Source organism: Diabrotica undecimpunctata, chromosome 10, assembly GCF_040954645.1.
Source record: "Diabrotica undecimpunctata isolate CICGRU chromosome 10, icDiaUnde3, whole genome shotgun sequence".
Classification (NCBI taxonomy): Eukaryota; Metazoa; Arthropoda; class Insecta; order Coleoptera; family Chrysomelidae; genus Diabrotica; species Diabrotica undecimpunctata.
This window is the reverse complement of record NC_092812.1, coordinates 59,335,557-59,396,413: the sequence shown is the minus strand read 5'-3', so window position 1 is coordinate 59,396,413 and position 60,857 is coordinate 59,335,557. Positions and strand designations below refer to the sequence as shown.

The window sequence follows — 60,857 nt, the reverse complement described above, 5'->3', positions numbered from 1 at the left end:
TACTGTTTTGAAGGTTCTAATAAATCAGCCTTTATTTTTTCCTAGTTTTTGTTGATGTTTTCTTCATTGCATTCCCCTTCAATCTGTATGGTGTTTAGACCTTCATTTATTTTTTTATTTCTGGATCTCTTAGTGCAGTTATATCAGTTCTTTCTTCTTTTGCTGTATTCTCTATTATTTTCTTTTTAATTTTCATATGTGCGACTAAGAGCTTATGGTTAGATGCTATATCTGCTCCAGGTTGTGTTTTGACTACAGTAATACTATTCCGATATGTTTCTTTGATCCTTTGATGTAATCTATTTGATTTCTCATTATCTGATATTCATTATCTCTTGGCGATTTCTACGTGTACAAACGTCTATTAGGTAATTCAAAAAACGTGTTTTGTAACAATCATATTATTGTCTTGGCAGAATTGTATCAACCTATCTCCTCTTTGATTTCTATTACCTAATCCAAAATTTCCCACTACGTTGCTTGTGCTACCCTTTCCAATTTTGGCGTTCAGGTCACCCATTATTATTGTGACGTCACGTGCTTTGGTAGTTCTCAATGTCTCTTGAATTTGTTCATAGAACGATTCCACCTCTTCGTCATCTTTTTCAGCCGTTGGGGCAGAGACTTAAATTATGTTTATTTTTCTGTCTTTCGTTTTTAGTTTTAGTAGCATAACTCTTTCGGAAAAAGGTAGAAAATTCTGGACGTGTTGTCAGATTTCATTGTTCAGTATTATTGCCACGCCATGTCGATGTTGTGTGTCATTATTACCCGAATAGTATATCGTATGGTCTCTTACTTTACATTTTCCATTTCGTATCCATCGGGTTTCACTTATTCCTGAAATATTGATTACGATCTTGGATTACATTGTGTGTTTTCCGGATTCAAACATGCTGGTCACATTCCACGTTCCAATTTTAAATTGACGGTCTGCTTTTTTCTTTTTCTGGTAGGGATTTCACTGGTTGACAACCTGAAAAGCCCTGACTCCTCTCCTGCCGGATCTTGGTCTCCGATACCCATGATCAGTACACGTCTGCTTACTCTGTCTTCACATTTCATGACGATTTGACTAGGGATATCTTACGATTTTTAATGTTGTTGCCAGTGGTTGCCTTCTGTATTCTTATGCCGCTGGTTAATGTCTTAGCTTATCTGCCTTTAGGTCCAGTTTCCCAACCCTACGATAAAGAAGTGCCCTGCCACTTACCAGCTCATCCGCCCGAAGCCTTTGGCCAGTAAGTGGGGGGATTGCTTATACCAGCAATCACTCGGACGTCAGAGCCTCGTTTGTTATCTGGCAGGATGCACCGAATAGTCAGGATCAAGACTATTACACGGGTAGGTGAAGTTGACATTTGGATCGGAGAGGCTATACGTTGCGCATCACTATCCCTTACATACTAATCCAAATGTTGGCACTAAAATTCTCCTATTAGTGATCGCGTAGTAAATCATTAGGAAAAAACAGCAAAAAACTCAGGATATTATCCCGACATGGTAAGTATTTGGTCTTACATTTAGTTTATTCCCAATATTAACACCAAACTCTGATTTTATATGGATGTTATTATAAATCAAAACATTAATGATGTTGCCTCGATATCCTCAAGGAAACTTGTTGCAAAGGTAATAAGTCGAAAGATCTTGGAGATGAATGCAAGTTAATATATAGTAGTTCGAACAGTCACAGCAGAAATGGAGTAGGTATTATTTTGAACAATGAATGAAAGGAACATCTAGGGTAACCAGAACAAGTGATAAAATAATGAGTGTCCAACTGAATACATGCAATACCAATTTGAACATCATACGTGCCTTCGCCACATAGGTAGGATGTGAAAAACAGGAAAAGAAAAAAATTTGGAGGGCCCTTCCATGATTTCTCTAGACGAAAAGTGTTTTATTGGAGGTGATTTGAATGGATATATTGGTACACAAAGAGCGGGAATAGAAAGAGTTCGTGGAGGTGTGGCGATGGGAATAAGAAATAATGAATGAACTAGTGTAGGACACTGTAGTGGTAGGACACCAGAAAGTAAAGTGGTGGAAATTAAAGGATAAGAATTTGGCAATAGTCTTTAAGAGTAGAGTGCTGGAAGAGCTTGAGAAAAAAGATACGGTAAATGACTGGTGGAAGCCAACAGTAAAGTTGTGATGCGAGTGGGAGAGGAAGTGTTAGGAAAAACATCTGGTAAAGGGCCTTCTAGAGACAAAGAAACTTGGTGAGGGAACGATGAGGTGCAACAGATGGTGGGAGAGAAGAAAGAGGCTCAAAAAAGGTATGACAGGTCTAAAAGAGAGGAAGATAAGGATATATACAAGGTGGCAAAGAAGAAAGCAAAGCACGCTGTAGCTACTACTAAGGAAGGAGCGTCTGCACAGCTTTTACAATTTTACATGGTACTCTATATTCTTCTTTTTCGTGGGTTAGTAAATATTGAGATATTTTCTCCACTGAGCTAATTAGCTAATTTTTTCTAATTATGGAATAGATGAATGAGTATAGGCAAAGTTTAGAATTTTGGCAGTATAATGTTTCCGCGTTCTCCACTTGTTTTTGACTTCTACGTACCAATCCTTTTTTCACTATCTGTATTGTGGTTGTTGTCGGTTCGTCAAGGTTGAATATCAGGTCAAGGTTGTCAGAGCATCTGCAGATCTGTTCTAAGTTGTCAAAAACTTTACAAATATTGAGCCTATATTAATGAATGAGGTTACTGTGTTTCCTTTTGGTTGAAGAATTCTAATCTGTGACGTTTCTGGTACTATCTGGAACTGTCTGGTATAATGTTTGCCTTTCGTATGAAAGTTCTTGGAAGTTTTTTGTTGACTTTGCTCAAACGTTTTGGATCAGTTTATCATATGTTCCTTTAAATGTGTTTCTTGTTCGTACGAAAATACCAGGAGACATTGATAGTTCGGCGTTATCGAAATATTTACATTTAGATTTTACTTGCTTTCTTTACTTATCTAAAAACCGTCTAATATTTAATTTGATATTGACTTACTCACATATTATTATACATCTCACTTTTCAAACTGTTTCAACAGCTTGTCTTATTAAATCTTCTGAAAATGTTACCTTATCTATCTTCCTCTTTCATTTTTGCTAAAAAATAAGATTGAACAGTTCGACATGAAAATGTAACAAATTTTGTTATTTAAAAAAACAAAAATTATTGTGGGCAATCATTTTATAATTAAAAACTGACAAATGGATCACAATGCAACACGTTTCACAGTAAATTCACAGTATAATAAAAACAAAAAGTCAAAATCCAAAGATTTATTAGTTTTCGAAAACAAAATTCAGATTGTTGCCTAAATCTGTGTCTTCTACAACTTTCAAAGCAAAACAGACGATGAATGGAGCGACATTGAGATTCTAAATCTGCATTCCACAACATATTAATTCATCTAGGCAAGAACATTTCGTGAACTAGTTTCTTATACTCAAAACGAGTAAATAAAGATACAGATAAGATTTGTTTTCGCGTCTTGGGGCTTGTGCACAGTCGCTCTGAAGAGTCCTGAAAGGAAGAAATATGTATAAGTGAATATTGGAAGTACTTTACTGAAATCAAATCTTAACTGTCTTTTCTGTCACAGTATAATGTAGCAAAATATTTATTTTCGGTAGCTAAAAACTAACGTCGGTTCTAATGATCCACTAAAATAATGCTGGTAATGGTATGAAAATGTGAAGGTGTAACTACTATTCTTTTTGTGCACCTCCCTCCCCTGTCTACTGAAGATTTCTAGTCTGCTTTTACGTAGTACTCGTTATAGTGAGATTTTGTTTGGAGTAAAATTCTACAAAGTTGTTACCTCTTTAATTTCTTATGTCCAAACTTCTCATGTACTTTCTCATAAGTATAGCGATTTTATTCTTCTTAAACTTCTTCATGATCCAAATCGATATATTTTAGGGGAGTTCTCTCTCTATTTCTTTGGTTACAATAAAAACAAGTTCATTTGGACGTTAATCACTCTTTTCTATTGGGAACATCACATTTCACTAATGTTGATTAATTAATATGTCTAGAAAATTAACACTTCTTTCTTATCCATCCATCTTGCAGCTGTTAGTCCACCTTCAGTGACTAAAAACTCACTGCTACCTCTACCCATAAGTTTATTTTTGAAAACGGGTATATTCTGCAATAAATTTACACCAGTAAAAAATTAATTAAAGCAAATACACATATCTGTAAATCTAATACTACTTGAAAGTGATTTTTTAGAGGACTAATAATTATAGAGGACCAATGATTAATGCAATTGGACCACCTTCTGGATCAGAGAAATCATCTAAATAAATATTTAAGAGTTCTTGTTTTTAGTGAAACCTCTGCGTCTCGTTGGGACAAATATTCCCTCATATAATTACTATTGGTACATGTATGTAGCACTAACGTTTGAAAGCAAAAAAATACACTTTAGATAAAAAAGAAAATATCTATACATATACATATACTTCTTCTTCTTAGTATACCTCATTCTTAATGAACATTGGTGATCATCACGGCCCATTTTACTTTGTCTGGAGTATTTCTGAAGATTTCGATTGTTGTTTTTCCACTCCACTGCTTTAAATTTTTCAACCAGGACATGCGTCTTCTCCCTAATCTTCTTTTTTCTTCCACTTTCCCTTGTCTAACCAACCGCACCAACTCATATTTTTTATTTGTTAGTGTTTGACCAAAGTAGCTCATTTTTCTTTCATCATGTATTTATTCTAAAGTAGGTTTAAATTAAAAACTGCATGAAAAGTAACTAACAAATTACAGACATTAATAAGAAGTAAAACAATTAAAAGAATATTTGTCAATAAAAGATTCGACTAGCAATAATTGTCCTAAATGCCATTGGATTAATAAAAATATTGAATAATCTCAACACTTCTCGTTTTAAAATAATTTCATATAAATACACTTATATTATTTTTAAACATATTTATTATTTTCATTTGAATTTGACAGATGTGTCAGAAAGTAAACAACGTACGTCAACAGGTGGCGTTAGGAGCAAACATAATAATTTCTTGGATTCTTTGAATATGATATAATATTTATTTAAAATATAAATAATAAATAAATAATAAAATTACTTTGTTCAATTTTAAAAATATTATTTAATGTTTAAAAATACAGAAAACATAGTATAAAGCCATAAAGCTTCGCGCTAGTCTGCTGTACCGCCTAGTGTAACATATGTTTTTTTTTTAAATGGCACGAACAGCATAAAAACCATAGCCGTATATATTAACATGAAAATATAATACCTGTTTGATTTCTTTCGCCATTACTGAATATGAAGTCAAGCAATATGGTGTATTTTGTGTTGCCTGTCTCAACAAAGATTTAAAACACTGAATACGTTGTGGTGAGACAGCTACCTGTTACTATTTAGTGCTAATTTTGGTATGCCCAAGTATTTCCCCATACTCCCCATATTCTTTATAAAACAATATACTGTGCTATTACTACACATATTTGAGAGGAATTCTATGGGCCACATGCAGACGCGTCAGATAGAGAACTAGGAAACCTTACTAGCAGGATATTAAGAATTCAGTAGACTATCAGAAAAACGAATGAGTAAATATGTTGCATTTGATTAATACATACTTACATTTCTAATTTTGGAATAATAACCATGGAAAATTAACACAATGATGATTGTACATAATATCAAATGATAACCTATTTCAAAGGGATGTTTTTAGTTGTTAGACTAGTTTTAAGAAAAGGATTGTTTTGTAGTTTTCTATTACATAAATTTTCAAATACAAGAAGTTCAAAATTGTTGTAAAGTTCCCATGTAGTCCCAAAAGATATGCCGATATGCATTTAGTGTATAGGAAAATGTAATACATTGCTACAGATCGCTATAGAAATGTGGAAATTTTTCAATGGAATTTTATTGCAGTGGAATTGCAAATAATTTGCAATTCTTCATCAAAGAATTAAGGAAACGGGATCCGTGATAGAAGCATTATCCCGAAATCAGCTTATTTCATTTAAGAGTGTCTCAAATGTATTAATTTTTATTCGTTGTTGAGCTAAATACCAAATAACTATTAAATAAAAGTAAATTCTCTTATTTTCAATTCATGTTGAATTATATCTTAATGGTGGTTGCATAACAGCCTGTAAAAATTAAATATTTTTTGTTTTTAAACAAAGTTGTTTATATTGCTAACGCTGTTATCTAAATAATATGGAACTATAATCGGCTTTAAAACTTATTAAAATTTTATTAATCGTTAGTAAAACAAAAAAATATAGAAGGTTTTAAGAATATGCAAATCGATTCAGAGTGAAAAAATCATACTACCAGTACGTCGAGGAGGAGGTATTATTAGAGGCTTATTTCTTAATGTTAATGGTAACTATTAACGAACTAACCATTAAATACTCCATATCACTATCATAAATGTGTAAACCTTCCATGATTTTTGCAAGAATATAAATTTCCGACGAAAAATGTTTAAGAGATTTTATTTAAAATAAGTCTTTATTTTTGTGAGAAAACAACATATATTTTGCATTAAACAACTTTATCAATCTTTGATTATGTGCAGATATGTGTAGGTATTCTAAGGCACAGAATAATAAAACAATTGTTATTTATTCTGTGTCTATAACTGTCGTATCAGCCAAATAAAAATGGGAAGTTTCATCTTCCTTTTTACTACTTATACCTTGCTTACTTCTCATCAGATGTTTAATTATATGATGTCACTTCAACAATTTTATACATTTGTTAAGTTCTTGTTCCTTCTGTATATTTTCATTTCAGATTTTTGTAAATTCAACAGAAGCAATCCGTGTAACAACAGAAATCGTTGCTAAATTAACACTAATTGGTAGAATGGTATTCGTGTTTTTGACAGTTGACTTTTGTCATTTTCAAATAAACTAACGGTTGGACGTTGGAGAAAAAGTTTAAAGTTTGCCTGTTGATTCCAAAGTTTTGTAAGTTTTATGCAGACAAAAAAATCATAATTCAAAATTGTTAATTTGTTATAATTTTGAGTTATTGTTTAAAGACAATAAGTTAAATCTGGTGAATTCGTTATACACTTTCGCCATTTTGCAAACGATCGGCATTTGTTATTGCGCTAGGCGCGAGTTTTATAGTAAATTCTAGATTTCATATAAGTCGGCATGTAAAATAACCCGCGTCTTTTGTGGCGTGATCTTAAAACGGTCGTTTCTCAGACATTAAAAGTTGCTGGAGTTATTTGAAATCGTTTCTCGGCCCATCTGTTTTTGAAAGTTTAGTAGAGCAGTATGGTAAGTGATGTTTTTATATTTTTTTTTTGTAGTATTTGCTTCATATAGTTTTAAAATTCGTAATGTAATGTTTGAAAGACTTCCATTTTCTGTCGTTGATGGGACCATTTTCTTATCAAGAAATCCTTATGGTAAACTAAGTTATAATATATAAAAGTAGATAACTTAATAATGCTGGTTTATGGTTCTGCAAGCCTTTCCATTCTGTTATTAGCATTTATTCTCTCAGAAAGACAATATATATTATAAGCCGCCATTTCCAAAGCAGTCTTTAGAATGCCAGTAGTAAATTCGTCTCGTACATCTTCATTTCAAAACTTTGAAAGATACTTGAATAGTCAAACATGAAACTAAGTGAAACTATTCAGTGATAAATATTAGGATTGACTCAATAGGTATGCATCCCACTTTGCTAAGTGTCTTCACTTTAATAATTAGATTGAAATATAGATTTTTAAAAAAGAAATTATTAATCTAAGACAAGATCACTTTATTAATCTAAGACAAGAGACAATTTTTAAAACCTTAGTTATAGAAAAATGTCATACAATGTTTTCATGAGATATGCTTATCAAAGCCATTAATAAAGTATTTTAAATTAAGTGAAAATAAGGCTGTCATTGTAGCATTGTTTCCTAAGAAAAATGAAGCTTCCTTAAAATTATTTTAGATTGATATTTATTTATTTAGTGTATTGATTCATCGCAGTTGAGTTTTGTGTATAAACAAAGAGGACAATACATCACAAACAGTAAATAACTATAATTAACATTTAGTTGACAAATATATTCCATTCACTTTTTGGTCACAACTAAGAAATCAGATGGACTGCCACTGTAGGAACTGATAGGGCATTCCTCCGCTAGATATTTAACTGATTGTCTTGCACCACTACAGTCGCAATTTGTAGACAGTATTTTCCCCACCTGAAAAGTAAGTTAGATTGATAGAAATAACGAAGTTTCTGGTGCTAAATATGAAATAATCAACTAAAAGGATAAGCCCTGGTGTTGTTAGGGCTGTTAGTATTTTTTTTATCATTTTATCGTTTTAACATTCCATTGCTTACTTTCAGTAATCTAATGAAAGTTCAATTATTTTAATAATTGATTTAGAAAAATATTTAGGAGAGATTCTTTCTAATACAATTGGTATGAATCTATGATTTGGACCACAAATTTCTGTTTTTGTTGTCCAAAAAAATTCCTGATTGTCTTAAAGAAAATATAATTTGATTTAAATGTCCTGGTGTTGTATCAATTCTTACTTCTAATGTAGGGATATTTTAAGAGTGAATTACATCGATGTCTGTTACTAATGTACAAATATTAGTTTCAAATGAAACAATGATTTGATTATCAACATTTAATAATCGAAAATTAAAATTATTTAATTCATTTGTTGGAATTATATAAGAATCAAATTCTACATTTTTAAAATCTGAATATTCATATGATCAATATCATTGATCACCATTAGTTTTGATAGAAATAGCAGGAATGTTAACTTCATTTAGAATATAAATTAGTTGTAAAGACGGAATTGCAATAAAGATTAAAGTAATTTTAGGTAAAGTTCTGTTACAAAGGGAGATCTATTGAGACAGCTACCTATGATTTCATATCAAAAATTTTAGAAAAACTGGAGGCAAAGATGAAAACGCTAGGTGCTTTTTTGGACCTACCTAAGGCTTTCGATAGCCTAGATCATGTTCATTTATTACAAAAATTACATCTTTATGGAATACAGGGACCAGCATTAAAATGGATAAAATCATTTCTTACAGATAGGTCGCAAAAGGTATGCCTGGAGAAAAGGGGATTTAAGGTTTACTCTGATCCTATCAATTTAAAATTAGGCATACCACAGGGGAGTGTCCTGGGGCCTTTTCTCTTTTTGGTCTACATAAACGACCTTCCAAATGCGGTGGTTAGTAGTTCCTCAAACCTTGTAAATTTCGCTGATGACTCAAATGTGCTTTTCTGGGAAAAAACTTTAGAAACACTCCTCACAGTGGCAGAGCAAATTCTAAGCAAGGTTGAACAGTGGTTCAGTGGAAATGGTTGTTGCTTAATACTGATAAAACAGTTTTTATCTATTTTAGAACCAGCCAGTCACGAGAGCAGTTTCCAGATACAATTAATTTCCTATCACAAAACATGGAACCTGCTAGATCAGTTAAATTTCTTGGTATTCATATTGACCAGAATCTGAATTGGGGGGAACAAATACAAAATACGACAAAAAAACTGAATAGAGCCTGCTACTCATTAAGGGTGTTAAAGAGCTATCTAGACCAGGGGATTTTACTATCAGTATATTATGCAAACTTTTATTCTATTATGCGATATGGGGTAATCTTCTGGGGTGCTGCAGTAGATAGCTCAACTGTCTTTATAGTCCAAAAAAGGCAGTCCATGTGATCTTAGGATTGAAGGCAGGAGAATCCTGTAGAGGCCGATTCAAATCACTCAATATACTCACTTTCTCAGTCATCTATATATTTGAATGTATTATGTTCCTTTTTAAACATTTTTCTTTATATTGTCACCTGCTTCCCAATCATGAATATTATACAAGAAGCCTTAATTTGAATTTGCCACTTCACAGATTGTCTATAACAGAGAGAAGTCCTTTGTATGTGTGTGTTAAATTTTATAATAGTCTACCATCTGACATTCAACAGAAAACACATTATAGAGCTTTTAAAAGAAAGGTTTTTCAACACCTAGTTGACATTGAGCCCTACACTGTGGTGGAGTACCTGGCCTATCCTTCTCCTTGATCAGCATTTTTATTTTGTAATGTTAATATATTTTTAAATGTGTAATGTTAATTAATATATATATATATATATATATATATATATATATATATTTAATCTGTAATGAATAATGTGACATTATTTGCTCAATTATGTTTAAAAATTATGCAAATAAAAATTTACCCTTCTCTACTCTACTCTAAAGGTCTTTCTAAACTTAAAAAATGGAAGTTAACAAATACTGTCCAACAGAACTGAACGAAGAGATCAAGTTTGACAAATTTAGGCACAATTTGAACCCTAATTCCTCTTGTCTGGTAAAAGACATTAAAAAAGGAAACAACTAAACAAAGCCATTATATAGCATTGCAAGCATTGAAAGCATTGGATTATTGATACATTTCAATCTACAGAGTTGCAACGTAATAAAAAAAAGCTAGAAGATAGAAATTAAAGAATATATATTTACACTTACCTATGAAAAATATTTACACTTACAGATGTCGATAGGGAAGACTTGCGATTGACCACATTATGTAGTCTTAAAATATAAATAAATTATTTACTCTTAAGACTTAAAAAAAAAACCAAAAATTCAGTCTATATTTAATTCAAAATAGAGAGTCCAAAACAAGATTCATTTTAACACACATTTATATAATATTTCCTCTTCTATCGTTAGGATTCAATGGAGGTAATTCTAGCTTTTGATGAATTTTCTCCATGCTTTTCTGTTTTTCGCCAGTTGTGTTATTTCTTGCCAAGATTTGCTCTTATGTTGTAATATCCCTGCTATGTCGCTGTTCCACTCTTTAATTGGTTTGCCTCTCCTATTGTTTTAGCTTTCCACACTTTTTCTCTTGTCTGCTATTGTCCATTTCTGTTATATTTAAAATAATATTCACCAATGTCCATACAATTATAAAGTCGGTTCGAAATTACGAAGATTATTTTGGATACTAAAAAAAAGTATCCAGTTACCGGATACAGATACTCAAAATGTATCCGGATACTTTTTATAAAAGTACGAATACTTTCATTTAAAAATGTATTCGGATACAAGTATCCGGATATTTTTTCAGATACTTCCTAGGATACTTTGAAGGATACTTTTTCTAAGAAAGACATAAATTATTAGTATTAGAGATATGTGATATGCATGTATTTTTAATGTAATATATAATAATAAAAATACATTAAATGATAGAGAAAGAAATCAGAAAGTACTCAAAAAATTGTTTATTGCTTATGAATAAACATAAACTTATAAGGAAACATTAAATTAAAATAAAAACGTACTAATACAGAAAGTATTCCAATTGCTGACGATTTCAACAGTGAAGTTCCTTTGAATTTGCCTTTGTAAGTACCAATACCTCAAAGTGTTCATCACTTAAAGCTTTTCTTTTAGGCGTATTTAAGCATGTGTTGTACTTTATTGACACACTTTTTAAGATTGGGTATTCATTAAAGATGTTAAAATTGGTTCTTTTGTCCTCCAAATATCTTAGCAACTCCAACTGTACTTTTGAAGTTTTATTATTGATGCTGGAACCTTGTTCATTTTGTGTATAATTAATAGTACAGCTGTTGTCCACTTGCTGGTCTCATCCAAATTTTGATCTCCACTTGCATCTGATTCATTGCAACTTTCCAATTCCATTTTTATTTTGGCGACAGTTATAATGCATTTTTTTATATCTTCTATAGTTTTTTTTGGGGTTTTTACGACATTGTACCACTTAAGCTTAAATTTAGGAAGAACTGCAGCTATAATTGGATCTTCCTATTCCAAATTTAAAATGTTTGCAAAACGAGTATTTAAGTTTTTAATGCACATTTTTGCTAGATGTTCTCCTCCATATTTTAATTTCGTTTGGTCAAGAAGTTTCTCATATTTATTAATTAATGAAATTAAACTGGGTAACAAATATCCAAAAGATACATTGTCTTCACCTTGTAACAAATCTAATGTTGAGGCCAAAGGTTTCATAACTAAACAGTATTCTTCTAGGTATAACAGTTCAGTTTCCTTAAAAGGTTCTAACGTTAAATTTTGTTGCAAAATTGGAAGTTTTTCGTTTGCTTTAAGAATCTGTGAAACGGCATCAAAAGTGAAGTTCCATCAGTGGCCCCTGGAGAACTTAAAGTATGCCCTAAAAGTTTAATTATAATTTCATTACTTTTTGGTTTATTTGATTTTTTCCATAATTGAGCACATTTACTAAATGCATTCATTTTTCTTGTTTGTATCGCTGGAATTTTTGTTACAGTATTTTTATAATCAGTTGTGGCTATTAAATTTAAAGTATGTGTGCGATGTGCGCATATGTTTGGGTAACTGTATATCCTGGTCTTCTAACTCTTTTCCTTCATCGGCTTGATCAACGTCCAAATGTAAAATTTGCAATTCATCTTCTTCTTCACCAATTTCCTCATCGTCGTCCTCTTCATTTTTCTCGCTGAATACTTTGAACGCTTTAACGAAATTGCTACCGTTATCTGTTACTGTCCCCACAATTTTATTTTCTGTTAAGCCAAATTTTAAATTTATATCTTCCAGCATTTCAGCTATGCTTGTGTATGAGTGAATACCTTTAAACCTAAAATAAATATAATTATTAATTTTTTGTGTATAACCATGTTGTATGTGTAGTGCGTACAAGACTTGAATTTGTATAGCAGGATAATTATAATTTATTCACCTTCTACAAGCAAGTGCAGCTGATTTTCGGTTATCTTCATCCAATCAGTGAACAGTAACTCCTAAGAAGCTTCTTTTTTTATTTGACCATATGTCACCTGTAGTGCATACGTAATTAACACTCCTAATTGTATCTTTAATAGCTTACACATTTCCATAGTGAGAATCTGTAATTCGTTTCATTACTGTCTTTCTTGTTGGTATTTTCAAATTCAATCCTTGGAAGATATCCTTAAAACTTTTCCGAATACAGAAGTATCTGGATACTACCCAGCTCTGACTATTCGTTATCTTAGTTCTTCCAAGGAACTTGGAATTATATTATAAATCTTGTTTTTTAAATTACGAAGTCCAGGAGAGTTAAATTGATGGCTTATTGAATGGAGATCAAGATCAATTTAACTCTCCTGTACCTCTTCATAGAGTTATTTAAAAAGCAAGGAAGAGCTAAGATAACGAATAGTGCATGAATGTAGTGTAGTAACCCTTAAAATACTCCAAAATGTTGTTTTTATAATTTCGAGCAGTGACTTTATACTTGTATGGACATTGGTGAAAATTATTTTGAATATTTGAGTAAATAGTTATGGCTGATGAGTAAACTGTTTTAAATTATGAAGTTAATAATATAAAATTTAGTTTGTTTTATTTATGTTACATTTTTAATAAAGTTTTCTATTAATGTTGCAAATTTCATTTTAATGTAGTTTTAACAAGACTGGAAAATTGCACTAGTAAAACATGGGTGTTATGTTTAGTTTTTAAAAGGTGTAACACTTTCAATAAACTGATAGTATTTCACAAGAATAGAGCTAATATCGAAAAAATATGGATGTCTGAATTCTCTGAATCACAATACCTGTGCAACAATGTGCCACACATGGTATATTCCTTATTTAATATTTAAGGGTTGGACTACTGGAAGGCAAGGAGTTGACAATAATTGACATATATCTATATCCTTAAAAGATGACCCCTTTTAGAATAAAAATCGACCTATTTTATCATTTTCACAAAATCCAATGAATATTGCCAAATTTCAAGGTGGATTCTTTTGAGTGGCCAACCCTGTATATACTTTTAGTTAAGTAATTCTATCAGGTCTTCTCTTATTTGTTTCTTCTTCAAGCTCCCCCATATAGTTTTCGTTTCAATTGAATCAAATGCTTTTTCCATATCTATAAAACTTCGTATACTTCTTTATTTTTCTGTAAGGCTTTCTCTATTATCTGTTGCATAGTAAATAGATAGTCTTGTGTCCTTTTCTGAATCCGCTTTTCACATTCTCTAGTTAGGTTGTATTTCTATCCTGATTTATGTTTTTTCTATTATTATTTCGCATAATTTTACTGCTAGACATAGTAGGGATATGCCTCTATAGTTTTGACAATCTCTTGTGTTCCCATTCTTGTGCACTGGTACAATTATTGCACTCATCAATATTTTTTCTTCCATATTAAATTTAGAGTGTATAATAATCTTTTCTTTGCTTTTTCTCCTGTATATTCTAACATCTCTGGACTTACTTTATCGCTCTAGGAGCTTTCATAGTCTTTATCTTTCCTATTGCTTCCTCTATTTCTTCTTCCTGCAGAGCTTCTGTTTCATCCATGTTTTCCACTGATCCGGCAATTACATTTTTTTTATTTTCCTTGCTCTCTGTTCAACAGTTGTTTGAAATTTTCTGTCCACCTTTCCATTATATCATTGTCATTGGTTAATATTGTTCTGTTTTTGGCTATTACTGATTTTAGGTATTCTTTCCATAGTGTCTCTTATCTTTAATTTCGATTTTTACCTCCTTCTTCTACTATGGTGTCCGTTTCTCTTTCCTATTATTTCTTGTGGTCCCATATACTAGTTTTGCTGTATTTATCATAGCATTTTTAAATTTCCCCCGTTCTTCTACTATTTCTGTCATTTTTCCTTCTTTGTCCATTTCTGTCTCTAACTCCTCTTTATATCTGACTTTTGTTGATTCTTCCCGTTTATATATTTTAATTATTTCCTTGTTAAATGTTAAATGTAGTTTCTAGCAGATTACTATTTTCGCTGTGCAATCATTTATTACTTCTTGCAGTTTGTCCCAGAATTCATTTTTTTTTTTCGTTTTTTGTTGCATCTTCATCAGGTCCATAGCATATAATTTAATTGATTCCTTTGTGCCCATATGTCTTTTTGTTTCTTTTTATACCTACTAATTCAATTTTCTTGTCTTCTATTTCTTTCCCCAGTTCTACTTCTTCTCCGTTTATATATTACATTCCATGTTGCCATTTTTAAAATGTTCTCCTTGTTTCTCATTATGTTAATGCCTTTTAAATGTGGTTTCTTTCTGTATGTGTTATTATCTTTATATTCACTCATGTCCTTATTCTGTGCTTTTTCCATTTCCCATTCCTTTAACTAATTTTCTTCCACTAGGAAATGGAACTAGCTTTCACTGTAGATATTGTTTGTAGCTTTTTCTATCATGTGTGTTTTTTGGTTCTAATTCCATCTTATGTTTTTTATAATTATGAATCCATAACCTATTTTTGTCCTTTTTCCAATTGATCTTTTATTTGCAGATATGTTCCCAAGTTTTTTTATTCCTATCTCTTTTAGTGTCAGGTCACATTCTATGTATACTCAGTGTTGTTTATATGTTGTTAATTTACCTTTGGCTCTCAATACTTTTAATTTTACTTCAAACTTATTAAATTCAATGACACACATCATATTACTTATTTTTTTGCTCTTTTTACTTTTGTTATTATCCCCAATTTTTTTGTTTATGAAGTTTTCTGTTTTGATTTTTAGTTGCTCTTCATCTGATATATCCATTGGTGAGCCTTCATTATTAAATTGTTTTTCTTCTTTTCTTTTTGGCATACTGCCATAGTTAATTCTATTTCGTCCATTTATTGTTTCATAATCGCCTTCTCCTTTCTCAAACTTTCATTGTCTTGTATTAAACTTGTTCATTTGTAGTTTATATTCACTATTCTCCTTAATGGTTTCCTTCATTTCATCTACTATATTTGCTATCATATTTTTTATATCCTCAAGCTCCCTGTTTTTCATTTTGTTATCTACTAGTTGTCTCACTACTTCCATCATTTCGTTCTGGTTATTTGTTTCGGGTGTTTTTGTTTTTCTCTTATCTGGTGCTCAGTGTATTTTTTTTACTTCTGCCAAATATTTCTTCTGGTTCATCTTTTTTCTTCCTTTTACCATCATCTGATCTAGTATCGTCACTGCTTGTTGTTTTACTTCGTTCTTTTTTAAAAATTAATAGCAATAACTCTTTTTAAAGGTTTAACTTTTATTTTTGTTTTGCTGGATATCACTCACAATGAGTTAGATCTTGCAGCTCACCTTTTTAGTGATCACCTCCTGGACTATAAAGCTTTATTTATAATCGAATACAAATTAATATTTGTTACTTTTATATTTCATTTACGTTAATTACTTTTTAAATATCACTTAACGATACTAAAACCTGATTGTTTTACTTGAATATCTTGTTCAGTTGTATATATACAGTGTGGAAACCACTGGAATAAAATTGTCCATAATCTCTATTTTAAATGAAACACCCAGTATATCTTTATGTTTTTAAAAGCTCCTAACAACCCGATCTCAACGAACTATATCATGTAGGGTCTATTATGAATAATACAAGGTGAAATATTGAAATTAAGTATAATTTTCTTCAAGACAATTAATTCATAGAATACCCAAGGTAATTGATTGGATTACATTAAAATAAATGCTCAAAATGTTCTCCACCTTGTTGTTGGCAATAACACAGTGTCCTATAAAACTCGTCCCGAACTTTGTTTAAAGTTTAAGGTGAAATATTCCGTATTTCTGTAGTTATCCTTTCTTTGAGGTCTACAATGCTAGTTGGTTTTGTTGCATATACTTTGTTCTTGAGATAACCCCACAGACAAAAATCCAAAGGCGTAAGATCTGGCGACCTAGCTGGCCTCTCAATAGTACCCCTTTCGTCCAATCCATTTAGTTACCAGTTAGGAACCAGACAGTTTCATGCGGTAGGGTCGGATCTATTGGATTGGGATATAAGTTAGCCAACTGATCAAGAACATCGTCTCTTAGCATGCTTAAATATTTTTCTGCTGTCAAATTACCATCTACAAATATAGGACCAATAATAAATGATCTCCTATAATACCTACCCAAACTTTTGAGGATACTGAGTGTGTCTCACGCATCCAATGAGGATTCTCCGCTGACCAATATCTACAGTTTTGTCTGTTCACCTCTCCGTTTAATGTAAATGTTGATTCATCAGAAAAAAGAATTGTGCCAAGAGCTATTTCATTTGTGTTAATTTTATCCATCAATCTTTCGCAGAAATCCATTCTACGATCTGGATCGTCTTCGGTTAGCTCCTGCACAAAAGTCAATTTATATGGATGAAGTTTTTCTTCATGGCGACACCTTGGGACAGTTGTGTGACTCACATTTTTTTGACGTGAACTTCACGTTGGATTCTCTGCGACCCTTTACGAAATATCCACTTTCACCTCATCTTCAATGAAGTTCGGTTTTCTTTTTAATGGTTTGACATGTCCAAGTTCTCTGAATTGTGCATAAATTTTAGACACAGTACCTTGTGCAATATTAGGCAACTGAGGATACCCCTGATTAAATAAGTTTGCTACTTCAACTTGACTTCTACGATTCTCCCCGTAACCGATCATCATTAAAATCTCAATTAGATGGGTCTCAGTTAAATATTTCGTTTTTATTTCTGCTAGAAATTAGTGAGCGTAACATACGGACTGAACCTTAATATTAAGAAAACTAAATTCATGGTTGTCAGCCGTACAAATTTAGATCCCGGGGCACTAATGGCAGGTAGCGAAGAGATCCAGAGAGTCAACAGATTCACTTACCTCGGAACTACCCTCAACGTACAATGGGACTACGCTCAAGAGATTAGATCCAGAATTGAAATGGCACGGTCTACATTTATTAAGTTGAGATCCTTGCTGTGCTGCAGTGATCTCAGTTTGGGAACCAAGATGCGAATAGTGAGGTGCTACGTTCTTCCAGTGTTACTGTATGGAGTTGAAGCCTGGACACTGACGCAAGCCACTGAAAAACGAATCGAAGCCTTCGAGATGTGGATATACAGAAGGATACTAAAAATATCTTATGTGGACCATGTCACCAACGTTGAGGTCCTACAGCGCATGACAAAAGAAAAAGAAGTGCTTAATTTAATTAAACAACGCAAGCTTGAGTACCTCGGCCACGTGATGCGGAACGAAGAAAAATATCGAATTCTTCAACTTGTTATGCAGGGTAAAGTATTTGGCAGAAGAGGACCGGGACGCCGTCGTATCTCGTGGTTGAAAAATCTCCGACAATGGTTTGGGATGACCTCAGCGGAGCTGTTTCGCAGAGCAGTCAACAAAACCATGATAGCCTTGATGATCGCCAACATCCGGACCGGATAAGGCACTGAAGAAGAAGAGAAATTAGTTTTTAATTAGGAATTTATTATTTTAATGTAAAATGTCAACACACCAACAACTGATTGATAACAATCCGCAGTATTTACCGATATAGTTTAATTAGCAGACTATCTAGACAGTTTTTACCTATTCATGACAAAAAATATTAACACGGTTACTAAACAGAAATTTTCCCCGATATACTGACACTTAGAGTAGAAGTGTATTGTCTGTATTTAGCTAATTTAAAATAATACCATAACACATGATAAATTATTAATTTCAAAATTTCACCTTGTATTTTTCATTATAGACCCCACATGATATAGTTCGTTGAAATCAGGTTAAAATCTTTTAAAAACATAAAAATATACAGGGTGTTTCATTAAAAATAAGGATTATGGACTATATCAGACTTGCGTGGATCACCCTGTACATTTAAATTTATGTTTAAAAAGCGCACATTTAAATTTAAAAGTTAACGTGTCCCAGAGTTTTTTATTATTTTCTATAATAAGGACACAAACAATTTTATTTCATAAGTGGTTTCCACACTGCATAATAATCACTGTAAATACGTATTACCTCTTCCGAGGTTGAGAATCTATTGGTTCTTAGATACTTATGATCAATTTTATGCTTTTCTGGAAAAATGAAGTATTTAGTAATTAAGACATTTTTATTGCTTCACCCTTATACAAAACACAAAAATTATTGTAGCTTCATACTTAAACTACAACACCCATTGTCTCTCGGAAGCTAGAGTACTAATTGTTTCTCGGAAGATGGTGAATTGATAAAAGGCTCAGAACTACAGCAATAAATCAACAATGAAAGACGCCAAAGTGTACCTATCTTAAAACTTGTTTATTTCCATTTTTTGTGAATTTAAGAGAGTGAGATCGGTAGCACATGGTTAGGAGGTACTTTAAATTAGGAAAAATTTAGCAATAAAATATGGACCATATACCTTAGCTGCCATATTATATGGATAGTGTAGCTTAAGAGAAAAAATGTTTTCTGCTTTATGTAAAGAATATAGTAGCTTTCCAAGCTAAAAGCGAGGGACAAATGACAATTATTTTTTACAAACTGTATCGGCACTATTTCACCAGGGATAAGATTTGCATTGAAGGATGATGGGAACAATTTAGCGAGTAAGTTGAAACATTATTCAAGAAAATTTAATTAGCAATACAAATGACGCTAAGATAGGTTCAGTCATCATTCAGCAATTAATTCATAGCGGTTCACTTTTCTGGTTTCAACGTTTTTTTCATTTTTTTTTTTTCTGACGGAGTGTACTTGAACCATGTTATCCAAGTATGCACGATTGGGATCTTTTTTCAATTTAATTTGTTAGGTATAATCAACCCATTGATAAAATCTGAAATATTCATTTGTTTCACTTCTACAGATTTTCTTGAAGTCTGGACTGCATTGCAAAAGTCTTGGAAGTTATAGGTTTTACCTTGTTTTCTTACCGAAATAAATGTATGGCTAGCTTTAAAGTAGTTGAGGGTGATGGTCTCAGCATTTATTTCAGAATAATTTACAATCCCTACAAGAAAACTACACACAGATTATTTTGAATGGAACAAGCATACAAAGTACTAACAAGATCCTCCTTTTTTTCGACCACTGATTGCCTCATGCCATACACCGGCAAACGCTTTTAGCGTACTTTGACTTCCTAATGGAACAAAACTTTCATAGTATGTTGTTAACCTCTGCGTAAAAAATACCTTTGTCCTTCTTTGAACACCCATTCTCTTACACAACGAAAAAAATGCCCTTCTTTTATTGTACGATAAATTCCAAAATTGAGAATTTATTTCTACTCTTCTTTCTTCAGGAAAATTGTCGCTACAAGCCAATAATTTGCAACATTTATTGCCTTCAGTCTATCATTTAATTTTCCGGCTTTTAACTCCTTCGATTTTTCTCCTTTTTCGTGGATCATCCTTTTTAGTCACACCCTTATCTTCTTTTTCTAATATAATAAAGCCCTCCAGCAACAAGCATTTCTTGTCAGAACAGCTAATGTTAATATTGTAGTTAATAAAACTGCAGTATCTACATAGAGCATAAAGGAAAAATGCAGCATTCGATAGGTACACACTGTGTTCTTCCTTAGCACATCGTACTTACTGCATTTTCTTTAAGCAGGTATGTAAGAGTTGCTTTAGATACTGCGTTTATACAAATAATATTTTAATAAACAGCTGCATTTTTACTGTTTTATAAAAAGAGCAAGTTTCTCTGATTCCAGCGATATAAACAAGTCTATATGTGTAATTTTTGTTCATACTGCGTTTTTGCATACGAGAGCTGCAAGCACTCCCTTTTTGAAGACGAAACAAGCAAAACCTAATATCTGCACTGAAGAAGAAGAAGAAAGCTGGATAGCTCATGCGGTGGAACGTCTATCACGCATAAGGCCGTAGATCGATCTCCAGCGCAGGCAAAAACATCTAGATATTTGTATTATATCTATAACCCCCCAGGTGTTGTTGAAGCGTAGCACTGGCCCAGATACTTTCCTTGTATACCGTAGGCCCAATAGATAGCCCTATACTATTAAAGAATACTAGCAGTATAAAGGGGTACTATTATAAAGAAGAAGAACTTAGAGCGAAAACGTTAGTGTGAATAGAGTCACTTATTTCTCTTGTAAGAACATTTTATTCGAGCGAGAATTTTTCAAGATCAGAGCGATAAACTGAATACACCGTACAAAATTTCCAATATTTTGTAAGCCGCGTTCAACACGGGAAACCACATTTTTTCAATTCACTTTCCATAAATAATTTTTAACCTTAAGCCTCTCTGATTTGGGTGTTCACTGGCATCGTAAAATCTCTTTATTCATTCTTTTAGCTAAAAATAGCTTAGATACTATCTAAAATCACTGTAAACACGATGTTCTATTCATGTACTCGCGCTGGTGCAGGAAGTGGCTTTTAAAAAATGTTCGAAAGTCACTTGTTTTTTATTGTAACATCAAAGTCATGAAATTGGAATACCAGAACTGTCATAAAGATTAAGTAGGCAAAATTGTCTTTTAAATCTTAAAAAAATGTGTTTTGTCAACAGTTTGTAATATTCTTCAGTTTTGGAGATGTTAGGTACGAATAAATTAATTGATTTAACAATCAACGCAGTATAATAATTCATTAACACGGAAAATAATGTAATTCAGCGCTAGGAAAAAACTTCTCCTTTCAGAGTCAACAACACAATCATGTCTCTTTTAAATTTATTTAGATTTTTTTTGTTACATTTTACCCAGTTTATACTCTAGAAACACAATTATGGATAATATAAATTATACAAAACATTTCTAATTCTGTTTAGTGCTTACAATTTCAAAGCCAAAACATATAATAAACATTAATTTATTTTAGTTTCTGTCTCACCAACTGCTAGGTCAAAATATAGGCCAAGCTTTTTAACTCGTAAAACTATAAATGAAGTCATTTATTGTTAATGACTGAAATATTTGAAATTTATGAGGTATATGCAAAAAAAATACTTTGCTTTTTTGGTAAAGTTGCACTACATAAATATAAAATGTGTTCTTAACTTTTAAGTACTTTAACCCATTATATGCCAGTGTCATATTTATCGATCACTGAAAATTTTATTTTTTTCAACCCTTAAAATTTGTTTAAATTTGAAGAAAAATTTTTCGTATGTGCAGTATTTCAGTATTTAGTGGATTCTGATTCTGTGCACAAGTCGTATTTTTTTTAAATTTAACTTTTTTTAAGGTAAGTATTGGTTTTACTTTTAACTCATTACAATGATGTTTATATACTAGCCAGACGTTGGCAACACACATATCTAATATTTATGTAAAAATACCACAGTCTAGTCCTAATAGGACTGCGGTATAATCCTAAAAGAGAATTAGCTTTGTCCACACCTCCCATGTGTCGGTTATACTGTTTTATTATGACAGGCAAGGAACATCAGCTTTTTGTTGGGAATGTTTATCATATCGCTTTATATGAGTTACAGGCTCGATAACACGATGAGTACTACCTAATGACATACATTTGTTATCATGCCATTTTACCAGAATTATCCCCTTGTGTGAGTCAGATTTATAAACATAGGAGCCTCTAGGTCGCTTTTGCATAATTTTGTCAGCTTCTAATGGACAACTGGCAATTCTATCTGCTCTAAATATTCCTAAGCTAGTTTTTAAAAATTAAACAATGGTAGGCTGTTAAAATAATTGTCAAATAACACTACCATCTATTCTTGAATTTGAATGGTTTTACACAGTGCAACATCAATACCGGAACCAACACTCAACTCCTTATCTATAAAAACATGTCAATTCGTTAGAGGTACCTGCTAACTGGTCAAACGTAAACTCACCCTGATAAGCTATGAAGTATGTGATGATGCCAGAGATAATTGCTTTTACAGACAATTTGAAACCCCATTTGTGAGTTTATTTTTTATATATCGTCTAAGATTCCCTGCAAATGTACGTAAGGTTGTAAGGAATCATAATCTCATCCACAGAATATTCATGGCAAATGTGGAATTTCTGACAACTTGTTCTAGTTTTTTCTATTAGGGGCCTTATTTTCAAAAATCCATATTTAGTATTTGTAGATAGTTAAAAATTATCAAAATGTAAGTACCTTCTAATTTTAGTAAAACGTCGTAAAGGTATTATGTCATTATTTTATCAATTCTAGTATTTCTGGCCCAATAATCACTTATAGCAGGTAACTTTATAATGCTCATAGTAAGAGTTATGGAAATATATTCTGTACTTTCTGCACTAGTTAGTTGTAGAGATGAACTTGTTGTTTCAATTATTTCAGATGGAGGTAAATCTGGAACATAATTTGTAGGTATATCTTCTTCTGATCAAATATATGTTACTACTGGTTTCTTTCCTTTTTTTTTACTTTCTTGGGTTGTGACTCTTCCCTATTTTTTCCTGCTTAATACCAGATTCTTCTATTACCAACCCCATATATGAGTTCCACCTATTTGCATTTCATAATATTCATCTCCCGAATCCTGCAGCTAAACACTTATCAAAATGCTTACTTTCGACGACGTCCTCATCATCGTATATACTGTCTGTATCTGATACATCTGCCCATCCAACAGGAACTACGTAGCTCGTTCTTTTTTCGTATGAAGGAAAAAAAATTGATGAAAGGCCTAGGCGTCTACTTTCGTTGCTAATACACAGTAAGCAACGCTGTGCGTATGCGTACTTGGACCAATGTGAATCAGCTCCAATAGCAAAATGCAAATAAATAAAGTTATTTGGAGGACCAGTATAACGTACCACGAAATTTGTACAACATTGTACATTTGTACAACAAAAAAATAAGCTCGTTAGTAATTATTTTTGATGACCTCGTTAATGATACATGCTGAAAAGGGGGGACTCGTTGATAAAACCTTGCATTTTGTAAGACAAATATTTTTCGGTTAATTTAGATAATTATCTTGAGAATTACCAAAAAAACAAACCGTTAGTAATAAATTTTTGAGAGTTGTCAAATGAACATATTTCATCCCTATTACCTGTTAGCTACCACAAACGCAAATTGTTGTAAGGGCCAATTGCACTCTTGATGTCGGTGTAATTTACACTGTGTAATTTTTTACTATAGACCTCAGCCTGTCTGCTTTGCTTGTTTCCCTCATTTTCGAAGTATTATTGATTGAAGTTGGTTTCGCGTTTTGTGCTTTTTGTACATTACAATATTACATTTATTTTTACAACCATGGGTTCGAAGAAGAAGATGATGTATATTGAACTAAAACGTGAAATCATTGAAAAACATAAGCAAGGTGTACGAGTAACTGACTTAGCGAGGATGTACGGGCGTACCACACCAATGACATGTACTGTACTTAAACGGAAGGAGGTGATAAATGGTGTAATGGACTTCTCTCCATGAAATGATGTAGAAACTACTAATGGTGTGGGTGACAGAGAAGCAGCTTCAAGGAGGAACCTTAACGTAAAGCATCATATGTGAGAAGGCACGAGCGATTTACGAAGATTTGCTGAATCAGATCCCACACACTTCCACAAATGATGAATCGGAAGACTCGTTTCAAGCCAGTCGAGGCTGGTTTGACAACTTTAGAAAAAGAACCGGCATTCACTCTGTCATCAGGCATGGTGAGGCAGAAAGTTCGGATGTGAAAAATCTGAGGTTTACATCAAAACGTTTTCTGAACTGATAGAAGCCAAAGGATACATCCCCCAGCAAGTTTTCAACTGTGACGAGACAGGGCTTTTCTGGAAAAAGATGCCGAATAGGACTTACATAACGGCAGAGGAGAAGACGATGCCAGGTCAAAAACCTATGAAAGATAGATTAACTCTACTACTTTGCGCCAATGCGAGTGGCGACTGTAAAATCAAACCTCTTCTAGTGTACCATTCAGAAAATCCGCGAGCCTTTAAGTCACATAAGATTTTAAAAGAAAAACTGCCACTTATGTGTAGGGCACGAATTACACTCATATGTCGAGATACCACTGTATGTTTTTTCACCTCCGAGAAGGGGTGGTTTTCTCCCCCCAAGTAAAAGCAACCCCGGGCTTAAGTCCAAAAGTGAAGTAGAATATCAAATTTTTAAGCAAATCCGTCGTGACTAGGAAAATTACACTCCAAATCGGTGATTTACAGGAGTAAAAAGTCTGTTGAGTGCACCAAAATTAAAGACTGTCAAAAATAAATAAAGGAAGAAATGAACAAAATGCAAGAGGCGAAAAAAAAGATTGAAGCGTTTATAGAAAAGAATAGTAATGTGAAATAAAGAATAGGAATATGAAAGCCAAACTAGAAAGATCCGAAATTATTATCCTAAAATCAAAGATGCAAAAGGAGTAGAGAAAAACACTACAGACAAAATTATAAAAACAGTTTAACTGTTGTCTCCTACAGCGACAGAATAAAAGAAGAATCCCAGAAGAAATATTGGGTTGAAAATGGTAGAACTGTCACTTGTTGACGTTTATATTTAGTATACTCTAACAAATTACCATGGCAAGATGTACGCTTGAGCAACGTTTGGAAATTATTCTAAAATTTTATGCTAATAATCGTTCTTTTGTGAATACCTATCGTGCATTACGTAAAAGTTATGAACCAAATCATCGTCCTGGTGTGCATGTAATTCTTCGAATCGTGGAAAAGTTTGAACGTGAATTTACTCTGCACGATACGAAACCACCAACTAGACGCCGAAATGCAAGAACTCAGGACAATATTGCTGCTGTAAGAGCCAGTGTAGCGGAGAATGCAAATGTGTCCGTAAATCGTCGTTCTCAAGAACTTGGACTCACCAGAATGACAACTTGGCGAATTCTGAGAAAAGATTTAGGCCTACACCCTTACAGGATTGTTATGACTCAAGAACTGAAGCCACTTGTCCATCATAAGCGTCGTTTGTTCGCTGATTGGGCTCTAGACAAACTTGAAAATGAGTGCGATTTTTTCAAAGAAATAATCTTTTCCGATGAAGCTCATTTGGTTAAACGGCTTTGTGAATAAGCAAAATTGTCGTTTTTGGAGTGAAAATAATCCACATGAGACTCTTGAGAAGCCTTTGCATCCAGAAAAAGTTACTGTCTGGTGCGGTTTATGGCATGGTGGCATCATTAGACCTTATTTTTTCGAACATGGTGTAACAGTCAACGGTGAAAGGCATCGAACGATGATAACGGATTTGGATGGCATATTTTTTCAACAGGACGGTGCCACATGTCACACTACTACCCCAACCATTGATTTATTGAAGGAGAAGTTCCCGGAAATATTGATTTCTCTTGATGCCAGAGATCCCAGGAAAATTCAGCAACTTCGACCAGATGCTTGGCCTCCAAGAAGCTGCGATTTAACACCGTTGGATTATTTTTTATGGGGCTATGTTAAGTCATTGGTCTATGTGGACAAACCACAATCTATTGAAGATTTCAAGAGGAACATAGAGCACACCATTCGTGAGATTAATGCGGATATTTTGCCATAAAGTGACCAAAAATCGGGTTCGCTCCTGCAAACGTAGTCGCGGTGGACATTTGAATGATGTGTTATTCGGAACATAATTATTATCTATTATATTTTGCAATATTTTTTTTTATTTACAGCAATTTTTACCGTTTTCGTTTAAAAAAAACATCAGGACATTCTTATTGGGAGACCCCTTACAAATAAATGTGGACAACATAATCTCAGATGACCCTACATGAAATCAGTACGTAAATCATAAATAAATAGATCTCAATAGGAAGTGAAAATAATAGCCAATTATATGTCCAATATTAGTAATATTCGGGCGTTTGATACAAAATATAGCCAGGAAAGTCATGACTTCATATTTATACTGTACTGATCTGTGAAAACTGGCCTACCGCGCTCGTCCTCATGACTGTTCGGTCAAATAAATTTATTTTGAAGATTTGGCGGGGTGAGGATATATACTGCGATTGAGTCCCTTGCTTTTAAATTTAAGGCATACAGTTTTTATGTATATAAATAACTTAGTCGCTTCCAAATACTATTCAATATCTCCAGCATTATTGTCTGGAGGCTATGCCCGCTATTTACAGTTTTGTGAATTTCGGCAAAAGATAAAAAAATGTGTGCGGATTCATTGAAAATTTTTGGTTTGACGAGCGCTGCTTGACAATTCAGTGTGAAGTTATATTTAGTTTGTTGTTTTGCCATATGTGAGCCAAGAAATTGTGTTACTTACAAATTATCATTTCTCTCCGAAGATGAACTTTGTTACCAATATTTTTAAGAAGTACATTCAGGTATTGTACATTTTATGTTTTGTTCAAATTACGTTCACGAACAATGGGATCCCTGCTGTATTATACTATTGCTTCAATATATACAAATATGTTTTTTACTTTTTTTGTACATTTTGTATTATTTTCTATTGATCTAAATTTATCTGAGACGCAATTTGCCTTGTTCGAATTTTTTGATCGCTTTATGTTAAAGTTTTATTATACGCTGTTTTTATATTCTTTCAACATCTTCTTTTTATACTACGCTGCTTTGACCGTACTCAACATGTATGTAAATCAACGTAAAAGGTGAAGTTTTTTTAAATATCCGACAGTCTATTTAATTATTATGTTTTCTGAGTGCACAAACATGGAGGTTTAGCAGGAAAAATACCTATAAGCTAAAGAAAAATAAGAAAACATTAGATACTAAACTTAAATGACTGAGAGAAGGAAGTGTAAGCTACTACAAATGAAATTGGAAGTTTTTTCATTTTAATTCTTTTTTTTTTGTATACGCAAATAAATTTAAACAATTTTTTAAATTGTTTTAATTACGGTTTACTACAACATTCAGCTTATTAAAGTTTGCATACAAATCCAAAATACTATAAATACATGCACTTACGATTTTGATTATAAGTGAATATTGCCATTATTTTATTTAGAAATGGGTTATTTTTGTTTCTGCGCGTGCAAACTTAAATATGAAGTGGCCTTGAATTTTTAGAAACATGTATTTAAATTTTGAAAACAAAAATAAAACGAACAGCTCAACTTATTACTCCCGACGATGAGAATATATAAAAAATTTTAAAATATATTAGGACCTTAGCCGATTCGTGAACGAGGAGTCGCAATAATGATGGGACAAGAAGCTAAAGACGCACTCATGGACTCCATCGGAAAGAATAATATGAGCAAAATTCAGAGCGAAGTTTTTCCGTTTGTCTGGGAAAAAATCATTGATTTCACGTAAAAATCTTATACAGATATTAAAGGTTGTAAAAGGTATATGAAGGGTAGCTATTGAAAAATCCGTGAACACGTACAGCTGATTTTGCTTTGTTTTTGTTTTAAACAATCTTAAAATGTAAAAAAGTCAGTTTTTACATATAAAACGTTTCTTATGCAGTTTAGAGAACAATGGTTCAAATAAAAATTGTAGATCTTAAAATGTTCTTCAATTTGCGAGTTTCTAAATTAAAATAAAGAATTTACCAAGATAGTTGCAAAAACCCCGTCATTTTGCAGTAATTTATAAATGTTAATAACTTTGTTGTTTGAATAATGGCATGTAAAGAACTATGTGAATTGTCAAAATGTCAAAAATATGGTTCATATTAAGAGTAATAGTGGCGAGTGGAGGGAGAACCCAGAAATCTACGCATTCAAAAAATGAAAACGCATCTTCAAACTACTACAATTGTTTATATCTCCGGATCTACTCAACTGATTTTAATCTTTCTTTTTTAATTTGTATGTACTCTTTGCGTACATTACAAATATGTAATTTGTTTATAAATTAATATATAATAAATATAATATAAATAAAAATAATAAACTAATAAACAGTGTAATTTGTTTAAACAATTTAGGAAAAAAATTCTCCCAAAAAATCGATATTTTTTATATACTATCATTGTTATAGTGTATTTTTATGTATGAGAGAGTAATAAAACAATAAATTATGTATGCAAATCCCTAAACTGTTGATACGGGTGACTCAATGAAAAACAGATATTTGTCAACAAGTTTACAGAAGTATATAGGAAAACAATTTTAAATTGAGTATGACCACCAGGTATAAAGGTTGGAGCAGAATAGAATACAATAGTTGTGAGGGTTACTAATCCCTAAATAAGGTTGCCAGTGTCGGAGTGATGGAGGTTAACAGGTACTAATGAATTTGCAAGAAATGTAAGATGTTTATTTTATTGGTTATATATAACCAATAAAAGTTTAATAAGTACCTACCTATTTGCAAAATAAAGTTTAATTCTTTAGATAAAATAAAACGTTTTATTTTATCTGAAATAAGTGCATTCCACGAAGTAAGGGTTTCAACAATCAAACATTTAATTCTTTAATTCCAGGAATCTACGACAGTAATTGACTAGATAATTACCTTCTAAACTTATTCCACAGAAAATGTGATAGTGGGTTTTTCCATTTTGTAGGAAGGTCCAAGTGGCGTATTCAAAATTCTTAACAGTTCACTAAAAGTAGGTACTTCAGTTGCAAGGTGCAGTTTATTGTGTATACTAGTGTTATGGAAAATTTGGAAGTGCCGTGTAAACGCCGAAAAATTGGTCCTTTAACAGTTAATGAAAAAACATTAATATTTAATTGTTTTAAATCATTTACAGACAAACGTTTATGTGAAAGTGTTGATGAGACCGTTGAGTTAGTTAGCAGTACACTTGGTGTTGGGAAATCTACGATTTACAGAGTTATTAAAGAAGAGAAATGTGGTAGTTTTCAAATGCCACGTAATGCTCCAGGAAAACCAAAATTTCAAATAGAATATCATTTTAAAGAAGGACTTCGACGGAAAGTGCATGAATTCTTCTTTAGACAAGAATTTCCAACATTGGATAAAGTTCTTGTCTCAGTTCGAGATGATAAGGATTACCCAGAAATGAGTCGAAGTACGTTATGGAAACTTTTAAAAGAAATAGGCTTCCGCTGGAAAAAGAATCCCAGAAAGTCTATTTTATTAGAAAGAAGCGATATTGTCATATGGAGAAGACATTTTCTAAGAACCATAAAGGAAATGAGAAACCAAAAAAGAAAAATATTTTATCTTAATGAAACATGGATCAACGAGGGTCATACACCAAATAAATTTTGGCAGGATGAAACTGTTACAAGTCAAAGGCACGCTTTTGTAAATAACTTATCTACTGGTTTAAACCCACCATCAGGAAAGGGACGCAGGCTGATAATAGTACACATTGGCAGTTCAGACGGTTTTGTTGAAGGTGGTTTATTAACTTTTGAATCAACTCGTACCGGTGACTACCATGAAGACATGAACTCTGATGTCTTTCAAGAATGGTTCGAACAAATGATAGATCTTCTTCCTAAGAACTGTGTAATAGTAATGGATAATGCAAGTTATCACTCCAGACTTATAGAAGGACTGCCCACAACCAAGTGGTTAAAAAAAGACTTGCAGAATTGGCTGAGTTCAAAAAATATTACGTACCATCCCGGATCTATAAGAAAGGAACTTTATTCGTTGTGTGCCCTTCATAAAGAAAAATTTAAAAAATACGAAATTGATGAAATTGCCAAAAATCGTGGAATGACAGTACTTAGATCCCCACCATATCATTGTGAATTAAACCCGATTGAACTGGTATGGGCACAGATAAAGAGTGAAGTTTCAAGAAAAAATACCACTTTTAAAATTCATGATGTTAAACAGTTGTTTTTGGAGGCCGTAAATAATGTAAAACCTGAAAACTGGGAAAAGGCAGTAAATCACACTATTAAAGAAGAGGAAAAAATGTGGAAGCTGGACAATATTACTGATAAAATGATCGAGCCAGTTATTATAAATCTTGGTTCTGAAAGTTCATCTTCTGAATCTGATTTGGATTTGTAACAAGTAGCTGTAAGTTTTATATTAATATTTTTATTCATCTATTTAACATACCTTAGACGGTTTTAAAAACTCTTTTTCTCTTTTGTAATTTTTAAAAATTAAAAAAAATGTGAATTTTTTAAAACCCTTTTTAATGTAGGCCAGTCAGTTCTAATATAGTGTGTGATAAAAGAGGTCACTTTTGTTTACATACACATAACACTTTATAACACTGAAATAATTCATTTATTTTTTACAATTATTCAAAGTAATTTTTCAATTAATCTTGAGCACGCCCATGGAGTGGTCGGAGGTACCAGTTAAAATTATGCTAATTACTCTCTCGTTCATAAAAATAAACTATAACTATAGGAAAAGTTAAAACACACTTTCTTTAATAAATTATCTTTAATAAATAATTTAATATTACTTAATTTTAAGTCACATTTTTAGCCACAGTTCTGAGAGAAATCTTATTTCCCCGATCTAACACACTACATATTCTGCTAGGATTACTATCACTTGGTTTACTTTGTTTACTAATATATTTTTTATCTTTTCAGGCTGAACCATCACATAAGATGGATACTAAAAATAAACTGGGTAAGTATTTGTTTTTATCAATAAATTTTATCCGCAAATAATGATCATGACAACATCATAAAAGCACACATTCCAATGGCATACAAAATATCGTAAATATTCCCATCGTCCTTTTTCCGGATATAGGATTGGCCTTAGTAAATGAGGGACGAATCTTCCGAGTCCCAATGCTTCCCAGGCACTCCTCCACCTCACTCCCCCCTCATAGCAGGTTGATGTGCTACGAAAGGCTACTATCATAGCTATGCTTGTTATATGAGAGTCCCAGGAAAAAGGACCCTCATATGATGTCCTTACCGATTAATGTGGGACAGCGTATTATCTTCGTATTGCTGTTGCTTGCCCGGATGTTGGGTCCCCACTTTGCGCTTGGCCCAATAGACTGCCGGAGTGATGACGTAGATTTTATTGACATCTGTCAGTTTCAATTTCCAAACAAACCTTGTTGTTTGGAAATTGAAACGTGAATTTTCGATTGAAAATTAGGGTGTTTTTTCGATATTAAATTAATATCAGATAAAAAAATAAATTTTTCAATTCCAAAAAATTACAGTGTGTTTGGTACATACTAAGGCAAGTTTTCACCAAATTTCGTAAAAAAAATTTTTTTGTAAAAGATAAAAAATCAAAAACTTAGTTTTTTGAATTTTCCACAAAAATTTTGAGGTTATGTGAAAAAAGTGTAAATACAAAAGTTGTAGATCTTTTTGTTACATACAACTTTGCCATTCCATAGCATTTGTAGTTTCGCCGAAAATCGCGATAAACCGATTTTTACCCTTAAAAACTCACCCCCTCCCACTTCCCGACTTCGGATGGAGTGGAATTTATTTTTTCGTCCATTTTTAGCATATTCTCTTCCTTTTCCAATAGGTTTCATTCTACTATAATTTTTTTTGACTTTTTACCTTTTTTAAAGGCTTCGATACTGGTCTATGTGGCACACCAGCCTCCATGGCTACAGCTTCGGATAAGGCTGGTCCTATACGAACTCTGGACCTCCTGTCGGCTAAGTATGACGAAAGAAGACATGTCATTACTTCATTATAACCATATTGGTTTATTTTATATAGCAGGCCTTCGTGTCAGACTCTGTCGAATACTTTACTGGCATCTAGAAAGACGGCTGCTGTATATTTCTTTTCATTAAACCCTTTCGTGCTGTATTTTGTTGGACGCTGTACCTGAAGTTCACATGAGTGTCCGGATCGATAATTTTGTGGAAATGTGCCATTTTTCCCTGGTTTTTCGATCATTATTACGTAAGCTTCCTTCCATCTGACAGGAAAATGTCATAATCTTAGAATGTTGATGATTAAATTTGTTATGTATACTATTGCTTTTGCTGGTAGATTCTTCAGAGCTCTATTCGCAATATGGTCCGGTCCTGGAGCTTTTTTGGCGTTAGTACGCTTGATCAACTATCTGACCTCTTAAGGTAGGTGTGGTAATACCTGTTGCCCCTTCTTCTTTTTATTGTCCTGTATCTTCTTTCCACTTCTTCTTTCTTCTGTGAAGTCTAGATCTTCATCGGGATGATAGTTTTTCCTACATCCTATTTCTAGCGTGTTTTACATAACTTTCACTTTGTCTTCTTCTGCGTACACAATTCCATTTTCCCCATGTACGGTGGAATTGGCTTTTTATCTTTTCTTAGTATTTTAGATAGCTTCCAGAACGCAGATTTATTTGTGTTTAGTTGCTGGATATAATTATCCCAATTTTCGTTTCGATATTCTTCTAATTGTTTTTTGACTTCCCTATTTAGCTCATTAGCAATTAAAATTTAATATCTACCGTTTTTTGTCAGGGTAATTAGTTTTATGGCGTGGTAAGTAGTATAGAGTTCAACTGTGTAGACAATAGTATCATTCGCAAACCTAATTTGAGGATCTTTTAGTTATTACAGATGCTCCCACACCGTCAGTTTGTTATTTTTGAACCATCAGTATATGTATGGATTTTGAATAACGTATTTAGTAAATTCATAGTTTTGGTTATTCAAAAGGTGTATCCAGTTGTGACCATTTTTCGATATCTAACAAGACATCTAGAGCAAGATTTGAGAGGTTGTCAAGTTTTTGCTTTGTCCAAATATTACGAGAAATTTTTCTTATTGCGTCGTCTCCTTTCGAAGGTTGGCGATCTAAATGGCAATTGTAGCCTTTCAGTTTCGAGTTCTGGGGTCCTCGTACTGATCTTTTACATTGTACTTTGCCTTTTAATATGATTTGGAGTAATTCATATCGTTCACCTCTCAACACATGGTCTAGGTATTGTATTTTCCTCTCTTTGATTATAGTAATTCTTTTTTGCTCATGCGCGGAAGTACTTCATCGGTGTAACTGTTTGTACCCTTCGAAACCCTAGCTTCCTCAAAAATTTCTCTCCAGTCGTCCCTAACCACCGCATCGCCATCCTCCGCCAAACACGTATTCCCATATTTCTCATGTCTTCATCGATGTTATCAAGGAACCTTGTTCTGCGTCTTCCTCTTCTTCTTTGACCAATGGATCTATCAAGGAGCGTTTTTCTAGCTGGGTCATTTTGTTCCATCTGCATTACATGCCCTATTCACCTCAGACGTCCTATCTTAATACGTTTTACGATACCTGGTTCCTAGTATATTCTATAAAGTTGTATCGTCTTCTCCACACTCCATTGTCATTCACTGCTCCATAGATTCGCCGTAGTACTTTTCTTTACATAGTTTGTGTAGATGATTTTATCCATTTTAAAGTAAATGTTTTAGAAAAATGATTGGCATATTATCCGCATATAACCTTTTTGTTTTTGGGATATTTCCTAATAAACTGCGTTCCACTTCTCATTTTCGAACATCTTCCAGCACGAGACCTTTTGAAATATCGTAGAATGATTCGAATTCGATAAAATAAGTATTCTTTTTTAGCAAAACTGTCAGCAATATCGTTACCAGCAATTCATTTATCCTCTATACGACACCCATAACAAAGTTACTTTGTCTTGCTCACCAGTTCTTTAAGGGAGTTTTTGCAGTTCCAAGCTACTACATACTCAGAAGTTGTAGGCTTCACAGTCTTTAGTGCAGCTTAGCTGTCAGAAGCAAAAAAAAGCTTTTCCATTATAAATTATAATAATTGAGAACGTATACAAGATACTGACTTTCTGTGAATTTTGCTAAAAAAATACTTAGTATTCTCTTCATATTTTTCTAAGAAATCGGTGCATAATGTAACTCATGTAACAATGGAAAAACATACATTTCATTTCTAAATAAAACATATTTGTTAGATATCTAGCTTCTTCCACTCGTTGTTTCGTTGAGAATAGATCTAAAAATTGTAGTGATAATTATTGAAATGTTGAATAGGTTATTTTCGTACGATATGGTTATAGCAAACTGGTAAAGTCCATTTCCATCCTATTGATAGCACATTATGTATGCAAATCCCTAAACTGTTGATACGGGTGACTCAATGAAAAATAGATATTTGTCAACAAGTTTACAGAAGTATATAGGAAAACAATTTTAAATTGAGTATGACCACCAGGTATAAAGGTTGAAGCAGAATAGAATACAATAGTTTTGAGGGTTACTAATCCCTAAATAAAGTTGCCAGTGTCGGAGTGATGGAGATTAACAGGTACTAATGAATTTGCAAGAAATGTAAGATGTTTATTTTATTGGTTATATATAAAATAATTTGTGGCCGTAACAGGGGCCGATTTGTAAAAAAATGAATATTATTTTAATCAAATTCCATTTCAGATTCACTGCTTTCTTCAGAATCTAAGGAATCCTCAACTCCAATGTTAATTATTACCGGTTCCAGCATTGCATCAGTCATATTATCCAAATTCCACATTTTATTTTCTTCCTTGTGAGCATGACTAACAGCATTTTTCCAATTTTCTGGAGTTACTTTTGATAAGGAATGTTCTAATAATTGTTGTAAGTCTTCTAATTTAAAAGTTTTGTTGTTGCGTCCGACTTCACCCTTTACTTGAGACCATATATTTTCTATCGGATTCAGATCACAGTGGTATGGGGGTAAACGTAAAATAATTACACCACGGTTTAATGCCATTTCATCAATTATATATTTTTTATAAGCTGCTTTATGTTGCCTTACAATAGGTAATAATTCCTTTTTTGTCGAATTCTCCTTGTACTCAATTGCGTGTTTATCCAACCATTCGATTATCTCTCCTTTTTTCCATGCCGTTGTTGGCAATTTTTCTGCTAGTCTTGAATGGTAACTAGCATTATCCATGACTATGACAGAATTTTTTGGAATTAAATCCAACATTTGCTCAAAATATTCTTCAAAAACGTCAGCAGTCATTTCCTCGTGGTAATCTTTGGTTGATTTTGAGGCAAAACTTAATAATCCACCATTGACAAAACCGTATTCGTTTCCAATATGGGTTATTATGAGTCTGCGTCCTTTTCCAACGGGAATATTGTTTATTCCAGTAGATATACCTTCGATGAATGCCTGACGGGAACTTTTCACATTTGTATCAACCCATAGATATGGTACAGTATGACCTTCATTTAGCCAAGTCTCGTCCAAATAAAAAATTGTTTTCCCTTCTTCTCGGTACTTTTTAATAGTTCTTAGATAATCTCGTCTCCAACATACAATGTAATCTTTTTCAATTAAAACGGATTTTCTTCTATTCTTTTGCCAACGAAATCCCATCTCTCTCAATAGTCCCCATAATTTCTTGTTGCTTATGATTGGTAACTCTTCGTTTTCTCTAATTAATGTTTGGATTTTGTCCAATGTTGGAAATTCTTTGTTAAAAAAAATGAGTGGACGCTGCGTCTTATCATGTTTTTATGTATTTCTTCAATTTCCAAGGGTTTACTCCCTCCACTCTTCTTGGGAGATGAAACAGTTCCTCCTTTTCTTTCTTTTAGAAATCTATAAATTGTTGCTTCTCCAACCCCTGTCATATTTGAACACATGTTAACGATTTCACGAACATTACTTAAAGGGCGTTGATGTACAAGTGCATCGTGTACATTTAATATTATATTTTTGTCTCTTAGACTGAAGGCACCTTTAAAACTACTCTTAACCAGGATAAAACCTGTTGTCGACGTCATTTTTAAATGCAAATAACAAAATATCGACACCAAAAACGTAGGTAGGTAAGACATGAACAATGTACATCTACAAACTAAATGGAAGATGCAAACAATTTCTAATTTATATTATTGGCATAAGCTGTAATGTGGCATAAAAACTACTTAAACTATCATTAGTGAAGCCTTATCAGTAATTCCAGGTAATCGTTCAAAGAAGGTATTCTTTTTTTGTCAGGCGATAACTTGTATAGAAAACAATAATCACCTTTAAATTACTGTTTACATTAATTTATTTCGTGAAACATTGAATTCTCTCGTTAATCACCCGTGTATAATTAACAATAATCGTGTGGCATATATACCGACGTTTTTTACGCACAAAAAAGGTATAGTGAGATTAGTGGACACTTATTTTACAGAAGATTTTTTAAAAGATAATGAATTGTTGACGGCATCTTAAAATATTAATTTTTTTTTTATTTATTTCAAAACAAGTATAGAGTGACGCCCATGGTTTTTTGACCTGTTGAGGATTTGCATACATAATGTGCTATCAATATGATGGAAAAGGACTATTTTTACTCGACCCAACTTTATAAACGGGTTTGACAGTTGAAATGTGTAGTATGTATTTTTTTGGGGAAATATGTTTAGATTATTTAATTATTCAAACTCAATATTTTGCTCGTAACATAAAAACTTGTTTGTCCTTGTTGGTGGGTCCTCTTTTTGTTGTCTTTTTAAAAGATTCAAGAATGCCCACTGTAATTGTACTACGATGCTGTAAATGATCCATTTTACCACCACTAATTCTATACAGTTGCCAGACATTTTGTTCTGCTAGATCCACTATGTGGCTTATTTTGGCAAAATACCATTTCTTGCCACGAGTGGCTACTCTGTAGTAGCTGATATTTTCATCTGCGAGATCGACGCCACCCATGTTTTCATCATACTGTTTTATATTAGGTTAATCAACGAGCACATTTTTTTTTATTTTTGAGATTACCGTTGTACTTGCTTTGTTGCTATATCTGATTGTCATTTGATATTATGGAAGCAACATTGTCATTCCATTTGCAAACTAGTATTTCACTTTTCTCTGCCATATAGTAGTCAAACGAACGTCTTTCTTTCTTTTTCAGTGTGTCTGAACCCTCAATATCACAATGTTTCCCTAGGCGATTTTCTCTTATTTTACCTGTTCCTTTACATCTCCTTCCCGAAGAGTTTTTAACAATAACTTTATAGCAATCCATTGTTGTTAATTGTCAATTTCGTGCCGGACAGAGTTCCGCGACCGCTATGTATACATATTCGGTGTCGAAACCACATATAAGATATTTAAGAAGTTATAATTTCTTGTAATAATGATATAATTTTTTGTTCTAAAAATATTTTTTAATACTAAATTGTACCCCAGTTTAACAAAAAAAGAGCAAATTTAGTCCTGTAAAACCGGAGATCTGTCTTTTTTTTTCCAAGTGCTCTATCTTCCTTCGACTAGCCCCACTCCTTTTACTCCAGTCGGGACTAAAAGTGCTCTTTGTTTAAACAATTTTCAGTAACTTTGTTTGCTAAAAGTATTGTTAAAATCTTGACTTTTCACACAAAAGATTGGTTAATTTCAGCTCATAATGTTGTTAATTAACGTAACAGTGATTAAAAAAAAAGTTGTCTAAAGGTTGTAAGACCTTTTTTTAAAACGTGTTTTTTAACCAGCTTTCCGAATATTTCTTGCGATTTAATTTGAACTAAATGCTACGGAGTTATTGTAAATGTTTATAAGATTAAAAAGTGCTATTTATTATTAAATCATTTCGTGTACATATTTTTTATGTAATGTATGTTGACGTCAAATGTCTAAATAGACAAGTTTTTAATTTATAAGCAAAATAATGAGTTTGGCGTTTTGATTGTTTATTTAAACATATTTCCACTAAAAAATTGATGAATCCCAAATAGTCTTTTCGTCTTATCTCATAATACACATTTCAACTATCAAACCCGTCTATATAGTTGACGAAAAATTCCTATTTTCTAATTTGATTGGTCTATAGAAAATTGAACAATGATTAATTTTTTCTATAAGGAACGCGTAAAAGCCTCTAATTCCAAACCAAAACAAAATAATAGCATCATAAAGTGCGAAAAATAAAAGATTGCGAGAGTTCTCAACAAAAAAACGGACGTTTGTATGTCAATTTATAACAAAAAGTGAGTAAAAATAACACAATCCGATCGATAAGCTAATGATAAGAGGGCAGACCTAATTAAATTGGATTGTAACGTTGTCGAAATGTGTGAAAAATCCTGATATAAAAATCTTAAAGTAGCGTAAGCCAATAAAAAATTAACGATAAAAGAAAACTCGATAAACCGGTTCTCAAAGTAAAACGGTCACAATTTTCACAGAAGAGTATAATGGATATTACTGGAGTCAACTAGAGGAGTAGAATGATTGGAAAACTTGAAAAATTTGTTCAATAAAAAATAAAACGTAGGTAACGATGAAAAGATATTTTTTTGAATTGTTAAGTTGCTTAAAGGACAGATTGATATTATTAGAAATATGCATGAGTAAGTTCATCTTTTACATCCAGTATACATCATCCATACACATTACAAAAAATATGGCACTAATAATTTTTGTAAATTGTATTGTAAGGATGCGAGAATTAAAGAATAGACATCGACGTTGCCAAACTTGTCGTTAAATCTCCGTAAAATATATAACCTGTTTAAAACCTTAAAAGTAAAAAATGAATATGGCATACTTTTCTATGGTGTTATATTAGGTATTTACTACGTGGTGTTCAATTCCGCTAGAGTTATTTGCGCTCTAATAGCATTATTATTTATACTTAAATAATAAAGGTTGAATGGGTGATAACACTAATAACTCATCAACTTCTTACTTGGAGTGCTCAAACTCAAAAGTGACTTATTTGAGCCAACATGTGGAAGACTCCATCGTTTAGGTAAATAATGCTCCATCTACAACACTTGGTTTTCCTCAAGTCTCTTAAAACTTCACATCTCTTAATTAATTTATGTGGTCATTCCAAAGAGTGTCCTTATTTACTTTGACTTATTGTTAACTTGTAAGCTTGCTAAGAATAACTATATAAAATTAATTATAATTTTTCGCCTTCATTTAAATATATTTAGTGTCGTAGATTTGATAATTGATATTGACCTTAATACAAAATTAAAATCGATGGCATTAAATTAGGCAATATAAATATGAACTTTGGCAACATTGCTTTCGGTAGGTAAGAAAAGAATGCACAACAGCCATTCCTTGAAATACGCTCGATTTAAAATCGGATAAATAACCTACAAACCATCCAACAACTCGCACTAGGGCAACATAAATTTAAAATTTTTAATGTTGTTTAAAATCTGTTGCATTAAAGATTTGAAGTATAATTGCATCTAATCAATTTAATAAAAAATAAGGAAAAACGAATTGACCTTGATTGTTTGATTGTCAGATATTATGACAGTGACAGATAATTCAGTGACGTTTTACTGCCGTTTTGAACGCCCAGTACAGCACATGTTTTTATCGTTATGTAGTTTCGTGTAAAGAATGTTAAAATAAGTGAAATTTATACATTCCCATCAAATTCAAGTATGTAACTGTCCATAAACTACACCCTTTTAAAAATCCAATAATTTTTGTTTTGTATCTATTCATTTGATTGAGTGTTGTTTAGTTGTCAACTTCTTTTTATTTAGATTGTATACATATTGATAAGGGCATAAATATGCTATAAAAACCAGTAACTTACACTGGTTTAAATAATCCATGAGGATTTTCTCAATTCAAACATACTCATATTCTTAAAAATTAATTAAAAGTGAGGTATCAAGTAATATACTCAGAAGTCAATTGATGATCTCAAAAAAGTTTATTAGGTTAGATTTTAACATTAACTAATTTCATTTTTTGTAGACGCTGTTTCCAATGAGGCATTAACTAGTCCAAAAAAGACTGATGAAAATTCTGAAACCAATAGTGAAGATCAACATTCAGAAAACATCAAATTTTTTGATGTGCAGAATGAAACTTTTGAAAATGGAGAATTTAAAAGTCTAGAAAACATAGTAGAGGAACAAAATCAAACTACTGACTCTGGTAGACATTCACTAGATTTTGATTTACAAATAGGTGAACCTGTTCGTATTAAGGTCTCAACACATCCAATTCCTTTGAAAGGGAGTGATTTTATATCAAGTGTAACAGTAAACCACGAGCAGTCATTACAGGACCCTTTAATCCTTCCTATAGACAACCAAAATAGTCAGCTTGATGACTCATTTGAAATTCTAAATCCAGTGCAGACTGATTCATCTGAAGACTCGAGTCAATCCACTGACTCAAATAGAACAAGTATAGATTCACAATCATCAGATGATAACACAAATTCAGGACATCAAAATTTAAATAATAGTGATAGTCTTGCAAGTGAATATTCTTCGAGTGCAGAGGATACTGATTGTTCCAATAAATATAAAAATCTCCTTTCTCTATTGAATGAATATAGACAATCCACTGATTCAACTAGAAAGGTACTAACTGACTTAGTAAGTCCAGGAAAGAAATCATATGACAACTTAGATATAGAATTACAAAATCAAGCTGGCAGTGATATTAACATAAATTATAAAGATCAGGTTCATCTAAATGGAAATGGGCTGTCTACTGAATCAAGTGGACCTAATAATAAAACAGATGTTGAATTTCATGATGAAACTGAAAGTGATGTTACTGTAAAGTACAATTATCTCCTTTCTCTATTAAATATAGATTCAGCTTATTTTTCTTCAGATTACATTGACATTGTTGTAATATACAAGCAACTTATTTCATTATTAAACCTAAATGAAACACTTCACTGTTCAGCCGGTACTGATTATACCACAAGATACAAAAATCTCCTTTCCCTAGTGAACGAACATAGACATGCCACTGAGTCACTTATAACAAGTACCATAAAGAAATCTACAGATGACAACATAGATGCCGAATATCTGAACTCAAATGATATAAAAAGCTCTCCAAATGGTTTTGCAAAAACTAATGAGATAGTTAAAAATATAAAAGAAAAAGACATTGTTGTAAGTGAAGAAGTGATTAAAGCAGAAGTTGGTGAAGATATTAATATTGTTCAAGCTGCTGAAAAAAATAAAAGGATAAAAGTCAGTGTTTTCTCAGGTATACACACAGATTATACTAAATATTTCAATAGCTCAAGTGATATAGAAAGCTCTTCAAATGAAAGCGAAGAATCAAGTGATATAGAAAGCCCTTCAAATGAAAGCGAAGAAGTGATTAATGCAGAAATTGGTGAAGATATTAATATTGTTCAAACTACTGAAAAAAATAAAGGGATAAAAGTTGGTGTTTTCGCAGGTGCCAACCTAGATGCTGAATATCCGGACTCAGATGATATAGAAAGCTCTCCAAATAGGAATGAAGTTCAAGGAGAGGCTAGTGTATTTGAAGAACCAAGTGAAACTGTAAATAAAAATAACTGTTTATCCAAAGAGTTATCTCAAAAAGAACCTAGTGATATCTTAAATGTATGTGTCAAGTTAGATAATATTTTTATTGAGGATAAAAGTGCAATTGAATGTAGTACCACTAGCACAGAAATTATTTCTGTAAAAAGTGAAGAAAGTAGTGAACTTGTTGAAGGTTATAGTCTCAAAGTTCCTGAAATTTCTGCAGCAAAATTTTTAGAAATATCTGTTCAAAATAGTTCTAATGAACTTGATAAAACTACTTCATGTCTAGATGATGATGTATGTCTTAACAACTCAACTTTATCACCAAATAACTCATCTGATGCTCCTGAAGAGTTAATAAAAGATATTCCTGTTGTGCCAGTAAAAACAGATAGTGATAATCTTGATGGAACATTTTTAGCAGAGAGCAATTGCAGTACCTCAAGTTGTACAAAAAATAGTAGGCAGAGTTCCCCAGTAAAAGGTGACACTGAAATCTTAAATAAATCTTTCAGTGTTGATACAAACTCAAATTTGCCCAATAATATCTCCTCTGATGTGGTTAACGACTTGATAAACAGTAATACAGAGATAATTGGATCAACCAGTGAAACTAAACAAAAGTCTGTTGAACCAGACAGAAATTATAATTTCAAGGTAAGTTTTTCATTATACCTTTTTTAAATAATTACAACTACACTAGTCTATAATTGATTTCACGTAAAAGTCTTATACAGATATTTGAAGATTCTAAAAGGTATGTAAGTAATAGCTGATGAAAAATCAGTAAAGGCATGCAGCTTATTGTGCTTTATCTTTTTTTTTAAACAATCTTAAAAAGTGAAAAAATATTTTTTGCTTATAAAACGTTTCTTATACATTTTAGAGAAAAATTGTTTAAATAAAAGTTATATATCATAAAAATTTCTTAAAACATTAACAATTGACTTAGATAACTGCAAAAAACTCTTATTTTTGTGACATTTTGATACATATACATACACAATAACGCCATTTTTTTATGTCGCATGCTTGTATGTACACTTAATGAAAAGCTGGTGGAAAAACACACTCTTCCAAAAAAAAAAAACCTATCTCCAATAGGAAACAGGATGGCAACAAATATGTTTTTCGGTTTTTAAGATTGTTTAAAAAAAAAGACAAAACAAAATCAGATCAAGACAAAACAAAATCAAATATGTCTTTGCAGATTTTTCATCAGCTACTTTTTTTTTGTGCCTTTTAAAACCTTTAGATATCTGTAAAAGATTTTTACATAAAATACATTAGTCTGGTATATTTACCCTAGTCAAGAAAAAAAAAGCTGAAAAATCTTATACAGGTACTTAAAAATTCTAAAAGATGAATGAGTGGTAGCTGATGACAATCATGTAAAGACTTACAGCTAATTTTGCTTTGTTTTTTTTTATTAAAAAAGTAAAAAGTAAAAAAAAATAGTTTTTGTCTATAAAACGTTTCTTATTCATTTTAGAGAAAATAGTTCAAGTTAAAAGTTGTAGGTCATAAAAATTGTTTAATTTTGAGAGTTTCCAAATTAAAATTCATCAATAACTGATTGAGATAATTGCAAAAAACCCTTATTTTTGCAGTACTTTATAAATGTTAATAACTTTGTTTTTCACATAATGTAACATAATATATCTACTTAAAATAGTGTCAGTTAATAAGTTATTAAAGTGTGTTAAATGTCAAAAGGGCAGTTATTTAAACAACTGTACTTGCCCAAACAGTCACTCCAGAGGTGTTTTGTAATATATAATTGATTTTTTAAGGCTTTGTTTTTAGGGTTTATTAAAAAAAACTTAAAACCTAAAAATATTTTAGTAATTTTTATTAAAATCAGTTTGAAAAGGTGCTGACTTTGTACCTTCTTCTTCTTCTAATGGCGCTACAACCCTTTGTGAGTCTTGGCCTGCTTAACAATGTTCTTCCATTCTGCCCTGTCGGATACTTTCCTTTGCCACTGCCTGATGTTCATGGTTTTAAGATCCCTCTCTACGTCGTCTATCCATCTTTTACGGGGCCTTCCTCTTGTTCTCTTTCCTTGGGGCTTCCATCTCTGGACTACTTTTACAGCTCGATTATCTGGCATTCTTTCTAGGTGACCAAGCCAGTTTAGTCTTTGTGATTTTACAAATCTGACAATATCTGCGCTCTGCATTAGTTCATCCAGCTCGTGGTTCATTTTAATTCTCCACGAACTATCGCTGCATTGGGTTGGTCCAAATATCTTCCTTAGTATTTTGCGCTCAAATATTCTCAGTTGATTTTCATCAGTGGTTGAGAGGGTCCACGTTTCACATCCATATGTGGCCACTGGTCTAATTACTGTTTTGTAGATTCTCAGCTTAGACTCACGATTCAGTAACTTACTTTTCATTAAGTCTTTGTGCAGTACCCAAAAACCCTTATTTTTGCAGTAAATGTTAATAACTTTGTTTTTTGCATAATGTAACGTAATATATCTACTTAAAATAGTGTCAGTTAATAAGTTATTAAAGTGTGTTAAATGTCAAAAGGGCAGTTATTTAAACAACTGTACTTGCCCAAACAGTCACTCCAGAGGTGTTTTGTAATATATAATTGATTTTTTAAGGCTTTGTTTTTAGGGTTTATTAAAAAAAACTTAAAACCTAAAAATATTTTAGTAATTTTTATTAAAATCAGTTTGAAAAGGTGCTGACTTTGTACCTTATAAACATTTATAATAACTGACATTTTTATGTCACACACTTGTAAGTAGCTCAATGAAGAACGAGTGAAGAAATACACTTTCCAAAAAAAACAGATCCTTTTATAACCCATAGGAAACAAGATAGCATTTTTTTTTCTTAAAATCATATTTCCTCAGAGAATCAGTTGTGATTTACAAAATACCTCTAGAGTGACTGTTTGGGCAAGTACAGTTGTTTAAACTGTATTCATATGTTATGTTATGAATATAGTGATCCTGCAGTGGGATCTTGTACTATCAGTTAATTGTTTATGTATTTTAATTTGAAAACTTTGAAATTGAAAAAAATTTTATGATCTAAGCTTTTATTTGAACCATTTTCTCTAAAATGTATAAGAAACATTAAAGGCAAAAAACGTTTTTTTTCACTTTTTAAGATTGTTTAAAAAAAAGAGAAAGCAAAATCAGCTGTTTTTCTTCACAGATTTTTCATCAGCTATAACTTTCAGAACCTTCAAATATGTGTATAAGCATTTCAGCATTTTTTCTTCCTTGACTGGGATAAACATACTCTATTTACATGTTTTAAGAAACCTGTTAACACAATTTACATTTGTTAATGGCCGGTTTGTTTTTTTTTTAAAGAGTCAAACCATGTTACACTTTTCTACATTAATTTAATTTATGTAATTTTCAATTAACTGATATTTTTAGATTCTCGCTATTTTTCCATAGACTTTGTCCAAAATTGATCTTTTATTTAATTTTTTTTGTTTTGCTGCATTTCTCTAACTTGCATTTTGTCTAGATACTATACTTGTGAAGAAAAGTTTTTTTTAGTTAGTCTTTTTCTTTTTTCAGTGCTTTCTTTACCCCTTCAGTTGATACTTTCTTTCTTTCAGTACTATTTTACATATCCTGTTTTGTCCTTCACTTTTTTGTGTTTTCTTAGTAGGTATACTCTTTTGGTGAGTATGTTCTCATTATTAATATTAATGATTATTAAAATTATTTCCAAATTGTTTTATGTATCTATTATTGTAGTATCATAATTTACTACATAATTTTTTATACAATCATGTTCTCAAATAGTTTATCCTTATACTGGTACCACTCAGGACTATGAGCTTGCTGTTTCTTCTTCATATTTATCACTAGAGTTTCTTTCAAAATCTATTGATAAAATGTGATAAACACTGTTCTTATTGTTATCTATTAGTAGAGGTCCCTTTAATGTTTATCTATTGAACTTAATGAATACTTTTGGATTAAAATCTGAGGTCTGTTGACAGTTGACACAATCGTAAGGTATCTATGGCACTCAGCTTGTTTTTTCATATTTATTTTCAGAGACTCCTCTCCCTCTGATATTTTCTAATGACCTATATGATAACCAGAAGATTCTTCAACTATGGCACCTCACATGAACACACATGATGTAATCCGGTATTCTCTACTTTCTTGTTCTTCACATTTATCACTAGAGGTCTCTCATTGTGTGGAAACTAGAGCTTAGCTGATTTTTTTTTACATGATAATCCGAAAATGTTTTAAAGGTTGTACCTTCAATGAACACCTTGACATAACCTACAGTACGGGACTTGCTTCTTCATATTTATCATCAAAAGCTCCTTCAATGTTGCTGCTGATTTCTTGCGTGATATCCGGAATATTCACAATCCAATCTCTTTGTCCCACCTCAAATCAACACATTTGCCATCTAGTTTCTGGGCTTTCGTCTGCATATTTATCAGCATAGGATCCTCTTTGGGTTTGAATTCAAGTTTTGCTTATTTATTATACAATCACATTTTTCAAAGCTCATCACTCTAACTGACACTTTGGCGTCATCCAGGGTACTGGGATTTTTTTTCATGTTTATTATTATATTAGGAGGCTCCTTCAATGTTCATGTAGAGAAAAGTTTTGTCAACGAAACTACTTATATGATTTTTAATTTCTGAATCAATTTTTTTATGGTTTTGGTGTTAAGAATTTTTATATTGCTAAATATATCTGTTGACAGTTTGCTTGACAGTAGTGGATTAGACAGATGTATTGTTGGCTAATAAAGAAATATTGACATAAAATTTACATTAATAATTGATATTGATTTAATGTCTGTTGATTTTTTTTCAATTGTTTTTCCAGATGACTGACATGGTAGAAAAATTGAATCAACAACAAGCTGAAATTTCAGACCTAAAGTTGAAGCTTAATGCAGCTCAGCAGCATAATGCATCTCTGGAATTACAGATTAGACAGAATGAAGAGATAGTGATTAAAACACAAGCTGAGGCATTAAGAACTGAGCAAAATTATCAACAGGAAGTAAAGCAGCTTAAGCAAAAACTAAATGAAAATTCTAAAATTATAGAGAAAGATAGAATTAAGGAATTAGAGGAGCAGCTAAAGGATGCTAAAGCTAAAGAAGCTAAACTCACTGTTGAAATTTCACAGAGAACCAAGGATGATGTAAATTATCAGTAAGTGAAAGAAATAATCAAAATATAATGAATTATTGTATTAATATTTATTTTTTTTAGAAAAATAATGGATCAATATGAACTCACTTTAAAATCTCGCTTTTCTGAAACTAAAAGATTACAAGAAGAAAGTGAAACTATAAGGACACATTTAACTAATTTGGAAATAGCTTTTTCTGACGTGCATTCGTAAGTTAATTATTCCTTTAATTATATTTTTATATTAAATACATTTATGTTAATTTTAGCAAATATGAAAAGACTAAAGCCGCCCTCCAAGGAGTCAAGGCAAATGAGGAAGCACTTCTTGCAGACTTAGAGCTGGCTCAGTCAACAAATAATCAGCATGAAGAACGTTATGAATCTCTAAAGGCACATGCTAGGACTCAAATAGAAAAGTAAGCATAGTTTTTTTAATAAATATGTAGACAATAGCGGTTATCGCAGTAATCATTTCATATCCATAGAGAAAGGACATATATCGGCCCAATCTCTATAAATAGCTAATGATAATTGTTAGAAATCGATTTAAAGTTACATAGTGATAGTTAAAAGTAAGTAAAATAGTAGTTAAAAGATAGAAATAGTAAGGGAAAACACAAATAAGAAGCTTAAATGTCTACTGAAAGCAGCGGAAGGGTTATCTCAGAAGAAGAAATGAAAATCGAGAACAACAGACAGTTAAAAATAAGTATCAACAACAAATTCAAAACATGTTCACATTCCTCCGAAAATCTAATAAACCAATCTTGTCCAAAATCACAAAAAAAAACGTCAACATTTAAAGCCTTAAAAAAATGTAATTAACAACACACACAACTATTCATTAAAAATGAAAAGCATGAATCAAAACTATACACATTTTTTTATAACAACAGGTCAATAATTATTAGTACAATTTGCTAATTTTTGGAATACAAGAAATCCAACTCGTCTGATGTGATACTAAAAACTGAGTTGTTTTATTTTAAAAATCAATCAAGATAAGAATCACATTAAAACAGCTGAAATCATTAGTCCAGTCAAAAATGGCCAAAGAAACAAATTCCAACAAAAGCAATCAATTCCAAATAAATCACACAACACAATTTTTGCCTGTGTCATATCATCAGTAGAATTTGATATTGAAGATAAACATATAAAAGACCACCTGATAAATAACAGAATAAACCACAAATACTGCAAAAGAATTACATCAAGAAAAACCGGGAAACTTACATCTCTGATTAGAATAATTACTAATCATTTCAAAAACTATCATGTGAAGAAGTGTTCTTTAAAAACTATCACTATCCTGTTTGCACCAGCCATCCACCTTAACCTTGTCTTATCCCATGTTCCAAATGTTTATTATATACTCACACTACAGATAACTGCACAATGTTAAGAAGCTGTAGGAAAAATCATCCAATACTAACAAACATGCACCTCTCCTCTTCCAGTGAAATTTGGTTTCATGCAATGCTGAAGACCACCAAGCACAGGTGCACCTAAATATCCTAACAGACCAACTAAACCTATCCATCAGAAATTACTGGTACAAACAGAAAACATTCATTGATGACATCATGATCATATTATAGATACGTTACATATTTAAACAAATTAAAAAATCCTAAAAATAGCAATTGACAAGAAATTATAATTAAACTAAAAAAGTCCAGGTACACTACCCCAGTATTTAGAGGAAATTGACTATATTCGTGTTCAAAGATCTTACAATATTTCAAGAGTCATAAAGTAAGGTTTCTTTATTCAAATATCAGTTTTCAACAGCTATCAGGTATATAACAGTTTTCGAACAAAGAAATTTGTAGAGAGCAAAAAGGAAAATTTCATTAATTCATATTTTGACTGGTATATAAGCCAACGAAAAGGAAATATATTAAACAAAAAAACATTGAAAATGGCCAAAGAAAACCCTCCACGAATAAACAACCTCTCAATAACTGCATTTACGTTCTGTTTCCCCTTAAAGACTCTAAATTACATATCTTCGTTGTCTAGATTCACAATTCTTCCTTAATCGAAGAAATGATCTTCACTAAAGCATCCATTTATGATTATTCAATAATCATTGGCGATTTTAACCCAAAGTCAAGTCCCTCATGTATGAAGCCAAACGTTTCCTTAAAAATTCCATATATGAAATCTGGTATCTGTGAAATGTTATCTGCTGCTATTAAGACTGATTTTCATTGCTGTGTGTTGTTTCAATCAATGCTAAAATGGATTCGTTAAAAAAATAATAATTGGCATTTGCTGTACATCAGTAATGGTATGACTGATGAAATTTTGTTTAATCTATATTAAAATGAATCACCAAAATGTTTGTACGGGCATCACTTCAGAACGCCTGCACCAAATTAGATATTTTTTTTTGTTGTGTTTGTTATTATCAGGAACAGGTTTTGGGTAAAAGATAATTTTCAAAAAATTGTACGGAAAGATCTTAAAATCAGTTTTTCTGTCATTTTAAATCGCAATATAACTAATAAATGGCGCCATACTATGACTAACAAAGGAATCTATCATTAACAAAATAAACAGAGAATTATTGAAGACGTTTTTTAAGTCATCTCTTAATAAAAGCACCTTTATTTTGACATATACGCATGCGCAGGTGTGCGTCCTTTATTACTGTGCTTTAATAAAATAAACGCCGCCTTTATTTAAATTAAATACAGACCAGAGAACTTCTATTTAAAGATTCCTTTTTGACTGATTTTGACGTAACCTGTCAAATTACGTATAGAAAGAAAAAAGACGTCCAACTTCACTTATATTTATATAGATATTTGATCAAATTTGTTGTATACTTGGTTTTATTTAATGAATATTCTTTTTAGTATTATTATTATGCTCAATTAGTAAATCTTCATTATTATTTTTTTTTTATTAAACAGCATGCCTAACATCATCCAATTTGTGGCGGCATGTAAAGACGCTCCAATTGAGAAATAACATGTTAGCGTTTTCGAGGCAGTCGCAGTTGACACCTCGACCAGATTCATTTCATTACCCGGAGATTTCTGTTACTTAACATACTCGAAAGCGGAGCTTATTGAACTTATTATATACATTATTTAATTTTAAGGTGATACGAAGTTCGGCGGGTTAGCTAGTATCAAAATGATCATTGTATATGTTCAGATTAACAATTAATTGTTTCTTTTTCTACAGGTCAAATAAAGAAATTCATGATGTTAAAGAACAACATGAAATTGAAATTAACAAATTGAGAGCATTCATCAGACGATTGGAAATAAAGGTTAGTTCTCTAGAAGTATCTCTCCAACAGAAGACAGAAGAATGTGAACAGCTTTCAGCACTTTGCGACGAAGTCACTGGCAAAAATGTGTAACAAAATCCATGTAAAGATTAATCTGTTTTACTTAACTATAATAACCTAGTCACAGCTGATAATTTTCAACTACTCTGGACATATGTTGAATTTTCTGTTGTGTGATATATCTATATGGAAAATGATTATCAATTGCATGATACAAGTGTAAAATATTAGTGTCTGGCATCACATCAAGTGCAATTAACTTGTTTTTTGTGAGTTCGATACACTATCCTTTCTAAGGTCATACATTAAACAGGATTTTTTTTATTAGGGCTAAAGTAACATACATATTTCATATTTTATGGTAAATAGGATTGTAATCAACGAAGGCAATAACTATTCAGAACCATTTGCCTGCTTTGTTTGTTACAACTCAAAAATGATTACACTCTTAATTGGTTTTTGTAAAATTAAAAATAGGAATTTGAATTCAAATCACCGCTAGATATAGAAATATTTTATCAATATGTATTGTTAGATTACTCGATCATTTGTCTTCCATAACCCTCCAATTTGATCTTTGGTTGTGACGACTCTATTCAATATTTCTTGAAAATTTATAACTTACTTTTCAAATCTGTGTGTCTCCTTTTTCTGATATATTTTTTTACACAAAATTACTGTCTAGTTGCATAGTATTCTAAGATTTATATTGTTACTACAGATTCTACAGTCTTCATTACGCTTTGCACCTATTTGTATATATTGTAAGATACTTCAGAGGGTTGTAAAAATATCAGTGAGGAGTTTAGTACCTTTCGGGTGAGAAGTATGGTGCAACAGCGGCGTATTAAAGACTTTTTAGCTATATAAAAACTTGCTATCCCCAAAACTATTTTAAAATCACTATTTTTCATTATTTCAACTTTTTTCAACTGTAAGCATTTATCCCTGTTTATTTTATTGAATTATTTATATAAACTCCAATCAGCAACAAAACTTTTATTTAAACTGGAAGTTTTAACGGTACATTATTTTTCGGGTTTGTAGGTAGCAGTATAGGTACAGTATCAGTGCAGTGTTAGCAACCCCTAGTAGACTTACTATAATTACACTGTTTTTACTAGGTACTATATGCCTTTACAATATTTCTTAACTCAACTATAATTTTTATAAACCGTATTTTCAGAAAAAAACAAATTTTTCTTAATTTGAAAATAACATTTGACGCCGAAAGGATGACTGCTAATACAGTAGAGTATATTTCAATATAACGCTCCTAACGTACAACTACTCATCAATTATTTAAATTGGTAAAATTATAATAAATAATCTCGATTGTGAACTATATACTTGATATTCTGTGTTTATATTACTTGTATTCAGGAAGAAATCATGAACCAGTAATCATATTTTCAATAATATATTGATTTTAAATTAAACTTTCAATTCAACACAATTAATAATTTAATTTTACAATTATTTTTTCTCGTGTATAATTTTTTCAAATTTAATATCATTTTACCGACATGGCACAATAAGCCCACTCTACAGGGTTGCTAACACTGATAGGAATGTCGAATACTGATTTAGAAAACCGACAAAGCCCGGGGATATACAAAAGCTATCATTAGCGTACATTCATCAGTTGGCAGAAGACATTTATGACCGATATCTGCTGCATATGTATACGAAACACCAAGAATAAATAATTCCAGACCACAGCCTATAAACCCAAAAAACACTTATAATACATTAATGTTGCTAACACAGGGATAAGTGTTTTATGCTTAGCTTCAGGAAATTTTTCATTCAAGAAATGTTAAATAGATGTTTAACTATGATTCATTATTTTACGGGTTTCTTCAGATTTGATGTTATTCTCTTATTCGAGTGTGTTATATTGGCACTTTTTGGAAGCTATGAGGTGTGAATTGTTAATTTGTATATTGACTCGTAGATGATGTCCCAAATGAACTAATATCTTGTATTCACTGAAGTATGTTTACCTGTTTTTCCATATAAAAATCCTACACGCAGTATTCAATATACTTTTAATTTTATTAATATGTTAAAAATCTTCTTAAGTTCAGTATTAATGTTTAACAGAGCTTTAAATAGCTTTAACTTAACCACACTAAGGCGTTTGTATTTAATATTTTACTGTAACAAAATGGATCTAGTTTGGTAACTTTCTGCTTATTTTTTTATATTAGGCTTTTAAATATTAGTCATATATTTAGTAATTTATTTATAAAAATATATAAAAAGCTTTACAACTCAGGCTACTTGGCGAAAGTTAGCTCTGAAATTGTGTTTTGTATTTTCTATGTATTGATGTCTTAATAGATCGCAGATAAAGGAGACTACTTTTGATACAATAAGTTGTAGTCAATACTTGTGAAGAAATTTATTTAACATAAAAATGTTTTAATGACTTTTCTTAGAAGACTGCCCATTACTGAATAACCAGCTGTAAGTCCTATATTTATCAAATGATAATGACAGTTTATATAATATGCGGACTATACAAATACAAGCCAAAATGCTATGCTTTTAATAAAATATATCTAGTGCTATGTAATGATAAAACAGATTATTTACTGTGTTGAGCAGAAAGTTCTCGAATAGATTCATTTCTTTAAGATGGTGTAAAAAAGCTCTCTGTTGATAAAAGGAGAATTTTGTGGTCAGCTTGCGGCTATTGACCAATGTTTTTAGTATATTAAAGAGAAAGATATTTTTCACTTCATTTTTGTCCTATTTGTAAAATATGTACTCTTCCTATTGCATTCTCATATAGTTCTAATTTTAAATTTTAGTGATACTAGAGAGTCTATATAACCATTAACATTAACTTGTGTCTGGTAATAGTTATATATGGTATCTAGAAAAGGCTTTATTAATATAGTGTTGGGATTATGTGTCAGATAAAGCACTGCGTTAATACATATATACATAAAAAATAGGTTATCTTAAATAGGCAGAACGTTAAATTAAAAAGTTATTCTTACGGAATTGTAAATTTAACTTTTTTAAAAATTAACTATTTTCAGAAAAGAATGAAGCATGCTTGCTACATACTTATGAGTTTTAAAAACATGTATATTTCTATGACTTTTTCATTTTTGTTATTAAAATTATTTTAGTAATGTTTGTAGTTTTAGTTCACGCAGATTATACGCAAAATATTTTAGAAACTAATAAAAATTGGTTTCAATAAATATAAAAAAGAATATAAAGTACATGTAGTATGTACCTAGTTGGAAGTGCATGTAATTAAACGTTACGTTACAATTGGAGGTATGTAACTACATAAAATTAGAAGGAAGTAGAAGTAAAGGTCATTGATTATAATGTAAATCATATCTGCGCCAAGTGTTTTAGTGTACGCGCAACTTTAGGAACGACCACGTTACCATAAGTGAGTCTTACATACAGAATACGAAAGGAAAGAAAATAAACGATACAACCTCGGTAAGAAGTAAACATATCAGGATAAAAAAAGTTTGATCATCTCATCCTGTTAAAAATTATTGTCCAGGTAACCTATGGGAAATTAAAGATTGTCGAGACACTGAGAAGATATGTAAATAAGGTAATAAAATCAGTAGGTATTTATGACTGTGATCAAAGATGCTTATTTTTCCAATTATCTATTTTTACTAAGCAGAATGAACACAGTCACACTAATTATAGTCGAACAAAATGTTAATTACTTTTTCCTTTTAATAAAAATAACGAAATGTAGATATATTGTAACGCATTGCTTTATAACAAATGGTTTAATTTTTCAAGTGCATCAAGTTCTTATGGGGAAAATTCTAAATGAAGCGTATAAATACAAAACCAGACATTCGACCTATAAGTTGTTTCGAGTAAATCGCAAAAAACCTACCAAAATCGTAATTTGACACCAATGAACATCGTGTTTTAACCAAAATTTTTTATCTTTGACAAAATAGTTACTACAGTTAAACAAAACTTAAATTAGACTATTTAGTAAAAAGATATTTTGGTTTAAAAATTAGACATGTCTTGTTTTGCACGTGAGAGTTGCACAATGCACATGTCTGCTTATGCATCTTAATGAACCTCAACTGATTTTGTATTTCTTACAACATTGATGGCCTCGTGTGTGATACTAACAAAAAAGGGTCGTAATAAAATAAAACTACATTTGAAAAATATTGCTTTTAATGAATATATAAACAAAAACTAAATTATTAAGTTAATATCAGTATCAGATGAATTAATCATACTTTCGTCTTCTACACCATCAGGATGATCTTCCGTACCCTCAGGATGATTTTGTGCCTGGTTAGTGTTCTCCAAGTAGTTAAAAGGCTTGTGAAGAAATGAAGACGTTCATCAGCCGCCCAATTCACTCCATAGTGTTTCGGTAACAAAGCTGATATGCTTTTTATTTTATCTGGTTTTAAAAGTCTTCCCACACTCGATGGTTGTAACTGGATTTGAGTAATATTATTTCCTTCGCCTGTGACATAAACACAACCTTTCTTGTTTTTTGAAAATAATAATCGTTTAGATGGTTGAAAACTAAAATTCCGGGATCCAGGACTTTTAAGAACTTTTTGCACCTCATCTTTCCAGTCAAAAACTGTGTAATCTTCTCCCATCTTCAGCACTGTAGAATAATCTTTAATAAAATTAATATACGTTTCTGGATCAATTATGGTGGCACGTTTTTTAACTTCTCTTTCTATTTGAGCAAATACTCGATCAGACTGCGGGATATACGAGATATATACATTTTCTATGAAGTGGAGCACAGCATTGTAGCCAGTATTGAACCATTCCAACCATTGTGATATTCTTATTCTGGTCCCCACAACCATCGGCCACTGAACGCACTTTCTCTGCCCCTTCGCATAAACAGCGAAAACAATCTCATTTGAACTCCTCTGATGATGATTCTCTCTCCATATAAACGATTTTACTAATTCAGGATTAAGTGAGGACTTTGAGTTTCCAGTTACAACTGTAAAATTGTACAAATATATTTGCATACTAAAATAGCAGGCCTGGTCTGGAATCTTTGGTAATGGTAGATTGTTTTGGCAATCAAAGGATAATATTGCTACTCTGCGATTGTCTTCTCTTAATAACCACATAAAACGCTTTACTACGCAGTTTGTATACGCACTGTTCTCTCAGCTTTATTTTTTTTGTGATTTAATTTTTTCTGAAAATTTCAGACATTGTGAACATACATCAACTTTTGGTTATTCAAAACCGATCTTATATTATCGTACAAAAATATTTGTGGAGAAGCACTGTCTTACTTTTACATATTCCTCCGTTGTAGAATTACATACATCTTCCCCAGTTTCGATATATTTAGTTCACAAGGCAAATATCGTCTAATAACTGTTTTTTTCCTGGCATAATGAGTTTCGCAGCAAGTAATAGATTCAATGAAATGTGTTATAGCTTTTTCTTTTTTACAAATTAATTTTTGTGAAGGTCTGTCAGCTCCCCTTCTTTCTGTTGGCAAAACTCCTGTTTTATGATACTCCTTTAATATCCTTTCAATTCGGTTTTTTCCAATACCCAGTATTGCTACGAATGTTTTTTTACAAACAGCAATTGATCATCTTGAAGTGTTGATGGTGTACTTCACAATGACTGTTTTTGGTTTATTTAGAATGTTTTCTTTAATTTCCGTACCAGGTCTTTTTGGATTATTTCTCACGCAGTGCTTAAATACAAACATATCTTGATAAGATTTCGATGGTTTGCTATAAAAGCTTTTGTTGAATTTTCTGATATCGCTCATTGTCAGCGAGGAACATTGATGAACTTTATGTTATGAGGCACCTGGAAAATTCAGGAAGGCTGGAAGGCATCGCTGAGAATACCTAAAAAAGTATAATCCGATCAGTTGTTACACAAAAACTTCAATGTGATCATACATTTGTTTTTTAGCTATTTCTAGTTTCCGCTGATCTTTATTTACCAATGGTTTTCGCCCTTTACCAGCTGGACTTAGTTCAATAATAATGTTATTCATGTTTACTTATTGTTTATTTTCATGAGCATTTATTCATAACGTATGGTTACCACGTTTGGTCTTAATGTGAGTAAAAAGTATGAACGAAATATGAGTTTATTAATAAACAGTGCAAACACGACAGCACGTAACTAAGAAGTCGCATCCGGATTGGTTTAAAGGCAAATGTCTGCCTTTGCACGTAACAAGTGTACACAAATGTCTTCTTTTGCATCTAAGGCTAAATTTCAACTGTGAATAATGCCATTCAAATGTATGTTTATGAACATAAGGGTGAGAAAAACGATTCTTATCAATGTTTACATATGAAATCCATATTATAACTTATTTATTTAAAAAATGTCTAATGTCTGGTTTTGCTTTTATACTCTTCAAATATACATTTCTACAGAAATCAAGAGATTTGATGATAATAAATTACATTAGAGATTTAGTACAAGTGAAGGTTATAAATGTGAAACGAATGTTTTAAGAGTATGACAAGCTTAATGTATGAAACAACGAAATTTATAGAGGTTGACATATTTAGCATGAATCTCCCGATATGTATCTAAATTTTTGTGCACCGACCAAGCCATGACACGTTTTGCTCTGTGGGGCTCATACATAGAGTTGTCACTGTTTTCTATCCAACAAGATAGATGGCGCCTACGTAGACTGAGTTGAAAATCTCGTGAACCTGACACACTCATACGAAACTATGAAATCGGACATTGCACATTTAATTCTCTTCAGTGAGTTCTCATAGCTAGTCAAACTCGAACTAGCCTTTGTATTAGTAAAATATTTACTGTTTTTGCCGTTCTTGATACTTTATATTGAATTCAGTACGGAATTAAAATAGATAATGTTTTTAGGATTCATTTTTTTTGAGCATGCGTATTTCCAAGGTTATTGAGGTTTTGAAATATGTCTACTCGGACACTATCTATGAGTGTTTGAGTTTCTCTTCGACATATCACTGATGAGCCCCAACAGTGCGAAATAGGTCAGATTAAGATAGGAGCACAAAATTTTAGATAAAAATGACAGACCTCATATTTTTTAGATCCATAACTATAAAAAAACTATATAAATTTTTTTCTGGAAGATCAGGGTATAACGATTTCTTTAAATCATGTTAGAAATATTGTATCTGTCATAACTTATCTAAAAAACGGATAGAAGTCACATGGTCACGATCAGTTTGGTGTGGGGTCTTTGTCGCGTTGGCAGAATGAGGTTGACTTCCTTAGTGGCCAATAAGGCAAGTGTTATATCTTAATTTTATCAAAATAACACCCTATCATAATTATCAAAAGTTATTTCAGGTATAGAATCAAACCATGTAGATTTTCCCATTGTTCATACCCAATACTATGCTAATTAAAGAACCTGATGCAATATTTATTAACTATGTAAGTGTACAATAAGATGTGATCTTAAATTGGCTTAACTATTGAAAAGTCTAGAAGCTTTTACTGTAATCTTACTAGCCAGTGTGCAGGAGAAGTAAATTCGATTTTTATTAAATAAAGTAATGTATCCGCCTGAAGATGGGACTGCAATAAGAATGATGTGTTCATGGGACATTTAAAAAGCAGTAATATTGTTCCGGATATCGGAGGGAAAATATGTACAGGGTAAATATTATTATTAAAGAGTCGGGACTACTCAGAAGGGGCTTTGTTTTAAGCATTACTAGGACTAAATGAACGGTAGATGGTTTACTCGACCAAAAATGACGGATTGGTATTTAAGATTAGATAAAAAATGATTTTAGCTTGTAAGACAGACTTTTCTGTGATCTACCTATTACAGGTGTCGATTAAGGCGGAACGTGAAAATCGAAAATTTCTCCTTTAGGTATTAGTTATAGCATGTACATATAAATTCACACAAAACATTTTCAATAAATTCCATAACTGTATTTTTTGTTTTATTTTTATCTGATTCTTTACGAAGTTCAAAGCTTAGAAATAATGTATTTGAAAGAAAAAGGGGACTAGTCGGAAAAGTATTCACTATTTCTTTTTGAGAAAAAGTTTAAAGCTAGTATTGCAGTCTAAATAAAGTAAGCTATGATTGGCATGTAATTGTGAAAACGAACTGGTTTTTCATGATTGGTATTATATATCAATGAGCAATATAGTTAAATAGTGATGTCTGGGCTGTTGAGTGGCCAAAATATCCTAAAAACTTATACAAATCAAGGATATGAGAGTTCGATAGTTAAAAAGAAAAAGCGACGATTTCATGTTAGATATATATGAATTTCAACGTAACGATGAGTATTTACAAAAAAAATGGAGACGAATGCAGGCTAACTGTCACATCGCGGGAGATACGAAGAAGTTGCGTAATTATAAAAGGAGCTGGGAATAATAGCAGAAATATCTGAATAGAAAAAGGGTAAGCTACCTTATTTAAATTAAATATTAACAGCTGTGTTTGCTTCACATAGAATAACTTATACTACGTGCTAATCTCAGCTTACGTGGAGGAGAGATTTTGAATTGAGTAGGGGGCTGTTCAGTACCTCGCAGAAGACGGATTAGAGGTGGAAAGACATGTACGAATTAAGTTCAACCAAATAAGTAACCCGGTGATCAACTGAGGGCAGGAGTTCTGTCATTACTGCACTGGAGAATCATGATCGATAAAGCTAGGTACCTCCAAAAACATTTTTTTTATAGTACAAAAAATATTTCAACATCAAGCTTTTTACAGGTGAAGTTAAATACATTAAATTACTTGAAAAAAAATTTTTTTTCAAGATGGAAGCTCTAAAAATTTCTGCTCAAACTCATCCAATTTGTTGGTGAGTATCATCATTTCTTGGAAACGAATCATTTTAAAGCAAAAAACAAAACGGTCTCATTCTGTATCGAATTTTCAATTAAACATTTTCACTGAAAAAAAAAATGGTGGATTTTTTAAATTTTTCGACCTTTTTGGACTTTTAATTGTTTATAAGTTTAAGAGATTGAAGAACAATGTATTAATAAAAATGTGAGAAACTTCTACCAGGAAGCAAAAGGGAGCAGTGACTAAGGCGCAAGAAAACAGAATTAATACAAGAGTAAAGAAGGGCAACTAATAGGAGATAAGCAGGGAAAGCTAGATAGGTGGCAGAAGGATTTCAGAGAGCTGCTTAATGAAGAAACAGATGGAAAGGATGAGGAGCAAGTGAAAATGGTAAGAAAAGTCAACGACACAGCTGAAACAATGGAGACTCACACCGTGGAAGAAATAAGAGAAATTATATATAGCATGAAAACCAATAATAGCAATGGTATTCCTGCAAAACTAATCAAGCATGGATGAAAAGCCCTGATAATGAGGATATTTAGCCTGTTAACGAAAATCTGGAAGCGAGAAGAAATGCCGGAACTATGGAAAGAGAGAATGGTATGTCCCATTCATAGCAAGAAAGATAAAGCAGTGTGCCAAAACTACAGGGGTATGACTCTTCTGGATGTAACATATGAGGTTCTCGTCAGAGTCATAAAAAGTAGACTGGCACTTAAATAAGCAGGTTGGTAAACACCAGTGAGGATTCAAAAAGGGATCCACTATAGATCAAATATTCGTGTTAAAAATGATTCAGAGCAGTACGTACGAACAACACTTAAAGTTAAACATCCTCTTTATATATTTCAAAAAAGCTTACGATTCTGGGATAAGGAGTCTGTACCATGCCCTAAGAGTACTTGGAATTCCGGAAAAAATGATCAGACTAGTAACGATGACCTTAATGAACCGACAATAGAGTAAGTTAATAGAGTGTGTGTCAAAGGGCGATGGAGCGTGCTATGTTGGGCGTTTCACTACGAGACAAGATCCCAAATCGCCAGCTACGACAAAGAACAGGAGTGGCTGATGCAGTAGAGAGAGTAGCAACACTGAAATGGAACTGGGCAGGTCACGTGGCTCGAATGACAGATAATAGATGGACAAAGCGGATACTGGAATGGAGACCAAGAGATGATGCCTACCGAAGCAGAGGTCGTCCACCAACACGTTGGACTGACGATCTAAAACGTTGTCATAGGAATTGGATGCAAGAGGCACAAGATCGAAATAGATGGAAAATTATGAGGGAGATCTATGTCCAGCAGTGGATAAGCGAAGATTGAATGATGAATAGAGTAAGGATAGAAGGAAGCCTAACAGGAAAATTCGAAGTAAGAAGGGGACTAAAGCATTGAGATCTGATGTCCACAATACTCTTCAATTTCTTGCTGGAGCCAATAATGAGAGAGTGGAATACGAACGAAAGGTATTATTTATGACAACAGAAGCCAGGTCTTTGCAGACCGTGTAGTGTTAATGGCAAGAACTAAAGGGGAACTGCTGAGCATCTTCAAATTCTTTGAAGCGAAGGCTAAACAGTATGGACAGTATTAATGAGTAAAAAACAAAATATATGGCAATGGAGCAGACCACAGGCAAGACCCACTAACAAGTCACACATCATCATCAGGGCTTTTCATTCCGGGTGGAATGTTTGCCGCTCTTACTTAGAGCTCTCTGA

At 32.1% G+C, this 60,857-nt stretch overlaps 1 protein-coding gene across 2 annotated transcripts; it reads left to right on the top strand.

The window, feature by feature from the left end:
- Window positions 1–6,923: 6,923 nt before the first annotated feature.
- On the top strand, window positions 6,924–53,459 carry LOC140451878 (uncharacterized). 2 transcript variants are annotated; one of them, XM_072545803.1, is made up of 7 exons: window positions 6,924–7,307; window positions 31,201–31,240; window positions 40,282–42,494; window positions 46,684–47,018; window positions 47,079–47,207; window positions 47,267–47,416; window positions 50,202–53,459. In XM_072545803.1, exons 1-7 carry the CDS (start codon window positions 7,305–7,307, stop codon window positions 50,380–50,382), a joined length of 3,051 nt encoding a protein of 1,016 aa, XP_072401904.1. In that variant the 5' UTR covers window positions 6,924–7,304; the 3' UTR covers window positions 50,383–53,459. The 2 variants fall into 2 exon arrangements, with proteins under 2 accessions (XP_072401904.1, XP_072401903.1); XM_072545802.1 differs by lacking the exon at window positions 6,924–7,307 and adding an exon at window positions 26,746–27,066.
- The last annotated feature ends 7,398 nt before the right edge of the window (window positions 53,460–60,857 follow it).

Excerpts from the sequence above, each read along its gene's own strand:
- LOC140451878 (XM_072545802.1), top strand. The coding sequence starts at position 27,028 with ATGAACTTTGTTACCAATATTTTTAAGAAGTACATTCAG. Across the intron at positions 27,067-31,200 it reads TTTTTAAGAAGTACATTCAG|GCTGAACCATCACATAAGAT; the intron begins GTATTGTACATT and ends TTATCTTTTCAG. Across the intron at positions 42,495-46,683 it reads ACAGAAATTATAATTTCAAG|ATGACTGACATGGTAGAAAA; the intron begins GTAAGTTTTTCA and ends TTGTTTTTCCAG.